This window comes from Nicotiana sylvestris, chromosome 10 (genome assembly GCF_000393655.2).
Source record: "Nicotiana sylvestris chromosome 10, ASM39365v2, whole genome shotgun sequence".
NCBI classification, from domain to species: Eukaryota; Viridiplantae; Streptophyta; class Magnoliopsida; order Solanales; family Solanaceae; genus Nicotiana; species Nicotiana sylvestris.
In genome coordinates this window covers 27,767,112-27,839,200 of record NC_091066.1, presented here as the reverse complement: position 1 = coordinate 27,839,200, position 72,089 = coordinate 27,767,112, and the positions used below count along the sequence as shown (strand labels likewise).

Here is a 72,089-nt window from a genome sequence, read left to right as displayed (position 1 = left end):
GTAGATTAGATAGATGCATCTATGGTTCGTGTCGTTCGACCGTCGGCAGTGTACAGTTTAAATATTGTTGGATCGGACCGTACGACCTCGGCATGATATGTGCATGCTTGTATTGCTTGCCTGAGAATGTTATGTGATAATATTTGCCTTCCCTGGCTAGACATAGTTGATAAGCATAATGAAAAGTAAACCTTGGAAATCCGTATTTATTTGAGATGTTGTTTACCTGCTATCTGATTTTACGAGTTTATAATTGCTTTATAAAAATCCATGATTTCCTCACATTTTCACTATATTATTATTGGACCACTAGTAAATGTTAAAGTCGACCTCTCGTCTCTACTTCTTCGAGATTAGACGGGATACTCATTGGGTACACGTTGTTTTCGTACTCATACTACACTTGCTGTGCATTTATGTTGCACAGGCACATACATCTCTAGTGGCCTAGTGGGCGCAACAGCATGGTTGATACAGATACTTAGGTGAGCTGCACTTCCTGAGATGTTCCGCAGCCAGCAAAGTCTCTTTCAGATTACTGTAATTATTTTCTGTCCAATATTGTATTCCGGACGGTTGTTGTATTACATTATTTCTTAGAAATTGCTCATGCACTTGTGACACCGGGTTCTGGGATGTCTATGGATCTATTCAAAAATTTTAAAAGTTGTTAGACGTTTCATTATTTATTCAGAGGAATTTATTATGTATTGTTTAAACGTAAAAGAAGTGATTTCGAAAATATTTAAAACGAGAATTTAATTAAGTATTTTAGTTGGCTTGCCTGACAGCGGTGTCCGATGCCATCACGACCCTTAGTGAATTTTGGATCGTGACAATGATTTGCCTGTGTTATATAATTAAAATGTACCTTGGTCTCTTATAGAACTGTACTGCCGATCGAATAAATTGTTGTTTGGTTGTCGAACAATCGAAATCTCAAGATTACAAAGTAGAGGTTTGGTTATTGCATTAGTTTCTAGAATTATTTTGTTTTATGGTTGTTGTTATAGTATCATTAGTACGTTTACTATGATGATGATTATTGCAATAGACATTAATCATGATGTCACATGCATATATCTATATTTGTTACCTGATGGTATTTGGGCTAAGTTAATCGCATTTTTGCAAAGTTTGGAGTTTGTTTCAAACAAACATTTAAAATTTGTCATTTGTTCAAAAAGAAATTTCATTTAAAAATTGTTATTATTTCCCTTAGAGATTTAATATTGATTCAATGTAAAATTGCTTTCATCTCTTCTAACAGATTACGTACCTGATGACTCGCTCACACAACCGGTAATGCTAATATGTTTTACTAATTAATTCAGAATACTTTCAAACAAGAATGTTACTTATTTACTATTATACGTAGATTGCTACTTATGTTATGAGAGCTTAATTTGTTCAGCAGATACGATTGGCGATTTTAATTAATTATGATTTCTCCCATGTTAAATAAATTCTTTATTTGTCTAGAGTGGTAAGACGAATAAAGTTACTGTTGGAGCTATTGCATTTTATTTCATCTTATACGCTCATGTGGTTGAAGCTCTATCTTAGAATTAGACATTCATCTTCATGTTGGGTTCCTGAGAGTAGAGAATTTTTGAAAGCTAATCATGTTTATTTGATTATCACAATATTTTATCTCATATGACTAACTTACAAATAATATACAGCTAAATTCAAGTAAAAATTCATCTTCGAATCTCTCAAATAGCTTGCATGGGTTCATTCTTTGTCCTAAGAGTTAAATTTCCAAGCCTAAATGGTATGGTCGTTGCACTTGCTTTCCTAGGAGGGGGAAACTGAAATAGTGTCATTTTTGGCACAAAATACGTTTCTACTGTTAAAAAAAGTTACATTTCTACATAAAACGCAGTATAATACTGCGTTTTACTTTAACGGAAAGTTAGCCATTAAATTTAAACGCAGTATTATACTGCGTTTTATTAAAAAATTAATTTTTTTATAGGAAAACGCATTACAATACTGCGTTTTTCTTAAATGCAGTATTGTACTGCATTTCCCTACAAAAAAATATAGGGCCCCTATATTATACTGCGTTTAATTAAATCCCTATATTTTATTATAGGAAAACGCATTACAATACTGCGTTTAAGGAAAACACAGTATTGTAATGTGTTTTCCTATAATAAAATATAGGGCCCCTTCTTCTTCCCACGATCACGACAGAACCTCCATTTTTAAAAAAACAATCCCCACTACTGTTGGTCCCCCCTTCCCCCCCGCGAATTAAAAAAAATCTTGGGCCCCACCAGTCACACAAAAAGCGAAGAGTGTAGGTCCCGCATACAACACAAGCCTTGGATTCCTTCTTTCGGGTTCAAAAATTCGATTTGGGTCTATTTCAAAAAACTTAAATCGAGGTATTTCAATTTTGTTTATGTCGAAACTCGTAGAGCATATGCATATTTGTTTTGTTGAATGTGTTTCCACGTTGATTTGTGTTATGTTTGTGTTTAAATTTGTATGTTATTTTTACCCGAATTGAATTATTAGCCTTGGGACAAAAAATAATTAAAACTTGATAAATAATTTTTATTGTTAATGTTATGTTTTTATTTGCTTAAATTAAATAAATATTATTTATTTAGTTTGTTGTTCATATGTATGTTATATTTGTTGTTTTTATATGTAATAGTGACCTTTTAGCGTAGTAAAATATATAGTCTTTTAGCGTAGAGTCTCTGTAGTTTAAGTATGTACTAACTACAAACTCTATCCAATTACACTTATAAAATTAATTATTTAATTTATAAAAATAAACTTACAAAACTAACAAATTAATATATGTTGTCAAATTAACTCAAATATCGAGCCTGAAACCCATAGATAATTACTTAGTCCAATTCAATAATTAATTATTTAATTTATTAAACTATCCAAATTTTAAACTTGTTGAAATTGACACACATAATAATTAGGGGTAACTTGGTGCTACTGAGCCTCAAATATCAAGCTTGGAACCCATAGATAATTAATAATTAAGGATAGTTTGGTGTGACCGGGCCTCAAATATCGAGCCTGGAACCCATAGATAATTACTCAGTCCAATTAAAAAATAATTATTTAATTTATTAAACTAAAAAAATACTAAAAATATTGAAATTGACATACATAATAATTAAGGATAACTTGGTGCAACCGGGCCTCAAATATCGAGCCTGGAACCCATAGATAATTACTCAGTCAAATTAAATAATTAAAACACACAATTAATATTGTTTAAATTATAGTAGATGACATGGACTTGCCGCCTGTGCATCCTGGACCAGCCGAGGATCAGATATTAGTATTGCAGAGCGACCATAGGTCCTCCTATGTATGGGAGGGACATCTATTGGATCAGACTCTCCGCGCCAGGAGACCTGGCGATTTGTGGGACTTCTTGAGGCAGAGACATTTCCATCCCCGCGTAGTCGAGCGCCTAGAGGCTACGGGCTTTCTTACGATTTTTCGGATTAGGCGGATGCAGCTCGATTGGTCTCTCATCACGACGTTGATAGAGCGGTGGCGACCGGAGACACACACTTTTCACTTGCCCACTGGAGAAGCCATCATCACGCTTGAGGATGTTCAGGTTTTGTATGGGCTACGTGTAGATGGACTGGCCGTTGCACTGCCCCAGTACATGAGAGCTATGACGCGTCCCCAGTATTTGGATTTGATGGGGGCAGTATACTGGTTACAGACCACAGGGTGAGGCTGCACTTAGAGGGGGCAGTCGCGTTTCTATGACAGCTATCAGAGAGCATATGGAGGTATTGCACCCAGACATTACCGGCGAGATAGAGGCTATCCATATTGAGCGGTATACGAGGTTGGCGCTGCTCCTTCTTTTTGGGGGTGTCTTGTTCCCGAACACTTCGGGAAATCTAGTAAGTATGCGCTGCATCATCTGCAGCAGCTAGATGAGTTATCCTTGTACAGCTGGGGTGCTGCTATTCTAGCATACCTGTACAGGAGTATGTGCCGGGCGAGCATGGGCAGCCAGGTGGACATATGTGGATTTCTGCTGCTTCTATAGTTGACAACATTTTCGAATACTTTGTTCATTACTCCGAATTCTATATGGTCAAAATGACTCTTAAATTTTACGTTAACCTTTTATCTTAGGTTTGGGCCTGGCAGCGGATCCTTCCATTGTAGCCACCTCTACCACCACTAGAGCCGGGTGTAGCACCTCCGTTTCTCCCTCTAGCTACGAGGTGGGTTCTCCGGCGTGGGAACTACCGAGGGACTGATACTCATCATAATCTACCTCTTGTCAGATGTGTTAGATATGTTGGTGGCCGGATAGGTAAATATGTACCTAAACTTACTTATTATAAATTCACTTGTGTTGTGCATACTCACTTTTATGTTATTATTTGATAGTTCATCTGGACGCCATACAACGACGAGTTGCTAGCTCAGCTGCCCGATTATTCCTGAGTCGACCGACTACTTTGGAGCACTTCCGTCCTGATGATCTTCTTCGATGTGGTTGAGCATCATGCCACAGAGCGTGTGCTTCGCCAGTTTCACCGTCCCCAGCCTATAACGGGGGAGCCTGCATGGGTGCCTACACATTATCAGCGGGATGATCGTACCAGGGTGGACGATGCATTTGTAGGATGGCTAGAGCAGCAGGTCCATATTTGGGACCAGCGAGAGTACCGTATTCCGCCACCACCTTCACATATCCAGGAGGTCATTATTGAGCTGCATACGTCATGGTATCGCCGTCACACCCGACTGATGATCGGGAACCCCATTCATGTACTTGGCGATTGGTACAGACCATACCCCGGGAGGCACGCGGCACTGGTATGTTTGTGGCTTATTAATATCTTATAATTGTGATATAGCGTTATTTAATTAATATTTCAAATGTTGCGCAGGCTATTGGGCATCACATGTTCTACCAGTTGGGACAGGAGATGCAGCAGCATGGCGACAGTGCTGTAGTCGTTGAGTATGGCCGGCGGGTGGAAGAGCTGGCTCGTCGAACCCTGTATCAAGCGAGAGATGGCGCGAGGTTGGATCACGAGGCTGAGTATGCAGCGCTAGAGGAGTACCATCGGGGTAGGGCTGTCCCACGAGGCAAGGGTAGGGCATAAGGGAGGGGTGCCCCACGAGGTCGAGGGGGACGGCGAGGAGGTGGTCCCCAACAAGGGGGCATTGAGGTACCTGTCGACCCACCTGTTGAGGCACATGATGAGGATCTTGGAGATGATCAGCCAGGTTATTTCCCTCAGCTAGATGAGCCTTCCAGCAACATGCCATTGTACAGCCTTCAACTATCTCTGCCAGCATCGCAGGTCACCCTGTCAGATGCATTGTTGATCACATGTACATTCGACGGAGATGTAGACCAGTTCTTTTCAGGCCCATCTACTACAACTGAGGATCGGCCGACCCGGTATGTAGATGGCGGGCGTAGGTTGAGTTATGCCTCATCCCCGGCGGTTGATCCGGATCTACCACAGGCGCAGGTATATTTTTATTACTGTAAAATTTCAATTTGGTTTCTTTTCCTTAATGAATTGCCATTAATTAATTTTTAATTTTCTTATTAAGGCTTCGTCCCAGCCTATCACGGAAGCCACTGTATGCGCTGATGAGGACACCATGGATGCATATACTCAGGAAGCCGACGAGACCACGGTGAGGTAACATTTTTGACTTAACACGTACAATACTAATATACATTTTCACATGCTAAGCTTAGTACTTGTTTTGTAGGTTGCTGATGGCCCGACAGCCTCTTTTACCGATCCTTCCAGTTGTACTATCGATGTTGTTGTGCATCCTCACATAAAGAGGCGACTTGATGATGATGATCGAGATAGTGTACCCGGGCAACAGGGGATGCGACTCAGGCCAGCAGCAGCACTGAAGCACACAGGCTGCGGGACTCATTGATTTACTTATGTTTGTAATTTGTGTAAATATTACATTATGTATATAATGGCAACAATTCTATTTTAATAACAATTTTATTTTAACTACGGTTGAACAACAATTTTAGTTTAATAGTACAACATAAACACACACATATCAGACCTAACACAATACAAACAATACAAGTAATGAAAACACTTGACAAGGGAAACATAAAGATACACTACTACAATCAACACGTACATGCCATTGTTTAGTCACGACCGCCTAGTATTCTCTGTAAGCACGTGATTTTTGACCCTCCCCGAGAATTTTCACATTTTTAGTGTGAATATGTGAAATTGGGTCTAGTATAACTATTTTAACTATTTTTTACTTTATTTCGTTGCAAAAAGAAAATTTCAAAAAATATATATAAATTTTAGTTTATGTATTTCCCATAAACTTGAAAAAATACAAAAATTGCACTTTATTTTTGTACCTCATATAATTTCGAAAAAATACAAAAAATAATAATTCTATTAAAATTCTATAGTCATTTTTAACTTTGAAAAAATACAAAAATATTATCTCATATTTTATCTTAATATTTTAAAACGAAAATTACAAAAAAAAATATAGTTTTATTAATATTTTGTAGCTATTTTAAACCTTGAAAAATATTTAAAAAAAAGATATAGTTTTGTTTAAATACTAGTCTTATTTTTGGTAGTTATTTTGCTTACATAGGACTAGTTAAGCAACGTGTTCCTATTTCTCGGGTCCGGGCAAAAGAATAATATTCGGGTTTAAACTACCCGGTTTTAGGCCTAATTTTCGGACCTAGCCCATAATAAACCGTGTCCGGTACACATTGGGAACCCCACCACGCGTGGGGGACATATGCCTCGAACCCCACCACGCGTGGGGCTCATTTTTATGGGCAAAGCATTAAAAACACGGACCAACGAAAAAGGACCGGGGGGGAAAATTTTTGAGAAAAGAGTACTGTTTCATCATCTTCTTAAAAAAGAAGAAAGAAAGAAAGCTATAAAAAAGAAAAAAAAGGGAACGAACAAGGGGACTGGCTGGGGAATTTTTTGGAAAGAAGATATACTGTTCACGCTTCTTCTTCTTTGAAGAAGAAGCAGAAACCCTAGAAAAAAAAAAAGCTTCCCTCCGTCCATAACCCAGCACCGGACCAACTCCCACCGGCAACCTCCTCCTCCTCCTGTCCAAACAACCACCACCAAACGTCACCTTCCCGGCGCCGGAACCCCCACCAAACAAGTTCATCGTCGACCCCATTGTCGCGTAGGTCGAGCAGCAACCATTGTTGCTGCTGTTCGTCTAACACCACGTCAAACAGCAGCTCACGACCACCTGCTACCCAGCCTCGTCGACCACCGGCGTACACCTTCCACCTCCAGCTGCCTCACCCGTCATCGCCCTCCTCGCCTCCAGGCCTCCATAGTCCTGGACCCTACTATCAAAAACCATCAGCTCACGTCCAGGCTCTAGCCATCGCCACCACCTCACGTCTAACACCACGTCAAACACCTCTGCCCCCTCGACCCCTTCCGCTTCATCTCTTCGCACCAATCTGCTGCGTCAAGAAAAGTCAGTAGAAGCGAGCATGGTAGGTTGTTAGCACTTTCGGGCCGAGTTTTCAGTTTTCCGTGAGGTCGTTTTGTTCGTCGAGGTCCGGTATGTCGAGGTTGGTCGTTGAGGTCGCTGTAGGGGTTCGGTCCATGGCTCTATGTGTTTCTGTTTATTCAGGTTAGTAAACTTCAAACATTAGATAAGGAAATGTTACGTTGAACATTCGAAGATGCAATATATAAATTGATGCGATAATGTTCTGCTTATGTTTTCACCGTACGTGTTTTGTTCATTTTTGGCGTTACATATTTTTGTGTTATGTTATTATTGTTTACTTGATTTCATTTGATTTAGTTGTATTAGTAGTCCTAAGACACAGTTTGACGTTGATTCGCTCGTCCCTTCATTGTCTTAGTTTATTTGGACAAAATTAGTATTAGTACCTGTTGTTACTACGCCCGAAACACTCATTCGCTTAACTTCTTTTGTTAAATCCTCACAAGTTATGAGATGGTATTTGTAAAGAGGCTGTAAGGTTTAGTATGGTTAAAGGCGTAAAAATGGCATCCCTTTAAAATATAAAAAAAAAAATAATAAAAAAATATAAAAAAAAATAATAATAATAAATAATAATAAAAAAAAAGAGACGAGCTTCGCTAAATAAAAATGTATAGATTGTGGAGCCCTCGCAAAATATATGTATTCAATACTTAGATTCCGGGACGGGCCGTTTAGTACATTTCACGGCCCCACCCAAAATAATAATGCGCTAGTTGCTTTAGGCGCGCCTTTAATAATGTTATCTCCTTAAACTCGGGTGCACATTTATGTGACCCAAATCCAAATCTCAACGGAGTCGAAATATGTCTTTAGTCACGGGCGCATTGATTGTGGCGTGGCCCGAGATGTATTTCCATGACGTTGCAAATTCCTTTAAAAATAAGAATGAAATGAGCCTCGCCGAATAAAAATACAAATTGCGGGGCCCTCAGTAAATACTTGTTTAAAATTACTTAGAATTCAGGAGGGCCGTTTAGCGAATTTCGCGGCCTCCGCAGAAAATAATAACGCGATAGTCTCTTTAGGCGCGTGTTTAATAATTTACTTTCTTAAGCTCGGGTGTGCATTTCATGCGACCCAAATCCAAATCCTAAAACATCAAATAAAATATGTTTCGGATTGTGGGTGCATTTCATGTGACACAGTCCAAGGATATATTTTAAGCGATGTTCACATTCTTATAAAAACAATAATAATAAAGCGGTTAAAAGATAAATTTGCACATAAGTTCATATTGTATTAAAAATCAGATAAATAAGCCAAATATAACAGTTGAGCGACCGTGCTAGAACCACGGAACTCGGGAATGCCTAACACCTTCTCCCGGGTTAACAGAATTCCTTATCTAGATTTCTGGTACGCAGACTGTAATATAGAGTCATTCTTTCCTCGATTCGGGATTAAAATTGGTGACTTGGGACACCCTAAATCTCCCAAGTGGCGACTCTGAAATAATTAAATAAATCCCGTTTCGATTGTCCTTTAATTGGAAAAAAACTCCCCCGCCCCCCGGGCGCGGAAAAAGGAGGTGTGACAGCTCTGGCGACTCTGCTGGGGACTAATGACCCAGAACCACTGGTTCAGGGTTAAGAATTCGAGCTTAGTGTAATTGTTATTATTTGGCTTTATTTATTATCTGATTTGATTACATGTTTCGAGCCTAATGTGCTAAATGCTGCTTTTACTGCTTTGATATTGTTTGAACTGTACATATAAACTGTGCCGAAACCCTTCTCTTCTCTCTTGAGGAGCGCACGCTGGTCGTGGCTTCTTTCTGTTAGTGTCATATGCCAAAATAGAACGAGGATTCGGAGGAGTTGCAAAATCGGATGGCCTTTTGGTTACCGGTACACAGCTCCCATCCTTGGCTCGAGTTGTCCGCTCGGGTAAGCCAGGTCTAGAACAAATACCCAGGTTATGAACTTAGTATAACAAAGCCACATGCCGGATCCCTAGTAGGAACGTTTATTTGCATCATGTGCATTTGACTTAGGGGACTCAACACAGGGGTTGGGTCCGTCTAGGACAAGCAACCTGAAAATAATAGACCATCTTTGGCATCCTATGTGCTACATGTTATATTTAGTCAAGGGCGTATGTGTCATTTGGTCATTTCCAGCATGATGTTATTTTAATCGAAGCATGGGGAACATTTGTGGAATCCAAGAAGCCTTGGAATTCCCTATGTCCCCCACGCTTGCTTTTTGGGAAAGCACATGGGGAACATTTGTGGAATCCAAGAAGTCTTGGAATTCCCATATGTCCCCCACGCTTCATATGTTGGGAAAAGCGCATGGGGAGCATTTGCGGAATCCAAGAAGTCTTGGAAATCATTATGTCTCCCATGCCACATTTTTTTTAAAAGAAATAATAAATATAAAAAATAAAAATACAAATAAAAAACAAAGCATGAAAATTCAAAAAAGATTTTGTATGTTGTCATCATTTTCCACATATAAGAAAATCGTGAAAAAAGGAGAAAATAACAGCATAGAAGTCCGAGTAGAGTCGAAACTCTGCCGAAATTTTGAAAATGAAAAAATGTCTTGTTAGTTTGTTATATTTAAAGAAAAGGAAAAAAAATCATCATTGTTCTGTCTTGTTTTTTAAAAAAAAAATATAGAAAAGAAAATATTTGTTTTGCCATAAAAATGAAAAAAAAAGGTTTTGTTTTAAAAATGGGTTTTTATTTGTTTATCTGTTTATGAAAATGTCAAAATAAAAATGAAAATAGTAAAATAAAAAAGAGTCCGGCGTTGAATGTGATTTTATTATTTGTTCCAAAAATAAGTATATATATAATCCAAAAAAAAATTCAAAAGAAAGTTCAAAATTCAAAAAGATAAAATAGATAAATAAAAATCCGAAAATATTTTGATTCTTCTTTAGAAAATTCAAAATTCAAAAATATTTTCTTCTTTTCTTTTCTTATATTGAAGGTAAAATTCAAAAATATTTTCTTCTTTTCTTTAGAATAAAAAAAAAACGAAAATTCAAGAAATATTAGTCTTTCTTTTAAAAAGAAAATCAATCAAAAATAATATTTCCTTGCTTCTTTTAAAGTAGTTCTTTTAAACGAAAATTCAAAAAAAAAAGTTAGTTCATCTACTTATCCTTATTTGCCCGAACTACGCAGGTTTGATTCTCACCGGATGTGAGATACGTAGGCAACCCTCATCGGGTCCAACCCCACCTTCTCAAAAAAAAGAAGGAATGTTTTATGTTTTTCGTTAATTCGTTTGTTTGTTATAAATGAAAAATAATAGAGTAATAGTCTATTTGATTGTTGTGAAAATAATAATAATAATAATAAAAAAGAATAGAAAATGGAAAAGGGTCCTTTCAAAAACAGTTTGTTTGCCCGAACTACGCGGGTTTGATTCTCACCGGATGTGAGATACGTAGGCAACCCTCATCGGGTCCAACCCCACCGTTTTGCTAAAAAGCCAAAAAAACAAATAATAATAATAATAACAAAAAATACATGTCAAATTTTAGTTTTTATCATAAATAAGTCAGGTGATGCTGTTTTGTCATAAAGAGCCGAATGTTCCCGAAAGGGACGCCGGAAGGCTGACTTTGCATAAATAGCCACCTTCGGGTCATGTTTAGAATTTTTGGTCCAAGTTGACCCACACAGCCTTATAAATCTTCGTCCCCAAGGCGCTGAAGGGCCGTGTTTGCAGCACCAAGTTTTTATTATAATTTGAAAAAAAGAGTCGACGGTCAGGTGAATACCGTTTGAAAATTTTGTCATAATAAGCCGAGCCAGCTTCGGCCGCGTCTTAAACCGTTCTTGCCGAAATAGCCTTAGAGTATCTTTCAGTTGTCGAAAGGTTATTTTCGTAAAAGAATGGACAAGTTTTAAAGTGTCAAAATAATCCTCCCCGGCCTCAAAATTCATGTGAAAATTGGAAGGGGCCACATTTGCAAAAATAACCATTTGGTTGCATTTGTCGAACAGAGAAAGGGAGCTGGAATTTTGTTTTAAGTCTACCAATCTTTTGATTAGAACATGCGGGTTGTTTAATTTTCAAGCTGGTGGGTAATCTTTAAATCCTTGAAACCCAGTTTGTTTTAAATTTTAAAAAAATGTGTGTTTAGTGTTGATTATCTTTTATTGGCACGAACTACGCAAGGTCTGATTCATGCGGGGTCATGATACGTAGGCAATCTCCATAAGATTCGACCACAACAAAAGAAAAAAGAATGAAAAAAAAGAGAATGAAAAAAAAACGAAATGAAAAAAATGAAAAAATGAAAAATGGAAATGAAAAAAAAGAAAGAAAAAAAATTGAAAAAAATCGAAAAAAAAGAAAAAATCGAAAAAAGAGAAAAAGAAAAAAGATGTTGTCAATAATAAGGACCGACTGAGTCCATTCTAACCTGTTTGTTTTGCAAATAAAATTAAGGTGGTTGGTTTGTGGTAAGCCGAACAATGACACCCGGAATCCTTTACTTGCACCTCATGATGCACACTCTGCGGGGATCAGGCCTGATGACAGAAGCACTCGAATCTTGTTGGAAACTTGTTGACGGAGATATGGAAGCTGGTAATGGTCTTGGCAGTATTGATGCAAAGCTCAGTGGTTAAAAGGCCAATTTTGATAAAATGGGAGGACGCTCCGTTCCTTGGTTAACAAGAAAGAAGCAGTTGGTGGCTTATTTTGTTGTCATTCCTGTTTGTTCGGATTATTAGGATTGTAATTCGGATTTTGTTTTGTGTCAATATCTTTCCGCTTATCTTTCCGTTTTGTCATAGCGGTTTGTTTTAGTTTTGTCCAGGTTGTTTAGGATTTTTATTTCATTTGTTTGTTATTCAAACCATTTCACCGGTAGTCTAATACAAAATCCGGTCTTTTATTATTTCCAGTCATCTTTTTGTTTAGTCCTTTTATCATTTTTTGTTCAATGCCGATTCTAGGGACATGACATGCGCACCCAGTTTGGGCCTAGTCTTAAAGTTAATCATAAAACCCTGGAAAGGCGATCAGAGCATTTAAAGGAAATAAGAACGGTTTGAGATTATTTGGAGCCCGAGTCATGTGGAACTGGGGCAAGTTAAACACAAAGAAAACCGTTAAAGAAAGATTCGCCTAAATTGGCATGAGGGTCGTTCATAATAATGAGAATGAGAGTGTCGCCCAACGGTGCTTTAGAAGTGACAAATGAACAAACAGATGTTGAATATAATTGTCAAGTCCAGCACCATCAGAAGAGACTACAAATTTAAATTGTGTTGTTTGCACTTGGCATATTTGGAAGACTGGAATGACGAAGGCATTTTGTTCTGCTACCTAAACACTTTATCCTTCGTTCCCCTTTTGAGCCTTGTTTATTTTTCTTTCATACCCCTCGTTCGGAATCAGTAGCGACGAAAAAAAAGAGAAAGAAATAAAACAACAAAACGAAAAAGAGAAAAAAATAAAGAAAAGAAAATGATAACAAAAGAAAAAAAAAGAAAAGAAAAACGAAAGAAAGTCAAATGGAAAAGAGGAATTGGGAACTACGTTTGACCTGATTCCTCAAAGAGGATACGTAGGCGCTTCACGGCTCGGTCATAGTTTTGAAAAATGAAAAAAATCAATTAAAATATCCCCAAGCAAGAAACTGGGGCAAAAGTTGCGTTTGATGTAAATAAATCTAATTCCGAAGGTTGTAATTAATAACCCAAAATTAATGCATTTTTGAGCCTTTAATACCCTTTCTTTCTAGCCCTATCCAAAACCCACATTACGGTCCAAAGAAAGACCTTCTGACCAGTCTTCAAAAGATGCCAAGTCAGACAAATAAGATTCTTACCGGCGAACATAACATTCTGTTTCCACAACAGAAAGGACTCTAATCTCCAACAAAAAGAGTCATGCCGGCAACACTCCAAATTCCCAGCTGGAAAGTGATACAAATGAGAGAGTCTTATTGGTGAAAACCTTCACAGACACCATAAGGCGATAAAAGCTGAGAGAAAACCAAAATGAGAGAGGCTTGATAGTGAAAACCCTTCGGGCACTACAAGTCGAATAAGAGTGAGAATCAGATGGGGAATCGCCAATCGAAGATCTTGAAAGAGGATTGACGGTAAAGGATAGGCCCCATATGCATGTCATGGCCATTAGAGTCGGCATCTGCACTTGATAGGGTTTTTATTTATAGTTTCTTTTGTTAAAAGAGTCATGTTTTTTTTCCTTTGTCTTTTTATTCTGTTCCCTTTTATCTTTTTCCTTTCATAGAAAAATCCCCAATAGAGTCTGTCTGGTCAAAACAAGTATGAAGTGACTTCGAATAGGCCATCAGCTTTCCAAAAATGAGATCTGACTAGTACATCCAAGGGGTATAGTCAGCAGGGAACAAACGCGAGGCCAGTGTCAATACAGATATCCCCAGCAAAAGGGAATTGACAGAAGGATTGACAAGCGTTATAAACCTCAAGGCCAAGGCCCATGGACAAAGCAAGGAAAGCAGTGAGCATGATTTGGCGAAATCCATACTAGACTAAAAGGTCGGGGAAATGCCAGTTTCCGAGCTATGCCACAAAAGAAGAGGGATATCCCCATCAGAAAGGGATTGTACCCAGCAAATAAAATCGTCCCCAACAAGTTGTGCAATGCAAAGCAAGGAAGGAAAAGAGGAAAAGCCACCCCGTTGGGAGTATCACAACCAACCACCGCGTTTTAAACTAACAATTTTGTTTGATTTGAAACAGGTAAGGGAAATGACATTGAGGCAGAAACGCATGCCACAAGGGCTATTATCAAACTGGGGCAGAAAATTTTCCTTCCATTTAGAAAATTTTCTGGAAGTCAGGTACCCCCAGCTGATAACATTTTACCCCCCAACAGGTAAGTAAATCCAGGGAGGTAGTCTTCGAAGGAAGAAGCTGTGCAAAAACAAAAAGAAAAAAAGAGAATAAAAAAAATGAATAAAAAAGATAATAATGAAAAAAGGGGGAAAATTCATCCCAATCCCCAGCAAGTATTCGAGGTAAGACATTTTAAGTCTTAAGGATATTTTTGGGTCCATCCGCCCTCAAATAGGATTTGTCGGGTTCATCCGCCCTCAAATAGGATATGTCGGGTTCATCCGCCCTCAAATAGGATCTGTTGGGTTCATCCGCCCTCAAATAGGATATGTTGGTTTCAGTCTTTTATTTCAAGTTTTAAAACCAGGCGCCCACCTGTATAACGAGAGGAATACTTTTATGTCTTAGTTTAAACAGGCGCCCACCTGTATAACGAGAGGAATACTTTTGTCTGTGCATTCCATATTCTAGGCACCCACCTGTATAACAAGGGAATACATTTTGTGTCTTTACCACCAGGCGCCCACCTGTATAATAAGGGAATACATTCCACATCTTTACCCATAGGAGATGCATTTCCTCCTAGGTTTGTTTAGTTTTACCCATAGGAGATGCATTTCCTCCTAAGTTTGTTTAGTTTTACCCATAGGAGATGCATTTCCTCCTAGGTTTGTTTAGTTTTACCCATAGGAGATGCATTTCCTCCTAGGTTTGTTTAGTTTTACCCACAGGAGATGCATTTCCTCCTAGGTTCGTTTCAGTTTCACCCATAGGAGACGCATTTCCTCCTAGGTTTGTTTCAGTTTCACCCATAGGAGATGCATTTCCTCCTAAGTTCAGTTCTACCAATAGGAGACGCACTTCCTAAGAATAGTTCACCAATAGGAGACGCACTTCCTAAAGTTTAGTTTCACCCAGTAGGAGACGCACTTCCTAAAAAACAGTTATCCCCAATAGGAGACGCACTTCCTAAGTTTATTGTACCCACAGGAGACGCACTTCCTCAAAGTTAAGTTTTACCCATAGGAGATGCATTTCCTCCTAAATTGTTTGAATAAAAAAAAAAAAAAAATGACCTAGTCTGATGAATCTTTCTCCTAGGATCAAAATCTTAGTCCGATGAATCTTTCTCCTAAGATAACAAACAATAAATGACCTAGTCTGATGAATCTTTCTCCTAGGATCAAATCTTAGTCTGATGAATCTTTCTCCTAAGATAACAAACAAAAAATGACCTAGTCTGATGAATCTTTCTCCTAGGATCAAAATCTTAGTCCGATGAATCTTTCTCCTAAGATAACAAACAATAAATGACCTAGTCTGATGAATCTTTCTCCTAGGATCAAAATCTTAGTCCGATGAATCTTTCTCCTAAGATAACAAACAAAAAATGACCTAGTCCGATGAACTTTCTCCTAGGATCAAAATCTTAGTCCGATGAATCTTTCTCCTAAGATAACAAACAATAAATGACCTAGTCTGATGAATCTTTCTCCTAGGATCAAATCTCAGTCTGATGAATCTTTCTCCTGAGATACCAAAAAAAAGAGACCTAGTCTGACGAACCTTCTCCTAGGATCAAAATCTTAGTCCGATGAATTTTTCTCCTAAGATAGAGACCTAGTCTGACGAACCTTCTCCTAGGATCCAAATCTTAGTCTGATGAATCTTTCTCCTAAGATACCAAAAACAAAAAATGACCTAGTCTGATGAATCTTTCTCCTAGGATCAAAATCTTAGTCCGATGAATCTTTCTCCTAAGATAACAAACAAAAAATGACCTAGTCTGATGAATCTTTCTCCTAGGATCAAATCTTAGTCTGATGAATCTTTCTCCTAAGATACCAAAAACAAAAAATGACCTAGTCTGATGAATCTTTCTCCTAGGATCAAAATCTTAGTCCGATGAATCTTTCTCCTAAGATAACAAACAATAAATGACCTAGTCTGATGAATCTTTCTCCTAGGATCAAATCTCAGTCTGATGAATCTTTCTCCTGAGATACCAAAAAAAAACAAAAAAAGACCTAGTCTGATGAACCTTCTCCTAGGATCAAAATCTTAGTCCGATGAATTTTTCTCCTAAGATAGAGACCTAGTCTGACGAACCTTCTCCTAGGATCCAAATCTTAGTCTGATGAATCTTTCTCCTAAGATACCAAAAACAAAAATGACCTAGTCTGATGAATCTTTCTCCTAGGATCAAAATCTTAGTCCGATGAATTTTTCTCCTAAGATAGAGACCTAGTCTGACGAACCTTCTCCTAGGATCAAAATCTTAGTCTGATGAATATTTCTCCTAAGATAACCAAAAATAATCAAAATCTTAGTCCGATGAATCTTTCTCCTAAGATGCTAAAAAAAAAAAAAAAAAAAATAGGCGCCCACCTGTATAACAAGGGAATACATCCTAATCTAGTGTTTAGTTCACTCTCAGCACTGCATCAGTAGTATCAGTGGGCTACGATTTTGCTAACGACTCACAAACCTTCCCAGTGCAAACTGGGTTAGGAAATTTTGTTTGTTTTGATTGTTTTGATTATCAGGGGCCTGCCTGTAGAGCAGAAGATTGTTATACGCCGAAGATTGAAGAAGTTAGGGGTCCGCCTGTAGAACAGCGGAACATCGTTCAAAGTCAAGCCGCAACCCATTGGAAGGCAGAAGGCTACGATAGAAGTCCCCAGCACTCAATCCAAGATAGAAGCAACAAGAAGCTCGCCCCAAGAATGCGAGTCAACAGTCTGAGAGGGTCAATAAAAGCTAGTCACAAAAAGAAAAAAAAAAGAAGAAAAAAAGAAAAAGAAAAAGAAAAAATGAATGAATCCGAAGCACGGAAGTGGAGAACGGATGTGATCTGCTCAAGAACTAGCGCCTACAACTAGCAAGTATCAAGGTTCAAATCCAAAGTCTGTATGAAGCACCATTCAAGACTCAAGACCAAGTTTCAGAAGACTTAAGAGATAGGAATCCTTGTAACTAGTAGCTGATAGGCTTAGTTAGTCTTTTTCAGTTTTCATTTTTGTTGTAATGACAGGACCGCGGACCGGAACCTCGACGGAACGGCACCTCGATCGGCTCTCCACCTCGGTACACTTCACTATCTCTCTCATTCCCGAACTACACGTGGCCTGATTCCTGTATAACCAAGGATATGTAGGCAGCTCGGATACCAGGGCTCGGTCACATTCCCTCCCTTTCCTGAAGTGTAGTCCGTCCAAGTAATGGTCGGGTCAAAAACACGGCTAGTCGTTCTTTGTCGGAAAACTCTTCGTGTTTCCAGTCAAAGAGGGGCAGCTGTAAGCACGTGATTTTTGACCCTCCCCGAGAATTTTCACATTTTTAGTGTGAATATGTGAAATTGGGTCTAGTATAACTATTTTAACTATTTTTTACTTTATTTCGTTGCAAAAAGAAAATTTCAAAAAATATATATAAATTTTAGTTTATGTATTTCCCATAAACTTGAAAAAATACAAAAATTGCACTTTATTTTTGTACCTCATATAATTTCGAAAAAATACAAAAAATAATAATTCTATTAAAATTCTATAGTCATTTTTAACTTTGAAAAAATACAAAAATATTATCTCATATTTTATCTTAATATTTTAAAACGAAAATTACAAAAAAAAATATAGTTTTATTAATATTTTGTAGCTATTTTAAACCTTGAAAAATATTTAAAAAAAAGATATAGTTTTGTTTAAATACTAGTCTTATTTTTGGTAGTTATTTTGCTTACATAGGACTAGTTAAGCAACGTGTTCCTATTTCTCGGGTCCGGGCAAAAGAATAATATTCGGGTTTAAACTACCCGGTTTTAGGCCTAATTTTCGGACCTAGCCCATAATAAACCGTGTCCGGTACACATTGGGAACCCCACCACGCGTGGGGGACATATGCCTCGAACCCCACCACGCGTGGGGCTCATTTTTATGGGCAAAGCATTAAAAACACGGACCAACGAAAAAGGACCGGGGGGGAAAATTTTTGAGAAAAGAGTACTGTTTCATCATCTTCTTAAAAAAGAAGAAAGAAAGAAAGCTATAAAAAAGAAAAAAAAGGGAACGAACAAGGGGACTGGCTGGGGAATTTTTTGGAAAGAAGATATACTGTTCACGCTTCTTCTTCTTTGAAGAAGAAGCAGAAACCCTAGAAAAAAAAAAAGCTTCCCTCCGTCCATAACCCAGCACCGGACCAACTCCCACCGGCAACCTCCTCCTCCTCCTGTCCAAACAACCACCACCAAACGTCACCTTCCCGGCGCCGGAACCCCCACCAAACAAGTTCATCGTCGACCCCATTGTCGCGTAGGTCGAGCAGCAACCATTGTTGCTGCTGTTCGTCTAACACCACGTCAAACAGCAGCTCACGACCACCTGCTACCCAGCCTCGTCGACCACCGGCGTACACCTTCCACCTCCAGCTGCCTCACCCGTCATCGCCCTCCTCGCCTCCAGGCCTCCATAGTCCTGGACCCTACTATCAAAAACCATCAGCTCACGTCCAGGCTCTAGCCATCGCCACCACCTCACGTCTAACACCACGTCAAACACCTCTGCCCCCTCGACCCCTTCCGCTTCATCTCTTCGCACCAATCTGCTGCGTCAAGAAAAGTCAGTAGAAGCGAGCATGGTAGGTTGTTAGCACTTTCGGGCCGAGTTTTCAGTTTTCCGTGAGGTCGTTTTGTTCGTCGAGGTCCGGTATGTCGAGGTTGGTCGTTGAGGTCGCTGTAGGGGTTCGGTCCATGGCTCTATGTGTTTCTGTTTATTCAGGTTAGTAAACTTCAAACATTAGATAAGGAAATGTTACGTTGAACATTCGAAGATGCAATATATAAATTGATGCGATAATGTTCTGCTTATGTTTTCACCGTACGTGTTTTGTTCATTTTTGGCGTTACATATTTTTGTGTTATGTTATTATTGTTTACTTGATTTCATTTGATTTAGTTGTATTAGTAGTCCTAAGACACAGTTTGACGTTGATTCGCTCGTCCCTTCATTGTCTTAGTTTATTTGGACAAAATTAGTATTAGTACCTGTTGTTACTACGCCCGAAACACTCATTCGCTTAACTTCTTTTGTTAAATCCTCACAAGTTATGAGATGGTATTTGTAAAGAGGCTGTAAGGTTTAGTATGGTTAAAGGCGTAAAAATGGCATCCCTTTAAAATATAAAAAAAAAATAATAAAAAAATATAAAAAAAAATAATAATAATAAATAATAATAAAAAAAAAGAGACGAGCTTCGCTAAATAAAAATGTATAGATTGTGGAGCCCTCGCAAAATATATGTATTCAATACTTAGATTCCGGGACGGGCCGTTTAGTACATTTCACGGCCCCACCCAAAATAATAATGCGCTAGTTGCTTTAGGCGCGCCTTTAATAATGTTATCTCCTTAAACTCGGGTGCACATTTATGTGACCCAAATCCAAATCTCAACGGAGTCGAAATATGTCTTTAGTCACGGGCGCATTGATTGTGGCGTGGCCCGAGATGTATTTCCATGACGTTGCAAATTCCTTTAAAAATAAGAATGAAATGAGCCTCGCCGAATAAAAATACAAATTGCGGGGCCCTCAGTAAATACTTGTTTAAAATTACTTAGAATTCAGGAGGGCCGTTTAGCGAATTTCGCGGCCTCCGCAGAAAATAATAACGCGATAGTCTCTTTAGGCGCGTGTTTAATAATTTACTTTCTTAAGCTCGGGTGTGCATTTCATGCGACCCAAATCCAAATCCTAAAACATCAAATAAAATATGTTTCGGATTGTGGGTGCATTTCATGTGACACAGTCCAAGGATATATTTTAAGCGATGTTCACATTCTTATAAAAACAATAATAATAAAGCGGTTAAAAGATAAATTTGCACATAAGTTCATATTGTATTAAAAATCAGATAAATAAGCCAAATATAACAGTTGAGCGACCGTGCTAGAACCACGGAACTCGGGAATGCCTAACACCTTCTCCCGGGTTAACAGAATTCCTTATCTAGATTTCTGGTACGCAGACTGTAATATAGAGTCATTCTTTCCTCGATTCGGGATTAAAATTGGTGACTTGGGACACCCTAAATCTCCCAAGTGGCGACTCTGAAATAATTAAATAAATCCCGTTTCGATTGTCCTTTAATTGGAAAAAAACTCCCCCGCCCCCCCGGGCGCGGAAAAAGGAGGTGTGACATTCTCTACTCCAACCACTTGAGCTGGTCTTCCAACTTTTTTTTTCTCTTCTTCCACCTCCTTGAGTTTCGCCTTCAACTCCGCAATTTCTTGCTTGGATTTGCGCTCTCTATCCCACTGCCCCGTACACACATTATGAAGATGATACAACTTGTCTTTGTAGTATTCCTACTCACATGGTTCATCAATCCATACCTCAAAATTGCATATAGGTACGTCGGGTTGCCTATAAAACTTGTTCATACACGCCTAGTAGTGGCGTCCAGCTTCTTCCCAACAATCGTACATCATGCATTTATTTCCGCATTCGCACCTTGGGACATAAAGGGGTTGTTGAGACATTTCTTAAAGAGAAACTTTGGTTTTATGGAAATATATGCTATCGGTTGTTGTTAAGTGCCAAAAATAACTAGAATGCGCCCGTTATTTATAGGCAAGATTTCACATAAAACGTAGTATTATACCACACTTTACATACACACAAAATATAGTATTATACCACGCTTTGCATATTAAATTTTTTCTGAAACAAAATAGCTTTTTACATGGTTTTCAGCTTTTTCAGAACGACATGACAACTCACAAAACGTAGTATTATACAACGCTTTACATATTAAATTTTTTTGCAACAAAACAACTTTTTCTGCAGTCGTTTCAGCTTTTTTGAGAACGACAAGACAACTCACAAAACGTAGTACTATACCACACTTTACATATAGTTTTTTTTAGTTTTAGATTGGTCTTCTTTAGTAACATCAATAAGTTGAATATCTAGCAATTCTATGAAGAAAATGCTACATTATGTAAATAATTGCAACAATTCTATTTTAACAACATTTTTATTGTAACAGAAAAGACTTCAACAATTTTATTTTAACATGGCAACACAAACACAAGTGATAAACCTAAAGATATACATAACAAAAACAAACAGTACAAGTAATGAAAACACTTGACAAGGGAAACATAAAGATACACTACTACGCTCAACACGTACAAGCCACTGTTTAGTCACGACTGGCTAGTACTTTCTGCTCCAACCACTCGAACAAACATATCAAAAGGTCATGTTAAAAAATAAGATGTAACAAGATTGTGGAACATAATTTTATTTGATAGATATTGCAACATACACAAGTACAGACATGCATTACAAATAACAAAACAAAAACAAAAGACTAGGGGTATCATTGATAGTTGGGTACATTCGACGAACTTGCACCAATAGCTGGATTACCACCACCACGCACACCACCTGAAGGACATTTACGACGGTCGTGTCCTGTTTGCGAGCATATGCCACATTTATGCGCATACATGGTGTCACCAACATCTATTTGGTTCCGTATACGCGTTCTCTTTTGCACTTGCAGCTTGCACAAATAGTCCTCGTTACACACCATCTTAAAAAGGTTCCGGCAGCCAATAATGCTCAGCACCTAATGGCTGCAACTGCCCACTATACATGTCTACGTATGCAGCAACACTGTATTGCCTATCGATATAGTTAGTTGCCCCAAAACCATGAAAGCACTTCAAGGCATGTGCGTACGGCATGTGGTAGATGGTCCATTTCCCACATGAACACAACCTTCTGGCTTCATTCACCGTCTGTAGATTATTCCTATGGTGTCCGCGGATAGCGGTCTTAACTTCAAAAACACCCCGGTCGTGATCGTACTGTAAAACTGAATGTCAATGTGCTCGCCTCATGTACCTTTCAAATCTTCTCATAGGTATTGGCATAAATTGAACACCCCCTGTCCATCAATGCTGACGCAGCTCCGCGGGCAGACTTCAACTAACCTCTCCGCACTCTGTTTGAATGTCATGCGGACTATGGCAGTGACAGGCAATCCACGGGCAGACTTCAACAAGTCGTTGAACGACTTCGACACATCTGTAGTCAGGGCTCCCCATCGTCTTCCACCATCAGCATGCAATGTCCACATGTGAAGCTCATGTCCTATCGGCCAAGCATAGGCTCGTGGATCTAACTGTTGGATCGCTTCCATGCGCCTCATGAATATGCACTGCTGGTGCTTAGTTGCAGTCATCCACGTTAAGTAACGGTGGTATGCCCGTGGATCTTCTGAAAATTGGCCTTCAGGTGCCTCACACAGTAACGGTGGTATGCATAGGGTCCCTGTCATTCAGGAAGGTGCCGTACAGAACTTAAAATACCACCATGTCGATAAGATATTAGACAAATACCTAAACGTTGTGTGACAACGTGCTGCTTCAAGTGGTTCAAAAAAAGCGTCCACGTCTCTTCGCTTTCTTTGGCACAAATGGAAAAAGCAAGTGGAAATATTTGTCCGTTGGCATCTACTACAACTGCAATCAAAACTTAATATCATACTTTCCATAGACATGAGTACCGTCTGTTGATACCCAATTTTTTCCTATGTATTTCTATACAAAATACTTTCAAAATAGCATGTACATGCATATATAAGCATGCCCCAAGAGTTTTGGTATTTTTCCTAATTCTTAAAGATTTTTAAAATCAATTTATTGTCTATTTTAGCAGTACAAAATCCATAATTATTTCAAAAATCATCAATTTTGGTGAATAATTTATTTTATTCCCATATTTATACCAAAATATAATTAAGGTGATTTTTGCATATATTTACAAATTTATTTGGTACTTTTTAAGTTAAATTGCATATAATGGCAATTTTAGCCTACTTTAAGATTTAATAGCATTTTATAATTGTATTGGTCCCAATATTTTAAATTAATATTTATATATTATTAATTGGGTCAGTACTTTTAATTTACTTTTAAAATCATTTTTATAAAATAAAAAGGAAAACTAGCTATTTAACATTTAGCCTCATTTCATTTCAATTACAACCTATTTACATTTTAATTTTAGCCCTCAAATTAACGCAATCTTAACACCCAATTGGACCGGCCTAGTTTCATTTTAACCCGACCCCCTTAACCCATTCACTAACCCGCCCGACCTTTCTTTTAATCCAGGCTGTTGATCGTTTTGATCAACGGCCATGATCCTCCCTTACCATTTTAATTCACCTAACCTTACCCTAATCCCCCCATTTCATTCTGATAGCCGCCTTTGGATACTCTCATCTCTCAAACTCTCTTGAACCTTCCCCTAACCCTAGTAGCCTCCCATCATCCTCACCTCAAAACCCATCGGAATCCATGGCTTCTCAGGCCATAGAAACCTTATACTCACCTCCCTTTGCTCTTACACGCCTGATACCTGAGGAATCGAGGCCAGACTTTGAAGGTTTGCACCCAAATCTCTGCTGATTCAAGGTTCTAGGGTCATCGCCGGCCTTGCTCCGGCATATCATGGTGTTTTGAGCCTGGTTCTGACCTCTCAAACTCAGATCGGTGACCTTTTCAAAGCTTTTTCTAGGGTTCTTCTGAAACCCTAACACTCCGAGGTTTTCTCTGATTTTCTTTTAGATCTGTTGTGTATCTATGCTCTACTTGAGTGTTCAAACGATTTCCCCAACTTTTCTTTCAAAAATTACTTTCAAAATCACTTCTTTTCGATTTAGGGTTTTCTGAAAATGCTTAAAATGTTTCTCTGACTTTTCTTTTCCTTTTCTTTGTGTGTAGTTGTCTCTACTATGTTCTTAGGTTTTCTTTTTACCACGCATGTTCTTTTACTATGTTCTTATGTTTCCCTTTTATCGCGCATGTTTTCCTATTGTGTTCTTATGTTTCCGTCCTTTTTTCTACTGTGTTATGGTCTCACATGCTTTTTCAATATGTTATGCTATATTCTGATATGCTTCGCCTACTGTACCCTTCTACCATGTTCTTAAGTGCTTACTGTTTTCTCTTCTACTTTACCTTGTTTTAAATTTCTTCTGAAAAGACCTGCTTAAGCATGTTTTCCTCTACTATTTCTTCTACTCTCATTATACTTCGAATTAGTTTCTTCACTCTGTTTTCTTTGAACTTTCTACTATTTTTGCTTGTTTTCTCATGAGTTTCTGAAAGAAATCTCTGAGAATACTTCGACTACTTTCCTCCTCATCTACGTATTTGACTCAAGGTGGAAACCCTAGAATTTGGGGGTTCTGCCGAGGTTTGATCGTGCGATTGAACTAGGGTTCTATTTGAGAACTTTTGACTCTTTTAGACTAATTTTTGAGTCTTTGAACTGAGTTAGGACCCCTTTGTTTTCATACAATTTTGGACTTTTAAATTCTCCTACATTAGATTCTTTCTACTGATTTCACAAGAGCATGACAATCTTTCTTTCCCGTATTTGTATGCTTTTATATGTGACGAATCTTTCTTCAAAAGGGTTTTCAAGCTAGTGATTGATTCAGAATTCCTGTTAAAAAGGTTTAATTGATTGTTTGCTAATTTTCCTTAAGTTGAAATCTTTCCCCTCTTTCTGACTTGGTTCATTCATACAAAATCTTCGACTTCTGATTTCTTGGCTGTTAATTGATTTTCTTTCCTTAAATGTTACAACCATGTACTGTCAAGACCCTGTCCTTAAATAGCCTTTATGTATTTACCCCTTTTGTGCTACTTTGAAAAGTTTTTAACCAAAATTCTTTCCTTAATTACCTTCTACCCGTTTGAAATCAAATCCCTTAACTGAAGGGAAATTCTATGTAATTGATCGCAAGTTATTTTCTTACCTTTCTTACTTGTTTCTCTGCACTATAAAAGGGACTACTCTTCCGCATTTTTAAGACACTGGCAATTCAATACTTTTTCAACACTTCAAATTGCATACTTTTACACACACTACTACTCTCAAAACCTGCATTCCCTCTTGCTCTTTTCTCTACTGTTGTCCTCTGCTCCAGCTTATTATTAGCCGGCTGAAAGTCAAGGCTAATATACTGCTACTACTTTGTCTTTGCTCTGCTCTTGCCTTATTACTGGTATGTCTTGATTCAGTTCCTAGCAATCATCCTAATGTGTTTACTTAGAACCTTTACATCTATGCCTATTACCTGCAAAGTTTGACATGTTCATATGCTGCTGTTTGCTTTACTTTCTTGCGAATGCTTGATCCCTATACCTTTACCCTCTATGTGTTTGTAAATGGGGATTCAGGGCATGGCAACATGAGTTGTTGTCCATGAACTGAATTTTAACCCAAGTAAAGGGTGTCAGTATGTTTTATTGCTGATCATGTCCTTTGCCCACTTTTCCTTTGTCTACTGTTTCTGTTATGAATCCCCTACCCTTACTCCCTATGTATGTTGAGCCTGGCTTTCAATAAGCCCTAACTCCTCAACTTGAAATGACAAGTTGGTCAGGGGTGTGCCAGTACTTCAAGTTGCTTGGCATGACCACTAGCTTATCACTCCCCCTCCCCCTGTACTTGCACCTACTCTTAGATTTTAAGTCCTGCCCCTCTCTTTTGAGCCTTGCTTTGGGACCTTGAGTTCCCTCTGAACTTGGACATATGAGAGCTGGCATTTTCACACTGCACTATAATCTAGTTCCGCAATATATTTGGAGTGTAAGCACTGCTCTGAGTCCCTTTGAGGCTCTTGGGAACTTTGACACATCCAAATCAGAGAAAGGCTTTGGAATTTGATCTTTGGAGTCGGTTTACTTCATGCTTCAGACAGAAGTCTGAATCAGGCTCTCATTGGTTGAGATTTTTAGCTTTCAAACATAACTTTATTTTACTTTTCTTTATTCATTTTAGGCTGTAATAATTTGTAATAACTTATGGGGTTTTAGTAAAAAAGGGGAGGGTCACTCATGTATGCATAAGGGTAGATATCATGCTCATTAGGTCTTTATTTCTGCAAATCATGGCAAGTTCTGCATTTCGGAAATCCTGTTTTAGGTTCTCTGCATTTCATACATAGATATCATGTCTATATCTTCTGCATCTCATATAGAGACCATGCTTATAGGTTTTCTACATTTCTGCCTATCATATAGAGGACATATATAGAGCTTCCTAAATTCTGCATATGCATCTATCATTAGGCAAACGTGCATATAGGTTTAAATAACATTCAATATTTTAGATACCATATCTATAGGACTTCTGCACTTCTATAAACGTTTAAAATCAATAACGCCTAGAAAGTATGACTATAGAAGCTATCAACTAAATCAGAATCGTTCAACCCGCTTATAAGTCTAAAATCGGTAAATAGCAATGCTTGAACATCTGCAGAACTCATGTTCTTGCAATTAATAAGTCTCCCTCTGTAAAGTTAGTATATTTCTCTCCTGCATTGTTAGATATCATGCCTATAGGTTTCACCTAGGCAAGCTTTAGGGTAAAACCATAATTGCATCAGTCCTTGATAATTCCAACCAGCAGGCAAGTCTGATTCGGATTTCTTATCTGAAATATATAATAAATCAGTCCGCCTCATGCATTTTTTTCTAAGTTTAATTCAGACCTAATCAGTACATGCAAGACATGCTAAACAATCTGTCTTTAAGTGAGGAGGTTTGTTTGAGCCTTTAACTGCTATTTGTTTTCCCCTAACTGCTTATGTTTTTTTTGTTTGTCGCCTTAGACTTTTACCCTTTTTAACTCTGAAAAGCCCCAACTCCCTCCCCTTTAGGATTAGTAGTCTCAATGCCTCGGAGACTGATAGGATTGGGGCGGGTAATAACATGCAATAAGTAACGATACCATTCCACGCTTTAATACCTTAACGGGGTGGGAAAGGTAGAATATGGATATGATGACCGGTGCGCTAATATCACGTGTGACCCCTCTTCTGAGGAGTGATTGCTGGATATTGCATTGAAGTGATCCATATTAATCGTAAACCTAGGACTCCCTTCCCTTTATTTGCTTTTATCTCTTCTTGTAAAACTATTCAAATCCTTTTTCATAAATTTCTTCCTTCTCTACTTGCCTTCAAAAGTTTTCAACATAATTGCAATGTTATATGCGCGTCCTTATTTGAGCCTTGATTGTTTAATTGTAAAGTCACAATTGTAACATGGCCGGGATCACACTAGTGGATCTTGAGGGATGCCTAACACCTTCTCCTCGAGATAATTTCTAGCCCTTACCCGAACTCTGGTTTTCCAACTCAAACCTTTCTTAAAAGTGTCCTAATGCACTATAATCATTAGGTGGCGACTCTTCAACTTCTAAACCCAATTCTCGAAACGGAATAGAGTTGTCCTCCCAAATGTCGTATACCCAATTTTGACCCGTAGAAAAAGGGAGCGTCGACACCGTCTATGGAAATTACAGGACGACAATGCACAAAACCATCAATTGCTGGTTTAAATGACCAGAACACATAGTTGAAAATATATTCGGGTCTGTTCGGACTCCGCTCATGCCTCCATTCAACAACAGTTCCGGGGTTAAAGTGTTGCAGTGCGGCCATGTACCTGGGCAGAGATGAAAAAGACTTACCCAGTCACCATAAATAAGTTCAAAGGCATGTTTGCGACCGAGATATGCCTTTCTTTTGGTTATAGTACAACCATACTCCCAGTGGACGGCTGTAATACACTCTTTAATCTTGAACCTAATGGACACTTCCAAATATGGAATCAAGACTAGGGAAATCAAATCCACATCCAGGTTGAAGTGATTCTCATTGAATGTGTCCATTTCACATCTATGGGTGCTAATAAATTCACCTACTTTCCACAAACCTGATTTCTTCTTGCTGGCACGCAACTTCCAGTGACAACCCGTAAAGTCTCTACGGCATACAGCCTTGTATACCTCCATAGTTGACTCACTTACCGTCATCTCACGGCACTCTCTTACACTGTAGATTTTTACAATCCTAATTAGGCGAGCTTTATCGGGGAAATACATGCCCTTTGCCAGCACCGCTGGTCTAGACTCATCCCACATCGCTGACCAAATTTCGTCATCATCCCTTGTGAGGGCATCCACGTCCGGCATACTTGGCAAATTATCAAGGTAGGGAATATTCCGCTCATGAAATGGCACGTGGGACTCGTACACTCTTGGTCTAGCGGGAGGGGGAGGAGCATGCTCCCTCGTCAGCTCAGGTTCAGCATCCACTTCCTCCTCGTCATCACCCTCATCAGGGAAGGGTGTGTCATCTCCAAACTCATCCGCATTGTTGTCATAATCACTATCATCTTCCTGACTCTGCGCATCTGCCAAATCTCGAGTCAGTACGTCGTCTATGGGCAGCCGTAAGAGGTCAGGAACATCAAGATGTTTGTTTTCACGAAGTCATATATACCTCTGCTCCATTTTTTTGCTTGCTTTATTGTACCGCTTATTGTTAATTTTGTTTTTTGGCACAACGGTTGTCAATTCTATCAAATTATGGAGTAACTGATGTCACAACCTATACATCAATGTTTTTAATTGTTGTAAATGCAATTAATTGTTATTGGAACATGTCTTGTATAATTTAAGGGAAACAACAAACCTTGCACATGTAATGAAGAAGCTTTATTTATGATCAAACCTTTACATGTGTTACAACATGTTCTGATTGAGAGGTGCAACTTAATTGGCTGCCAATATGTTAAAACCACTTGAATCTACATTTCAAGTTTATGTGAATGACCAGTATCTCAACTGGGATCCAAACAATCGTGTAAAAGTTAGAATCATATCTACCAGAACCTATCACGACATGTTCTTTCATGCACAACATCAGAATTTTCTTTAAATTGTCCAGTTTCTTACCTTCTCTTGTATAAGTAAATTAAAAGAATTGCCAAATATATCCTTTACTTTGACAAATATCTATTTCTGGATTTTACAGCTGATACTCTTGTATAAGTGAATTAACAGAATTGCCAAAGAGGTAAAATATGCTGGCCAGTGAAAATGTCATAACCAAGGATGACAAGTGTGTTCGACCCACTCCCTAAGAGCTTGAGAATTTTGGTATTTTGGTCTTTACAATATATAATGCTGGTAAATTCCCATGTAACCATTACGCCCACTATATGACTTCCTCAACTATCATTATATCAATCGTTCTAGGAGGAAAATGGTCATTCTTGGTAATCTATAAACATATTAGTCGTCCATTTTCAAGAAGTTGCAAGTACCATCTAATAGGTACCATTTATATTTCATGGAAAATTTTGCCATCCACTATGTAACTTATGTTTCTTTTTGTGGACATGATTATTTTAGGAACGGCAAAGACCACACTATCTACACACCATAATATATACGTATCTAATTGGAGACGATGAACACTGTTGGAGTGGTTATGCTGTGTTAAAACATTGAGGGCTGTTGCTATGCCAAATGCGTTGACCTATCTAAGGATAAAGAGCATGATATTTGGGAAGTCATCAAGTTTGGCATACACGTGCAGCGCACGTGTCGAGCAACTAGTTTTTAAAATACATATTCTAGATTTCTTGATACAAAAAGAAGAAAAATCAGACCAAACAAGCCCATAAAATAGTCCATACTCGCCAGCCGATCTGCCTAACTCTTTTATCTATATAGACTCCACATATGCCCCCACATCAGCGCCACATAAGCGTCAACGGTCCAAAACCCATGACCGACACACGCCCAGCACACGCCATCTTCATCCCTTCACACTCTCACCCCACATCTTCTATAGAATTCCAAAATAAATGCTAGCACTTATTTATTTTATTATAGGTTATTTACTTTATCGGGAATCTCAGCCATTAGATGCATCTAATCCAATGGTTGGATTTCTTTCTAGAATTAATATCAAAGTTTGACAAGGGTTCCATCTCTTTCCATATCTCAAAGAAAACAACGTCTCTTTCCTCTCTGCCATGGCAGATGGTTTTGGCTTCTTATATCTTAGCAAAATTTGATTCTCATATCTTATAATTAGAAATTTGTGTGGCCATTCTAAAGAAATTCTCTACAAACTCAAAGCAATTTGACTGAAGAATTCAAAATTCATTTGCCATTTCCAATGAAGTTGACAAAGGTAAAAAGAATTCTCCTTTTCATCTCTTTACAATATCGACACCCGAATCCCTGCTCCCTCTGCCCATATCGTCCTTTACTTCCTGCGACACGCATTTCAAATGGTTCTTTAGCCGTTTGAAATCCTAACCCTTAAAGAATACCGCCCAAACTAACCCCAGAAAAGCTCTAGTAATTCTTCTATAAATACCGAGGTTTGGTAATAATTTCGAACAACTTTTGGGAGCCATCTTCAAACAATTTTATTCTTCAAAAATACTCTAAAAATCTTAGTTGCGTCGCCTCTGTTACTCTTTGCTACAACAGAGGTATTTTTCTTTGTACTTTTTGGAGCTTGTAAAGTCCGTGGTTGTCAGCTCAAGTTCAAAACCACAAAAGGTCAGTGAGTGAAATTTTTCTTCTCGCTTTGTCTTTGAAGTTTTAAAATGGTTTTATGTTCTTTTGAATGAATTTTAGTTGTTGCTTGTTAAAATCGTAAATTTGAGCAAACTCGTTTAGAAGACATGAAATTATAGGTATCTGGTTAAATCAAAGTAAGAGTCCAATAAAGCATAAATAGGCTTCTAGCAATTAACACATTAGTAGTTGATGAAATGGCTTTTTATTTTAAGTATATTATAATTATAATTCCCTCTTTTCTTTTGTCAAAATTACGCCGTTGCATTTTGTCTAGCATGTACCAAATTTTACTCTTCACTCCATGTATTAAAGTTATTGCCTCTCTTTTTCATATCTCAAAATATATCCCAACTTTTACTGTTTTTAGTGTAAATGCAATAGAAAACATATTGTTAGAAATGAACTATTTGGGTGCTTAGTTTAAATGTCTTCGTGTTTAGAAATAAGTTTTAAAAAGTGGCTTGCTTCATCGGTTTGTGTCTAAAAAATAATAAGATTTAAGACCTTTTATATAGATATTACATGTATAGAAGTCACTGCCTTAAGACTAACATTTGAAGAATGCTCGATATTTGAAATATTTTTTCTTTTGTGAGTTAAGAACTAGAATTTCAAAATAAATGCTAGCACTTATTTATTTTATTATAGGTTATTTACTTTATCAGGATTAATCTCAGCCATTAGGTGCATCAAATCCAATGGTTGGATTTCTTTCTAGAATTAAAATCAAAGTTTGACTAGGGTTCCATCTCTTTCCCTCTCTCAAAGAAACAATGTTTCTTTTCTCTCTGCCATAATAGAGGGTTTTGGCTTCTCATATTTTCTTAGCAAAATTTGACTCCCATATCTTATCATCAGAAATTTGTGTGCAATTCTAAGGAAATTCTCCGCAAACTTAAAGCAATTTGACTGAAGAATTCAAAATTCATTTGCCATTTGCAATGAAGTTGACAAAGGTAAAAAGATTCTCCTTTTCTTCTCTTCACAATTTCGGCAAACGAATCCCTGCTCCCTCTGCCCATATCTTCCTTTGCTTCCTTCTACACGCCATTTCAAATGGTTCTTTAGCCGTTTGAAACCCTAACCCTTAAAGTATCCCGCCCAAACTAACCCTAGAAAAGTCCTAGTAATTATTCTATACATACCGAGGTTTGGTAATAATTTCAGACAACTTTTGGGAGCCATCTTCAAAAAAATTTATTCTTCAAAAATACTATAAAAATCTTAGTTGCGTCAGCCTCTATTACTCCTTGCTACAACGTCAGAGGTATTTTTCTTTGCACCTTTCAGAGCTTGTAAAGTCCGTGGTTATAAGCTCGAGTTCAAGTTCGAAGCCAAAGTCCAGCAGATCTGCTCGGCGGGACCCAGTTCCTGTTTTACTTCTCGCTTTGTCTTCGAAGTTTTAAAATGGTTGTATGTTTTTTTGAATGAGTTTTAGTTGTTGCTTGTTAAAATTGTGAATTTGAGCCAACTCGTTTAGAAGCCATGAAGATATAGGTATCTGGTTAAATCAAAATAAGAGTCCAATTGTCACGATCCCAAATACCCCGATCGTGATGGCGCCTATCATAGTACTAAGCAAGTCAAACCAACACTTAACACATCGAATTCTTTTTATAAAAATCATTTTCTAAAACCAATTAAGTCTCAAATTCTTCATATGTAATATATAAATCAACAGAAATATGCAGAAACCAGTACAACATATACTAACCCAGCCCGAATCTGGTGTCACTAGTCATGAACCTCTAAGTACAACCAAAACACTGTCTGAATAATATAAATAGTCTAAAATAAAAAAATACTAAGATAGGAAGGAGGAAGGCAGGGTTGCGAATGTCGTGCAGCTACCTTGCAATCTCCGGATAAACTCTAAGAGTGCTGGAAGCTCTCACTCTGATACTCGGGCACCTGGATCTGCACACAAAGTGCAGGGAGTAACGTGAGTATGCCAACTCAGTAAGTAACTAAAGTAAATCAAGTCTGAGTGCAGTGATGAGCTTTTAAAATATAAGAAATCTCAACAGAAATATCAAGTCAAAAATCTGCATTTTGATAGCCAGTTATCTCGTAAAACTCCAGTTTAAATTAAAAATCCTTTGAAAACATTTATTCGACATTTTTCAACAGAGGCTCAATATAAAAGAGGAGTAAAGGTAGCAAAAATGTCATAAACAAGCCCCTCGGGCAATGTATCACTCATAAGTATAGCCTCTCGGGCAAGCCTCTAGTCACTCGTGATTCAGCTCTCGTCAATCAGTATTCACATTCAGCACTCCGGCTCAATAGATATCTCATAATAATAATAATAATAATAATAATAATAATAATAATAATAATAACAATGATAACCGCTGCGGCGTGCACCCCGATCCATAGTTTATAATCGACTACGCTCACTGGGGTGTGCAGACTCCGGAGGGGCTCATACAGCCCAAGCATCATATTGTTACGGCGTGCAGCCCGACCCAATATATATCGCTGCGGCGTGCAGCCCGATCCGTAATATATATCGCTGCGGCGTGCAGCCCGATCCATATAAATATCGCTACGACGTGTAGCCCGATCCATAATGTATATATAATCCTCACCATTAGGTCCTCAACCTCTCTCAGTCATTAACCTCACGGTCACTCGAGCATATCAGTGAAAAATCAAGGAAACTCAGCCCAAACAGTTTTCATATATTAAGAAGTAGAGTGGTGAAACCGGATTTAAATAATAAACAGGTAAAACATGACTGAGAATATGCTTTCAAATTAAATAGAGTGAGGAAAGTAGTAAAATACCCCTAAGGGTCTAAACAGGTCGGCACAAAGGCCCCAAACATGGCATTCAGCCCAAGTTATCAAACCAATTTCTAAACACATGGATATCATTTACAATATATCAAAATATGCAACTATATAGTCGCCACTGGACGAACCAAGTCACAATCCCTACGGGTGCACGCCCACACGCTCATCACCTAGCATGTGCGTCACCTCATTTATAAAAACAGTACAAAATTTCGGGGTTTCATACCCTCAATCTAGATTTACAATGGTTACTTACCTCAAACCGGGTGAAATATTACTCCGCGATGCCCTTACCTCTCAACTCGCATCGAATCTATCCAAAATCAGAATATAACATCAATATATGCTAAGGGAACGAAGCTCATGCAAAAATAATCAATTTACATAAAAAAATCCCCAAATTGGCCAAATCCGACCCCGGGCCCACGTATCGAATTCCGATAAAAATTACAAAACTAGAATCATTACTCTCTCACAAGTTCATAGATACCAAATGCATCAAAATTTGACCATAAACGACCCCTCAAATCCTTAAATCAAAGTCTCCAATTTCAAGCCCTAACTTCCCAATTTTAGGCTTTAAATACCACTATTTTCATGTTTAATTAGGTAGAAATCATCATAGAATCGTGTATTGAGTTCAAAAATCTTACCTCCAAGTGTTTCCCTTCGATTCCCTCTTTAACCCTTCTCAAAAATCTCCAAATCCGGCCAACAATGGTGAGAAATGGCATAAAATTGGCGAAGATGGCTATTTAAACATTCTGCCTAGGTAATTTTCCTTAATCGCGATCGCGAAGAACAAACTTTACTGACTAAGAAATAACCTTACGTGAATGTGTCTCTCCCCACGCGAACGCGATACACAACTTCCTCACACCTACGCGATAGCGGACCAGGGATCGCGTTCGCGATGAACAAATGTGTGATCCAACCTTGGTCTATTTAACCTTACGCGAACGTGACTTAACTCACGCTTTCGAGATGCTTTACCTGAACAACACTCGCGATCACAGCCTCAGATATGTGAACGCAAAGAACAACCTTGCCTACCTCTACAACTGCTTTACGCAATCGCGAGCCACCTCACGCGATCGCGAAGAAGAAACATCTGCAACAGAATTGATGTCACGCCCCGAGCCTGGGGGCGAGACCGGTACCTGGTGCCTCATCTATCCTTGCATACCTACTTGCGACTAAGAGACTCTGATATGTATACTTTGGCCATGGGCCACATTAAAAGTTAATGTGCTAGCAAAATATAAAACTGCATAGAGACTAATGCTGACTAAATGTCAACAAACAGCTGGGCCGGCAAGGCCGTCGTAATTACTACAACTGACAAGCCAACAAAATATACGTATAGGCCTACAAGCCCAACATACTGCGTTAACTGACAAGATATATCTACAAGCCTCTACTTTTAGATATACTGTGATCGGAACAAGGCCCTGACCTACCCATAACCTATCTACATATATACACAAGATGTACACAAAACTTCTAGACCCGGCAACTCTGAAGGACGGGGAGCTTACCGATAAAGCTGAACTCGGGCAAACACCTACTGAGGAGGTCTACCCGTATGCCTCTCTGAACCTGCACGCATGAAATGCAACGCCCCTAGAAAGGGACGTCAGTACAAAATAATGTACCGAGTATGTAAGGCAATGTACTGAAAGCTGAAACTGAACTGATAATATAATAACTGCAAGTAGCTAGAAGTCAAAGATAATCTGAAGATATGTTTACCTGCTGATACTTACTCAACTCTCTCAATATAGTAAGTAAAATAGTTGTCCGACCCTATTAGGCTCGGTATATATATAACTGTTCTACCGTGAATTAGGCTCGCTCATAGGCGCTCGGCCATACTAGGCTCTGTATCTCAACCAACTGGGCTCGCTCATAGGCGTTCAGCCACAGTAGGCTCGGTATATAACTTACCATCTAATTAGAGGTTGCCTAATAGGGGTCTGCCCATCAATTATAGCTCGATGATAATAAAAATAATGTAATACTGGATATATAGACTCTCTGCTCTCTTGACTGGAAGAAGGAATACTCAATTCTTTGATGTCGAAAGGGAAGTTTAACATTTGCATGCATGCATCAATAAAAACTTCAAGTAGATGAAGCAGTAGACATCTTTATTTGGTATTTAATTTGGTGGTCAATCAGAGGCATTCATAATTTGACAATTATGTGATATTGGTCAGACTGAAAACAACGAATGAGCTTCTTAATGTAGCGATATCCTATTTCTAAGAACTGAAAAGTTTAGGAAATGAATATAAAGTCCCGCTAAAGAGAATATTATAATTTACGAAACTAGGAAAATATATGTAAATTCCGGGATATGGAATTTTCTTTATGCTTCATTATCAAACTCGTGTAATTACGAGATTATGCCAAAATGAAGGAATGGCTTAGCCTTAACATACCTGGAGTAGTGAAAAATCCGTATGATATTCTTGGAAAAAGATTGCACCGTACTCCTTTAGAACCGCAAAATTTTATGTTGCTAATAATTCTCGTTGGATCTCTTTTGGTTGCGAGAATTCATGTTGCTTAATATAACACATAGGATCTGACTAGAGTATTTTTGAATGAAACTTGTTGAAAGTTTTTAGGGTAGATAACGTTCCCCATTTCTTAATGGTGATGTCTTGATATGGAAAATGTTTAAAACTAAATAAAGGTATAACTAACATGTTATGCCACCTAGTAAGAATAAGTGTTGTTATAAGAATTAGCTTAACTAATTGCCACGTTTTGGGTTGTCTAGTCTCATAGTTTAATTATTAATTAGGTAATATCCCGCTATCGGTGATTAACCAATTACCCGCATAATTAAGAATTGTCTCAAATTACTTAAAATTCTACTTATTTTAAATATACTTTATACATCATACTATTGTGGTCATATGGTACCTTGCATCGTACTAGTCCATAAGTATCGGGTATTATCGCTCGGCCCGTAGTTTATCCCAATTTGACAACCTTCAATGAAACTCATTTTCTTTAATTCGTGTACCCCTTCCTTCATGACACTTACTTATTGCTTGGTATAAATAGCATAACTATGCTAACATCAAGGTAATCTCATCCCTGAGTTTATGTCAGTTTACTGAAGACGAAACTTTAATGTACGAAAAACGCAAGATGTAACATCCTTCCCCCCTTAGAAACATTCGTCCTCGAATGTCTACTCTTAGATACTTTGGGAAAATCTTTGCCGGAGTCTCTTTTGTACACTAAACTAAAACCAACTTGTACGCAGCTAGAAAATATACTATACATGCCACACATGGCCACTGTCTATAAATAGCAATACTTGGCCTCACACAACTGTCCGTTAAAAATTCTGAGAGTCAAAGAAAGGAGAGCTTACCTGATGACCTACTGGCCTGAATAGAGTTGTGCTGAGGTATCCCACCTCGAGCCATATCCTCAGTTTGAAATAGGTGGGGGGTATTTAGACTTCATTTCTTCCTTTGATTCACACGTTATCTCTTCCACCTTCTTGCTTCTCCATAAAACCTTTAGGGATGCTATCTCCTTATTTCGTAGCTTGCGGACTTGTCGGTCTAGGATGGCAACCGGAATTTCGTCTTATGACAAGTCCTCTGTAATCTGTACATCATCTGTGGGCACCACTCGGGTAGGATCACCAATTCACTTTCGTAACATAGATACATGAAAAGCTAAATGGATAGACTCCAATTCCGAGGGCAATTCTAACTCATAAACTACTTGGCCCACTCTCCAAATGATCCTATAAGGCCCAATATACCGTGGGCTAAGTTTGCCTTTCTTGCCAAACTTTATCACACCCTTCATAGGTGACACCTTTAAGAATGACCACTCATCAACCCCGAACTCTAAATCTCGTCGCCGCACGTCAGAATATGACTTTTGATGACTCTGAGGTGTCAACAGTCGCTCCCAAATAAGCTTTATTTTTTCTATGGCTTGCTGAACCAGGTCTGGCCCATGTAATCTAGATTCTCCAACATCAAACCACCCTATAGGAGATATGCACTTACGCCCATACAAAGCCTTGTATGGAGCCATCTGGATACTGGAGTAGTAACTGTTATTATAAACAAACTCGATAAGAGGTAGACCTTTCTGAATTGTGCGCTCAGCTTGTCCATCAGTTTGTGGATGAAAAGCTGTGCTAAGATTCTCCTCAGTCCCTAGACCTTTCTGAAATGACCTCCAAAAATGTGTTGTAAACTAGGCCCCACGGTCAGATATAATAGATAATGGCACTTCGTGCAGTCGCACTATCTCTTTAATAATAACGTTGCATAATCTTCTGCTATATATGTAGATCTGACCGGTAGGAAATGAGCTGATTTCGTGAGCCTATCGACTATCACCCATATGGAATCGAACTTACGATGAGAACGAGGCAAACCCTTGATAAAGTCCATGTTTATTGCCTCCCATTTCCATGTCGGGATCTCTATAGTCTGTGTTAGCCCTCCGGGCTTCTGGTGCTCTATCTTCACCTGTTGGCAACTAGGACAGTGAGCGACATACTTAGCAATGTTCTTCTTCATATCATTCCACCAATACATCTCCTTAATGTCATGATACATCTTCATCGACCCAGGGTGAATGGAGTACCACGAATAATGTGCCTCTGACATAATCTTGTCTCGTAGCCCTACTATATCTAGAATACACAAACGGATCATGTATCTGAGAATCCCATCTCCCTTGAGTTCTAACAACGGATTATTCTGCTGCGGAACTCACTTTCTTAACTCGACCAACTTTGGGTCCTCGTGCTGCCTCTCCTTTACTTCAGCTATGAGAGATGATTTTGTAGTATTTTGGAGTACAACTCCTCCATTAACAGAGTCTACTAACCGAATCCCCAAACAAGCCAATTGATGAATCTCTCTGGTTAATTGTCTTTTTTCGGCCTCTATATGTGCTAAGCTACCCATAGATCGGTGACTTAAGTCATCTGCTACAACATTAGCTTTTCCCTGGATGGTAGAGAATGCTAACATCGTAATCTTTTAATAACTTAAGTCATCGCCTCTATCGCAAATTAAACTCTTTTTGCTTGAAGATATATTGCAGGCTTTTATGATCTGTGAATATATCAACATGAACACCATATAAATAATGCCGCCATATCTTAAATGCATGGACAACCGCAGCTAACTCGAGGTTGTGGGTCGGATAATTCTGTTCATGCTTCCTTAACTTCCTTGAAGCATACACAATTACCTTCCCATGTTGCATCAGGACACACCCTAACCCAACACCTGAGGCATCGCAATACATGGCATAGCTATCTAGGCCCTCTGGAAGTGCTAGAACTGGCGTTGAGGTCAACTTGTTCTTAAGCTCCTGGAAACTTTGCTCACAGGCCTCTGTCTACTGAAACTTAGTTGCTTTCTGCGTCAACTTCATTAATGGTGTTGAAAGAGAAGAAAAACCCTCTACGAACCTCCGGTAGTATCCTGCTAAGCCTAAAAAGCTACGAATCTATGTTGGAGTGGTAGGTCTAGTCCAAGATTTCACAGCCTCAATCTTCTGAGTGTCTACCTTTATACCTCCGTCGGATACAATGTGCCCCAAGAATGCTACAGACTTCAACCAGAACTCACACTTAGAAAACTTAGCATATAATTTATTATCACAGAAGGTTTGGAGTAACGCTCGCAGGTAGTCCACATGCCCATCCTCTAAACGTGAATAAACCAGAATATCGTCAATAAAGACTATTACGAACAGATCTAAATATGGCCGAAATAGGCTATTCATCAAGTCCATAAATATGGCAGGCATATTTGTCAACCCGAAGGACATGACAAGGAACTCGAAGTGGCCATATCGGGTCCTGAAGGCTGTCTTGGGAATATCTTTCTCCTGAACTCTGACTTGGTGGTACTCTAACCTCAAATCTATTTTTGAAAAGCATCTAGCTCCCTGCAACTGATCAAACAAGTCATCTATCCTTGGAAGTGGATGCTTATTCTTAATAGTTACCTTGTTTAGTTGCCTATAATCGATACACATCCTTAGCGAGCCGTCTTTCTTCCGTACAAATAGTACCGGTGCACCCCAAGGTGAGGTACTAGGTCTGATGAAACCTTTCTCTAGTAAATCTTTTAACTACTCCTTTAACTCCTTCAATTCAGTGGGTGCCATTCTATACAGAGGGATGGATATTGGTTGTGTTCCCAGAAGCAAATCGATGCCAAAATCAATCTCTCACTCTGGAAGAATACCTGGAAGTTCATCTGGAAATACATCCACGTACTCCCTTAGTACTGGAATAGGCTGAAGTGTAGGTATCTCAGCATTTGCATCTTTAACATGCACAATATGATAAATGCACTCTTTTTCGATTATTTTCCTCACCTTCAGATAGGAAATAAACCTACCTCTAGGTGTCGCTGTATTACCTACCCATTCAAGGACTGGCCCACCCGGAAAATGAAATCTGGCTATCTTTGCTCAACAATCAACTGTGGCATAACAAGCTGCCAACCAGTCCATGCCCATGATAACATAAAAATCCAATATCTCTAGCTCAACAAGGTCTGCTGAGGTCTAACGACCACAAACTATCACTGCACAACCTTGGTAAACTCGTCTAGCGATATCGATTCTCTTACCGATGTAGATACCGCAAAAGAATCACTTAGTATTTCAGGCACTATACCAAATTTCCTCGCAACATGGGGTAATACATGATAAAGTAGATCCTGGGTCTATCAAGGCATAAACATCATGGGAACAAATGGTCAACATACATGTCACAACGTCTGGTGAGGACTCTTGGTCCTTTTGACCTGCTAGCGCATAGATACAATTCTGGTTACCACCTGAACTGGACCCTCTACCTCTGTCTCGACCTCTACAAGCCAAAGACTGAGGCTCGCACCCTGAAGGATGCACGAACATAGCTGATCATGTTGCTGAATTCGCTGGTTGCACTATTCCCCTAAATTCTCTATTTGGGCAATCTCGCATCATTTGCCCCGGACGTCCACATGTATAACAAGCATCGGAACCGGCTCGGCATTGGCCCAAATGTCCTCTACCGCAGATGGCACAGCGCGGCAAAAATGGCCATGTCTTCCCTGAACCTTGTTGTCGCTGCAAACTTGACGCTTGGGAGCTCTCACCTGGTCCTAACTGAGTATAACCGTCATACCTGTAACCCTGTGACTGAGGTGGCAGATGTCTAGGTGGTCGTTCGAAGTACTGGAGCCTGTAACTACCCTGAGACTGCTCCTAAGACCTAGCAAATCTCATTCTCTTCTGTTTCCCTGACTCAGTCCTCTTCGTACCCTGTTGTCGACGCCTACCCCTTTCTATATTTTGGGCAAATGCCTGAATCCGAGAGATATCCATACTGTCCTGTAATGCAGCGGTGGGACATGCCTCGGTCAACTTTGGGTCCAACCCTGCTATAAACCTATGGATCCTATCCCGCATAGTAGCAACTATGGATGGTGCATATCTGGCCAATGAGTCAAAACGGAGACTATACTCTCAAACACTCATATTGCCCTACTTGAGGGTTAGAAACTGATCGACTCAGGCCTATTGGATCTCCCGTGATAAGTACTGGTCAAGAAAGGCATCTGAAAAATTCTCCCAAATAGCTAGAGGTGTATCATGTCCCCTGGACCTTTTCCATCCCTCGTACCAAAGGATGGCTATATCTCGGAGTCGAAAAGTTGCTAGCTCAACTGTCTCTTTCTCCGTGGCATGCATAACCCGAAAGATCCTCCGAATCTGATCTATGAAATCCTGCGGGTCCTCCTTCTGATCTGTCCCTGTGAACTCAAGGGGACTCAAAGCAATAAACTCTCGGACCCTTGAACTCCCATATCCCTCGAAAGTACTAGCGGATGCCCTAGCTTGTTATGGGTAGCTACCAATTGTGCCAACAAATGCACCGCACTCTTTAAGTCCTCATCTGATGGAAACGGATGGAGAACTAGATATGTGGTCTCCCTAGGAATCTCCTCAGCTAGCGGAGGAGCCAGTAATTACTGGGTAAGAGTCTCTCCTAGGACTCCGACTGGGCCTCATCTACTGGGGGTACCCTGCTAGTCCCCTCACCTACTGTTGTTTCCCTCCTCTGGCTAGCCGTAGTCTTCCTAGTTACCGTCATCTGTGCATGCAAACGTCAACATGTAAGTTTAACTCAAATTTCCTATAACTCAGTGCTACAGTACGATTTAGATTTGAAAGAAGGGTAACCAACTCCTAAATACCATGTAGTCCCCTGCTTATATAATGTGGTGCACCACACATCTATAAATAGGACCCTACTATACATGGCTTGTAGACTCCCTAGGACAGAACTGCTCTAATACCACTTTTGTCATGCCCCAAGCCTGGGGGCGAGACCGACACCTGGTGTCTTATCTATCATTGCGTACCAACTTGCGACTAAGAGACTCTGATATGTATACTTTGGCCATGGGCCACATTACAAGTAATGTACCATGCAAAATATAAAATTGCATAGAGACTAATGCTGACTAAATGTCAAGATACAGCTGGGCCGGCAAGGCCGTCATAATTACTACAACTGACAAGCCAAAAAAATATACGTACAGGTCCTACAAACCCAACATACTGTGCTAACCGACAGGATATGTCTACAAGCCTCTACTAATAGATGTACTGTGATCAGAACAGGGCCCCGAACTGCACATAACCTATCTACATATATATACAAGATATACATAAAACTTCTAGACCCGGCAACTCCGAAGGACGGGGAGCTTATCGATAAAGCTGAACTCGGGCAAACACCTACTGAGGAGGTCTACCCGTCTGCCTGTCTGAACCTGCACGCATGAAATGCAACGCCCCCAGAAAGGGACGTCAGTACGAAATAATGTACTGAGTATGTAAGGCAATGTACTGAAAGCTAAAGCTGAACTGATAATATAATAACTGCAAGTAGCTGGAAGTCAAAGATAATCTAAAGATATGCTTAGCTGTTGATACTTACTCAACCCTCTCAATATAGTAAGTAAAATAGTTGTCCGGCCCTATTAAGCTTGGTATATATATATATATATATATATATATATATATATATATATAACTGCTCTACCGAAGTAGGCGGCCATACTAGGCTCTTTATCTCGACCAACCGGGCTCGCTCATAAGCGCTCGGCCACAATAGGCTCGGTATATAACTTACCATCTGATAAGAGATCGATTATAGCTCGATGATAATGAAAATAATGTAATACTGGATATATAGACTCTCTGCTCTCTTGATTGGAAGAAGGAAATACTCAATTCTTTGATGTCGAAAGGGAAGTTTAACATTTGCATGCATGCATCAATAAAAGCTTCAAGTAGATGAAGCAGTAGACATCTTTATTTGGTATTTAATTTGGTGGTCAATCAGAGGCTTTCAGAATTTGACAATTATGTGATATTGGTCAGACTGAAAACAACGAATGGGCTTCTTAATGTAGTGATATCCTATTTCTATGAACTGAAAAGTTCAAGTAATGAATATGAAGTCCCGCTAAAGAGAATATTATAATTTACAAAACTAAAAAAATATACGTAAATTTTGGGATATGGATTTTTATTTATGCTTCATTATCAAACTCGTGTAATTACAAGATTATGACAAAATGAAAGAATGGCCTAGCCTTAACATACCTGGAGTAGGGAAAATTCCGTATGATATTCTTGAAAAAAGGTTGCACCGTACTCCTTTAGAACCGCAAAATTTTATGTTGCTAATAATTCTCGTTGGATCCCTTTTGGTTGCGAAAATTCATGTTGCTTAATATAACGCATAGGATCTGACTAGAGTATTTTTGAATGAAACTTGTTCAAAGTTTTTAGGGTAGCTAACGTTCCCCATTTCTTAATGGTGGTGTCTTGATATGGAAAATGTTTAAAACTAAATAAAGGTATAACTAACATGTTATGCCACCTAGTAAGAATAAGTGTTGTTGTTGTAAGAATTAGCCACTGAATCAAGAATGACTCTTAGTCATTCTTTTAACTAATTGGCACGTTTTGGGTTGTCTAGTCTCATAGTTTAATTATTAATTAGGTAATATCCCGCTATCCGGTAATTAACCAATTACCCGCATAATTAAGAATTGTCTCAAATTACTTAAAATTCTACTTATTTTTAATATACCTTATACATAATACTATCGTGGTCATATGGTATCTTACATGGTACTAGTTCATAAGTATCGGGTATTATCGCTCGACCCATAGTTTATCCCAATTCGACAACCTTCTACGAAACTCATTTTCTTTAATTCGTGTACCCCTTCCTTCATGTCTGTCACGACCCGGATTTTCCACCCTCGAGAGTCGTGATGGCGCCTACTCGTAGAAACTAGGCAAGCCATGAACTTAGAAATCATTAACTCCTTTATTTTAAAACTTCTTACCAATTATAATAACAAGAAAATAAACCGTTAAATAATTGCGGAATATGAAATTTAGCGGAAGTCTTAAGTAAATAGAAAACGAAAATGTCTCAAAGACCATCACGTGCCTCTAACTAGAACCTGGTGTCACAACATCCACATACTACTAAGAATACTAAATACAACCGTTTGAAAGAAATATAGCATTGTTTGTCTCGAATACATGAGATAACAGAATATGAAACAAGATAGAGGAGACGCCGGGCCTGCGGACGCCTGCAAGGCTACCTCGGTGTCTCGGTGGACTGAAGGCTGGCTCCCGAGCTACTGCTGCTGACCAAAGTCTACTCCGATATCTACACAGAGTGCAGAGTGTAGTATCAACACAACCGACCCCATGTGTTGGTAAGTGTATGGCCTAACCCCGGCGAGGTAGTGACGAGGCTAGGACCAGACTCCAGATAAACCTGTGCAATTATATAATATATGGCGGAAAAAATAAACAGGTAATAAGCAATCAAAGCTGGGGAAGGAGAACATGCTTCGGGGGTAGCAGATAAAACAGAATATCAAAGAATAATAAGGAAACTACAATTTAACTTCTAACACGTATAAAAAGAAATAAGGCAACTTTCACTTTCAGTTTCATCTTGTCGCAGGCGTGCAACCCGATCCCATTTTTCATATCTTGTGGTAGGCGTACCACCCACTCCCATTTTATTATATCTCGTGGTAGGCTACCACCCGCTCCCATTTCATTATATCTCGTGGTAGGCGTACCACCCGCTCCCATTTCATCATATCTTGTGGTAGGCATACCACCCGCTCCCATTTCATTATATCTTGTGGTAGGCGTACCACCCGCTCCCATTTACAAGTCATCACAACATTACAAGAAATTCTGGCAAGGGAACAAAAATAATATAATAACTTCTCGGCAAGGGAACAACAATATCGAGACAGTCATCCTGGCAAGGGAGAATCAGCTATAACCAAATCCTAACTCATTTTGTACTCAGCTCAATTAATGACAATACTGAATCATAACTAAGATCTACGAGGATAAAATCAATCTTTACTCAATATAGGAGATCATTAATTAAAGCATCTGAAGTGCCATCTAAGAGCACAACAACGTTCAAATTTAAGACTCACGGTCATGCTCGATAGCAACGTACAGATACTCGTCACCATGCCTATATGTCGCACTCAACAAGAAGCAAGTAGCAATTATGACTCAACTCATAATCCCTCAATCTGAGGTTAGACCGAACACTTACCTCGAACTTTCACGGCCAACTCAAGACTCGAACACCGCTTTTCCTCTCAAATTCGGCTCCAACCCAATCGAATCTATACATAATTGACTCAATATCATCAAAGTGCTAAACAATTCAATTCCAATGTTCAATTATAACTTTCCAATCATTCTTCCCAAAATCCCAAAAATCGACCCCGGGCCCGCTTGGTCAAAACATGAGGTTTGGACCAAAACCCGATCACCCATTTGCCCAAGAGCCCGAATATATAATTTGTTTTCAAATCCGACCCCAAAACAAGGTTTTAATTACAAATAATCAAAAAGCCCTAACTCTACCCAAATCCTTAATTTCTACCCTTAATTACATGTTTTAGGCCTAAAAATCTAGTGGGTGTTGATGAAAAATGAAGAAAACAAGTTAAAGATTACTTACCCAAGAGATTATGGTGAAGAGAATCTTCAAAAATCGCCTAAGAGCTTTGGATAAGAAGAGGTTTGTGAAATTTTTATAAAATCCCGAAAGTGTTCTGTTTTTGGCCTTTTTAAAATCACTGGGCAAAAATACCCTTCGCGTTCGCGACTGACCCTTCGCGTTCGCGTACACGGGCTCGCGTTCGCGGAGAGTAATCTCCTCGAGCCTTCGCGTTCGCGTCCAAGGGTTTGCGTTCGCGTAAGACAACTACTCCACCCCCTGCCCAGGCCCATTTGGCCTTCGCGTTCGCGTGGCCAGGACCACGTTCATGAAGGGTTATCCCCCCCAAAGCCTCGTGTTCACGGCCTTAGCTACGCGTTCGCGTAGAAGGAAATACCTTCAGCAACAATTAACCCATCGCGTTCGCGTGGGTACTCCCGCGAACGCGAAGAAGAAAGTACCAGAAACCCAACAGCTGAGAAACCTGCAACATTTTCTAAGTCCGAAACCCTCCGAAACACATCTGAATCACACCCGAGCCCTCGGGGCTCCTAACCAAACACACGTACTAACTCAACAACTTCATACGAACTTATCCGTGCGATCAAATCGCCAAAATAACCTCAAAAACAATGAATCAAACCTCAAAATCAAAGGATTTTTCTCAAACTTCATAAAACATCAACTTTAGCAATTTAGGTCCAAATCACGTCAAAGGGACTCCGTTTTCAACCAAATTTTATAAAAATGACTTAAACCATATATAAGACCTGTACCGGGTGCCGGAACCAAAATACAGGCCCGATACCATCGCTTTCTAATCAGATTTCATTTCAAAATTCCTTAAACATTTTCAGAAAATAATTTTACTTAAAAATTTATTTCTCTGGCTTGAGACCTCGGAATTCGATTCCGGGCATACACCCAAGTCCCATATTTTCCTACGGACCCTCCGGGACTGTTAAATCACGGGTCCAAGTCCGTTTACCCAAAATATTGACTGAAGTCAAATTTATTCATTTTAAACTCAAATTTCATCATTTTTCACAGAATTTCATATTTAAGCTTTCTGGCTACGCGCCCGGATTATGCACACAAATCAAGGCAACTCTAAATGAGATTTTCAAGGCCTCGGAACATGGAAGTTTCGTTTTAAAACAAGTGATGTTGACCTTTTGGGTCATCACAATGGCACTTACTTATTGCTTGGTATAAATAGCATAAATATGCTAACATCAAGGTAATCTCATCCCTGAGTTTATGTTAATTTACTGAAGATGAAATTTTTAACGTACGAAAAACGCGAGATGTAACAACTAAAGGAAAATCTGCAACTTTCAAAACAAGAATTTGATCCGTTTAACCACCCGAAACTCACCTGAGGCCCTCGGGACCTCAACCAAACATGCCAACATATCCCATAACATCATGCAAACTTGTTCCAACCTTCGGAACGCTCAAAACAATATCAAAACATCAAATTCTCATCGGATTCAAGCCTAAGAATTTCAAAAACTTTCGAATTCCGAATTCGATCAAAAAGTCTATCAAACCTCGTCCGAATGACAACCTACTCCAATTTCCGAAGTTCCATTCCGACCCCTACATCAAAATTTCCACTGCCAACCGGAAAATGCCAAAATTTCAATTTCGCCAAATCAAGCCAAATTCTACCACGGAACTTCAATATACATTCTGAACACGCTCCTAAGTCCAAAATCACCCGACGGAGCTAACCAAATCATAAAAACCACGTTCCGAGATCTTTTACTCACAAGTCAACTTCCGGTTGACTTTTTCCAACTTATAATCAACTTAAGAGACTAAGTGTCTCATTTCTCTCTACAATCATTCTGAACCCGAGTCAATCAACTCAACACAAAATAAAAGAGCTGAACCACACAAAATAAAGCAGAAATAGGGAAAATGGAGCTAAAACTCTCAGAACGACCAATCGGGTCGTTACACCAATAAAGTATGAATAGGCTTCTGGCAATTAACACATTAGTAGTTGATGAAATGGCTTTTTGTTTTAAGTATATTATAATTCCCTCTTTTCTTTTGTCAAAGTTACGATGTCGCATTTTTTCTAGCATGTACCAAATTTTGCTCTTCACTCCATATATTAATGTTAGGCGTCTGCTCTCTCTTTTTCATATCTCAAAATTTATCCCAAGTTTTACTGTTTTTAGTGTAAATGCCATAGAAAACATATTGTTAGAAATTAACTATTTAGGTGCTTAGTTTAAATGTTTTCGTGTTTAGTAATAAGTTTTAAAAGTGGTTTGCTTCATAGAGTTTGTTTCTAAAAAATAATAAGATTTAGGTCCTTTCATATAAATTCTACATGTATAGAAGTCACTACCTTAAGAAGAACATTTGAAGAATGCTCCATATTAAAATATTTCTTCTTTTGTGAGTTAAGAACTGTTTTTATCATTATAGATTTATACTCTATTTATGAAAATAAATTAATAAACTATCTGGGCCATTTAAACCAGTGAATACCTAAAGTTATTTTGCGAGATAGCTCTGTACGTATGTTTGCCTAAGTACTTAAGTTTTTCTAGCTAAGAAATAACATTGATTTATTATAAACTTAGGACTAGTTAATGCTTAAACAATTTATTATAGACTAGAAATTGTACTCCCAGATGGTAGAAAAGATAATATTCAGAAAGGTTAAAATATCATGTGCAAAGGACTTGAAGTTTATTGAAACTACCTGCTATTATTAAGGTTCTTGTATGTGCCCTTAAGAGAAGTTTGCTCTTAACTAAGTGCAGAAGTTTGACATACCTTTCAAATTATTTTTCTTTCCTTACTGTTACTATCGAGTGTGCCATTAGGATATTTTAGTATTTGCTTCTAATACTTGAAATAAAGTAAGAAAGCATGTGTTTTGTGTGTTAAAAGATATCATGCGTATTATTTGTCTTAAAAAAGTCTGCTGCTGCTTCGTCATTTCCTTTAAAAAAGCATGCTACTAGGAATGAAATATCTAATTTTAAGACTTAATATAGAAGTGGGAAACCATGTTGTTCTGAGTGTAAAGGATTATGTTGACCATATTAATCTGTTTGACCCTTTAGATTTCTCATGAATGCGGAAAGTTAGTATTCTGACTTATTATTTCAGTTAGAAAACATGTATAAAGACCATAAATCTTTTGGCATAAGCTTGTTAAAAATTTTTAAAAAAAAACTGTCTTATTAGAGTTCATAATCTTGCTGTAAGTTTTGTCCAAGTCTATTTCTAACTCGCTTTGTAATGATCCGACCGGTCGTTTTGAGGTCTAGCGCATCGTTCAACAGTTTGAGACCATGAGCAGCTTCACTTCAGGTATTATGACTTTTACGCATGATCGGATTGAATTTTGGGAAGTTCAGAGTCGATTGGAAAGAGAATTCTCATTTCGGAAGCTTTAAGTTGATAGAAGTGACTAAAATTGGATTCTTAAGTAAACAGCCTCGGAATTGAGATTCGAAGATTCCAGCATGTTCGTATGATGATTTTGGACTTGGGCATATGTCCGGATAGAGTTTTGGGAATGTTTCGGCACCTATTGTGGAAGTTAGCATTTTTGGAAGAATTTCATAAGTTTGGGTTGTAGTGCATTTCAGAGTTATCGATGTCCGTTTGGGATTCCGAGTCTGGAAATAGCTCCGTATAGTAATTCTGGTATTGGGAGCGCGATCGGAAGTGAATTCAGAGGTCTGTGGGTCATTTTGGAGTCATTTGGCTAAAGTTGGAAATTTGAAAGTATTTGAGAAGTTTGACCGGAAGTGGCCTTTTTGATATCGGGGTCGAATTCCATTTCGGATGTTGGAGTAGGTCCACTACTTCAAATATGACTTGTGTGCAAAATTAGAGGTCAATCGGATGTGATTTGATAGGTTTTGGCATCGAATGTTGAAGTTTGAATTTCCCAAGTTCATCAAGTTTGATTTGGGGTGTGATTCATGATTTTAGTGTTGTTTGACGTGATTTGAGGACTCGAGTAGATCCGCATTATGTTATGGGACTGATTGGTGTGTGATTGGATGGGGTTCTGAGTGCCTCGGGTGGATTCCGGGTGGTTAACAGATCGAAAAAGGGAGTTGAGGAAGAGCTGAAGTAGCTGAGCATCTGGTGTAACCGCACCTGCGTAAGGAGGGCCGCAGGTGCGGGAGATGACTCGCAGAAGCGGAATAGAGCCGGGTCGGAGGGGATTGCAGAAGCAAAATGATGTGTGCACCTGCGATGGCGTAGGTGTGATGCCAGTAGCTGCAGAAGCGACAAAGACCGCAGGTGCGGAAGGAGAGGCCGCAGAAGCGGTGGCGCAGGTGCGAGTGGTCGGGCTAGGCACGGTGTTTGTTTAAAATGAGGGTTTGGCTCATTTCAACCTTATTTCCTCCATGAGAGCCGACCTTTGAGCGATTTTGGAGCTCTATCTTCATCATCCATGTCAAGGTAAATGGTTTTTACTAGTTTTGAGTTAAATACTTGGATAATAAACGGATTTAAGCATGAAAATAGGTAGAAACTTGGGGTTTGAGGGAAAACCTAGAAAATTGGTATTTTTGGATTTTGACCACGATTTTGGGCATGAAATTAAGAATAAATTACATATTGGAGTTCGTGAGGTTATGGGTAAAGTTTTGTTCGAAAAATTTCGGAATCCGGGCACGTGGGTCCGAGGGCAATTTTGTCAACTTTTCGAGCGGAGTTGGGATTTTATATAAATTGAATTTTTATGAATATTAGGGTGTATTTTCATTGGTTTGCCCGTTATTTGGATAGTGTTGGAGCATTGGGGCATTGGTTTGAGTCGTCGGAAGGGCTTGGAAGCCGGTCATTGGACTTCAGAGTAAGGTAAGTCTCCTTTCTAACCTTGTAAGAGGGAATTGTCCCCATAGATTAAATAATTGGTTATGTGCTTCTATTTGTGGGAGCTACGTACGCACGAGGTGATGAAAGTCCGTGCGTAACTACTATATTACGTTTAAGTCCGGGTAGTCTAGGACCCAAAAACATGTTATACTTGAAATATTTGTAATCTTATTGACAGTTTGAATTGCTTAAATCACATGGTAATCTTATATGTTGAGGTTCCGTGTAGCGATGGTATTGTGTGAACAGGATGGCTCTTTAGTTTCAGAACATATATCGTACCTCAGTTGTGCTTGAGTTGGTTAGCTTATGGCGCTATATGTATCCCCAGGGATGGTATTATGCACTTAGCGTGCTTGTGACCGATATTCGGTAATTTCGTTGTAATGAGCAATTTAGCTCGGTGTATATCTCCTTATGTGAATTCTATGTGTGGATCGGGTGGCATGCCGCCATGGGTATGCTGTTTGGATTGGGTTGCACGCCGCAACAGTGTGTTATTGAGTGCAATTCCCTATATCTGTTTTTATGTGTTTTGTTTCCCATTTTTCTGAGGAAAGCTCGTATTAGATGCGTAAGTTGAGTAGTCCCTTCCCGAGTTTGTTTTCCTTATGTATCACATTCGAGTTGTAGCCTATTGGCATATTGTGGCATTATATGAGACTTTTGGTCATGTCTAGGGCAGCTTATTGCCTGAGCAGCTCGTACTGGGTGAGACGAGACTATTGGATTTATGATTAGTGTGTTCGGATTATAGGAAGTATAATGAGGTTCAGAATGAGGTGGAGATTCTTGTCAAGTGTATAGACTCAATGAATTATTGACTCGGCAGTTGGTTATGAACTTCCACACATCTCTTCCATCATGGCGTATTGCAAGGGGTTAGAACAGGACTTAGATATGTCATGAGGTGCATCGGGAGCATCAAATTCGTGGAAATGTTTGCCATTATGATCAGCGAATGTTATTTTGGTCCTGTGAGTAAAGTGGTGTAAGGTGTGAATTCAGCGAAGGTATGCAGTCATGCTTGGTACAGTGTGTAGTGATTGGCGCGGTGTTCGTATGTTAGAAACAGGCCTGGCAGAGAATTCCGGATGTTAGAATTTGGTTCTAAGCTTATTTGCTTGAATGACAGAGAATATCTTCAGATTTGCTCGGGCTAATGTGCTCAACTGAGTTGTGGTAGCACGGGTAGGAGCACAAGATGCCAAACAATGATTTTAGACAGCTCCAGCGCAGTTCTTAGCTCGTTCAAAGACGAACGTATGTTTAAGTGGGAGAGAATGTAACGACCCGACCGGTCATTTTGAGCTCTAGCGCATCGTTCGGCAGTTTGAGACCATGAGCAGCTTCACTTCAGGTATTATGACTTGTACGCGTGGCCGAAATTGAATTTTGGGAAGTTCAGAGTCGATTGGAAAGAGAATTCTCATTTCGGAAGCTTTAAATTGATAGAAGTGAGTAAGATTGGATTCTCGAGTAAACGGCCTCGAAATCGAGATTCGAAGGTTCCAGCAGGTTCGTATGATGATTTCGGACTTGGGTGTATGTCCGGATCGAGTTTTGGAAGACCCGGGAATGTTTCGGCACCTATTGTGGAAGTTAGCATTTTTGGAAGAATTTCATAAGTTTGGGTTATAGTGCATTTCAGTGTTATCGATGTCCGTTTGGGATTCCGAGTCTGAGAATAGCTTCGTATGGTGCTTCTGGTGTTGGGAGCGCAATCGGAAGTGAATTCAGAGGTCCGTGGGTCATTTTGGAGTCATTTGGCTAAAGTTGGAAATTTGAAAGTATTTGAGAAGTTTGACCGGAAGTGGACTTTTTGATATCGGGGTCGGATTCCTATTTCAGAAGTTGGAGTAGGTCCGCAATGTCAAATATGACTTGTGTGCAAAATTTGAGGTCAACCGGATGTGATTTGATAGGTTTCGGCATCGAATGTTGAAGTTTGAATTTTTCAAGTTCATCAAGTTTGATTTGGGGTGTGATTCGTGGTTTTAGCATTGTTTAACGTGATTTGAGGCCTTGAGTAGGTCCGCATTATGTTATGGTACTGGTTGGTGTGATTGGACGGGATTTCGGGGGCCTCGGGTGGATTCTGGGTGGTTAACGGATCGAAAAAGGGAATTGAGGAAGAGCTGAAGCAGCTGAGCATCTAGTGTAACCGCACCTGCGTGAGGAGGGCCGCAGGTGCGAGAGATGGCTCGCAGAAGCGGAATGGAGCCGGGCTGGAGGGGATCACAAAAGCGAAATGATGTGTGCACCTGCAATGGCGCAGGTGCGATGTCAGTAGTTGCAGAAGCGATAAAGACCGCAGGTACTGAAGGAGAGGCCGCAGAAGCGGTGGCGCAGGTGCGAGTGGTCGGACTGGGCAGTGTGTTTGTTTAAAACGGGGGTTTGGCTCATTTTAACCCCATTTCCTCCATGGGAGCTGATCTTTGGGCGATTTTGGAGCTTCATCTTCATCATCCATGTCAAGGTAAGTGGTTTTTACTAGTTTTGAGTTAAATACTTGGATTATATACGGATTTGAGCATGAAATGGGTAGAAACTTAGGGTTTGAGTGAAAACCTAGAAAATTGGTATTCTTGGATTTTGACCATGATTTTGGGCATGAAATTAAGAATAAATTACATATTTGAGTTCGTGAGGTTATGGGTAAACTTTATCTTCGAAAAATTTCAGAATCCGAGCACGTGGGCCCGAAGGCGATATTGTCAACTTTTCGAGCGGAGTTGGGATTTTATATAAATTGAATTGTTATGAATATTAGGGTGTATTTTCATTAGTTTGCCCGTTATTTGGCTAGTTTTGGAGCGTTGGGGCATCGATTTGAGTCGTCGGAAGGGCTTGGAAGCCGGTCATTGGACTTCAGAGCGAGGTAACTCTCCTTTCTAACCTTGTAAGAGGGAATTGTCCCCATAAGTGAAATAATTGGTTATGCGCTTCTATTTGTGGGGCCTACGTATGTACGAGGTGACGAGAGTCCATGCGTAGCTACTATTATGTTTAAGTCCGGGTAGTCTAGGACCCAAAAGCATGCTATACTTGGAATATTTGTAATCTTATTGACAATTTGAATTGCTTAAATCACATTGAATTAGTAAATGAATTTCTAAAAAGATTAAATTTCATTTTCTTAAATTTTTAAAACAGAAATTGGTTTTCTTTGCATAATTGTTCCCTGATGACTTCTTGATTGACTGTCTATGTGTGTTTAATTTTGGAATGGGCCGAACGCCTCGGCAGATTAAATAGATGCATCTATGGTTCGCGCCATTCGACTCTCTGGCAGTGTACAGTTTAAATATTTGTTGGATCGGGTAATGCTATATTGTGCTGTGTGAGTTGTGAATGGCTCGATAATTTTCTTATATGTTGAGGTTCTGTGTAGCGATGGTATTGTGTGAACAGGATGGCTCTTTAGTTTCAGAACATATATCGTACCTCAGTTGTGCTTGAGTTGGTTAGCTTATGGCACTATATGTATCCCCAGGGATGGTATTATGCATTTAGCGTGCTTGTGACCGATATTCGGTAATTTCGTTGTAATGAGCAATTTAGCTTGGTGTGTATCTCCTTATGTGAATTCTATTTGTGGATCGGGTGGCATGCCGCCATGGGTATGCTGTTTGGATTGGGTTGCACGCCGCAACAGTGTGTTATTGAGTGCAATTCCCTATATCTGTTTTTATGTGTTTTGTTTCCCATTTTTCTGAGGAAAGCTCGTATTAGATGCGTAAGTTGAGTAGTCCCTTCCTGAGTTCGTTTTCCTTATGTATCACATTCGAGTTAGTAGTCTATTGGCATATTGTGGCATCATATGAGACTTTTGGTCATGTCTAGGGCGGCTTATTGCCTGAGCAGCTCGTACTGGGTGAGACGAGACTATTAGATCTATGATCAGTGCGTTAGGATTATAGGAAGTATAATAAGGTTCAGAATGAGGTGGAGATTCTTGTTAGGAGTATAAGCTCAATGAATTATTGACTCGGCAGTTGGTTATGAACTTCCACACATTTCTTCTGTCATGGCGGTATTACAAGGGGTTAGAACAGGACTTAGATATGTCATGAGGTGCATCGGGAGCATCAGGTTCGGGGAAATTTTGGCCATTATGATCAACGAATGTTATTGTGGTCCTGTGAGTAAAGTGGTGCAAGGTGTGAATTTAACGAAGGTATGCAGTCATGCTTGGTACATCGTGTAGTGATTGGTGCGGTGTTCGTGTGTTGGAAACAGGCCTGGCAGAGAATTCCGGATGTTGGAATTGGGTTCTAAGCTTATTTGCTTGAATAAAAAAGAATATCTTCAGATTTGCTCGGGCTGATGTGCTCAACTGAGTTGTGGTAGCACGTGTAGGTGCACAAGGTGCCAAACAATGATTTTAGGCAACTCCAGCGCAGTTCTTAACACGTTTGAGGACCAACGTATGTTTAAGTGGGATAGAATATAACGACTCGACCGGTCGTTTTGAGATCTAGCACGTCGTTTAGCAGTTTCACTTCAGGTATTATAACTTGTATGCGTGGTCCGAATTGAATTTTGGGAAGTTCAGAGTCGATTGGAAAGAGAATTCTCATTTCGGAGGCTTTAAGTTGATAGAAGTGACTAAGATTGGATTCTTGAGTAAACGGTCTCAGAATCGAGATTCGAAGGTTCCAGCAGGTTCGTATGATGATTTCGGACTTGGGCATATGTCCGGATCGGGTTTTGGAAAACCCGGGAATGTTCGGCACCTATTGTGGAAGTTAGCATTTTTGGAAGAATTTCATAAGCTTGGGTTGTAGTGTATTTCAGTGTTATTGATGTCCGTTTGGGATTTCGAGTCTGGGAATAGCTCCGTATGGTGATTCTGGTGTTGGGAGCACGATCGGAAGTGAATTCAGAGGTCTGTGGGTCATTTTGGAGTCATTTGGCTAAAGTTGGAAATTTGAAAGTATTTGAGAAGTTTGACCGGAAGTGAACTTTTTGATATCGGGGTCGTATTCCGATTTCGGAAGTTGGAGTAGGTCTGCAACGTCAAATATGACTTGTGTGCAAAATTTGAGGTCAATCGGATGTGATTTGATAGGTTTCGGCATCGAATGTTGAAGTTTGAATTTCTCAAGTTCATCAAGGTTGATTTGGGGTGTGATTCATGATTTTAGCGTTGTTTGACGTGATTTGAGGCCTCGAGTAGGTCCGTATTATATTATGGGATTGATTGGTGTGATTGGACGGGGTTCCGGGGCCTCAGGTGGATTCCGGGTAGTTAACGGATCGAAAAAGGGAGTTGAGGAAGAGTTGAAGCAGCTGAGCATCTGGTGTTACCGGACCTGCGTGAGGAGGGCCGCAATTGTGTGCTCGCGGGTGCAGGAGATGGCTCGCAGAAGCAGAATGGAGCCGGGCCGGAGGGGATCGCAGAAGCGAAATGATGTGCGCACCTACGATGGCGCAGGTGCGATGCCAGTAGCCGCAGAAGCGACAAAGACCGCAGGTGCAGAAGGAGAGGCCGCAGAAGCAGTGGCGCAGGTGCGAGTGGTCGGCTGGGCAGTGTGTTTGTTTAAAACGGGGGTTTGGCTCATTTCAACCCAATTTCCTCCATGGGAGCCGATCTTTGGGCGATTTTGGAGCTCCATCTTCATCATCCATGTCAAGGTAAGTGGTTTCTACTAGTTTTGAGCTAAATACTTAGATTATATATGGATTTGAGCATGAAAATGGGTAGAAACTTGAGATTTGAGGGAAAACCTAGAAAATTGGTATTCTTAAATTTTGACCACGATTTTGGGCATGAAATTAAGAGTAAATTATATATTTGAGTTCGTGAGGTTATGGGTAAACTTTATCTTCGAAAAATTTCAGAATCCGAGCACGTGGGCCCGAAGGCGATATTGTCAACTTTTCGAGCGGAGTTGGGATTTTATATAAATTGAATTGTTATGAATATTAGGGTGTATTTTCATCAGTTTGCCCGTTATTTGGCTAGTTTTGGAGCGTTGGGGCATCGATTTGAATCGTCGGAAGGGCTTGGAAGCCGGTCATTGGACTTCGGAGCGAGGTAAGTCTCCTTTCTAACCTTGTAAGAGGGAATTATCCCATAAGTGAAATAATTGGTTATTCGCTTCTATTTGTGGGGTCTACGTACGCACGAGGTGACGAGAGTCCGTGCGTAGCTACTATTATGTTTAAGTCCGTGTAGTCTAGGACCCAAAAGCATGCTATACTTGGAATATTTGTAATCTTATTGACAATTTGAATTGCTTAAATCACATCGAATTAGTAAATGAATTTCTAAAAGATTAAATTTCATTTTCTTAAATTGTTAAAACAGAAATTGGCTTTCTTTGGATAATTGTTCTCTGATGACTTCATGATTGACTGTTTGTGTGTGTTTAATTTTGGAACGGGTCGAACGCCTCAGCAGATTAAATAGATGCATTTATGGTTCGCGCCATTCGATACTCTGGCAGTGCACAATTTAAATATTTATTGGATCGGGACGTACGACCTCCTTTGCGCATTCTTGTAATGCTTGCTTGAGATTTGCAAGTTGATATTGTCTCCCTGGTCTGAGATAAATTGATAATTAATGGACTATAAATTTGGAGACTCCTAAATGTAAAAAGGGATGTTTACTTGTTTTTTGACTTATTTGAGTTTATTGCCGCTTTAATGAATCCATGATTATTCGCATTATTTGTATATTATTATTGGACCACTAGTAAGGGTCGAAGTCGACCTCTCGTCTCTACTTCTTCGAGGTTAGACGGGATACTTACTGGGTGCACGTTGTTTTCGTACTCATACTACACTTGATGTGCATTTTTGTTGCACAGGTTCATGTGTGGCTAGTGGCTTAGTGGCGTAGCGGCATGGTTGATGCGGGGACTTAGGTGAGCTGCATCTTGCGAGACGATCCACGGCCAGCAGAGCCTCTTTTAGAGTATTGTACTGTATTATTTCATTCCTGTCCAATTGTATTCCGAACAGTTATTGTATTTTGTTTCATTCCATAATAAATGCTCATGCACTTGTGACACCGGGTTCTGGGATGATTATGGGGTAATTGTATTAATTCCTAAACATTTCTATTTAATTTTCAACGGATATCTTTTACTAGTAAAATTGAAGGAAAAATCATAGTTTTCAAAACTATTAAAACAAGGCCTAAATTAAGTATATATGATTGGCTTGCCTGACAGCGATGTCCGGCGCCATCACGACCCTTAGTGGATTTTGGGTCGTGACACCCTTCTTTCTAATTTCTTGCTTTTCTCTTTCTTTGTTTGGCATAGGCACTTGGAGCAATATGAGGTTTAATGCAAGACTCGAATGGTACAAGCATGGAGTCATTACTATTGAGTCCTAGATTATAATGGACATCTAGAAGAAGGACAAGCGAAAAGCTTGGGGTCACCTATGGCGGCCTTCGTTATTTACATTTACTTTGTTTTGAATTTTTAATCAATTTGATTATATTCTTTTGATTAGTTCTACACTTAACTTGGGATTATTGATGTGGTTTTCACTTCTTCACTTAGTATTCTCACTCAATTATTGGCAGATATTATCTATCTTATATAGTAGTGTTCTTAAAGAATTTTTGAAGAACCATTTAAGTTTCAGGTTTCTATTATATAAGTTCGAAATTGAATCAATTTTATTGAAAAAAAGCGTGCTCCAGTTGAAATTGACAAATTGTTTCTTATAACATCAAGAAAATGTGAATACCCTTTTATTTAAAATAACAAAATGTGATTTTTTGGACTTTGGAGTTGGCAGACATTTTCTTAAGTGAAGAGTTCTAATGATCTTTTACCTTGATCACTTTTTTTGAAGACAAGCAAAAGAAAAGGGTATTTCTTTATAATAAAAAATATTTTAGTCAGTAGCAAATGTCTGTCTCAAAAGGACCGTATCCTTTCAAATCTATATATGTATATTAACTAGTTATAAGTTTTGTTTATGTAATATTGTTTTTTCAAAAGTTTATTAATGTCTTTCAAAGTTAAAATATTATATTGTAAGTTATATTTTCTAGAATACCTCAAACGATATTTCTTTAACATTTATTAACCTAAGTTTAGCTGGTTAATCGTTATTAACAGATTTTAAAAGGTGCTTTAAAAACCATCCTTTTAGAATATTTAAAAACTTTACTTAGAGTCTTGAGGTTAAGTTCATAAAAACAGAGTTTGACATAAGCTTTTAAATATAGGTGTCCTAATTCACCTTAGAATTAATTAGGTGGTGACTCTCTTAAAATTAATTAAACTTCGGGTTTCCAATAGGTTATACTCTAATTTGACCCGTATTAAAATAAGGTATAACGATAGTGGTACTTAGCCACAGATTGCAGACACTCATCAGGAGTTGAATTCACATATATGCTCTCCCTATACATTGACCCTATACGGATCAGATCCACATGCTGCAGAATATGACCAAGCAAATAGTGTTAAAGAATACTAGAAGATATCAGTTCCTATCAAAAATTAGTGGGTAAGCTCTTATATGTTACTATCACTAGACCTAATATCAAATATATATAATGCAAACATTAAGTCAATTTATGCAAAGGCCTAAGAGGTCTCACTGGGAATCAGCAATGAGAGTTATAAGATACTTGAAAGTGGCACCTAGGCAAGGCATTTTGATGAGTTCTGGAAATGCAGAAAGACTCACATGCTGGTGTGATTCAGATTGGGCTACATGTCCTAATACCAGGAGGTCCATCACTGACTATGTTGTAAAGTTTGGATATAGTTTAGTGTCATGGAAATTAAAGAAGCAGCAGACTGTATCCAGAAGTTTAGCCAAGGCTGAATATGGGAGTATGGCTGCAGTAGTAGCAGAAATAGCATGGCTATTGGGGGTACTTAAGGAGTTGGGAGTTCATGTTACTTCACCGGTGACAATTTTTAATGATAGCAAATCAGCCATACAGATTGCAGAAAATCCAATCCTACATGAGAGAACAAAGCATATCGAGATTAATTGTCACTTCATTCGAGATAAGATCAAGGAAGGAGTAGTCAAGGCAATTCATATAAGTGTCACACCTCCTCTTTCCGGCCCCGCGAGGGTGCGAATGAGTTTTCTCCAATTAAAGGACAGTCGAAACGGGATTTATTTGTTTGTTTCAGAGTCGCCACCTGGGAATTTTAAGGCGTCCCAAGTCACCGGTTTTAATCCCTGAATCGAGGAGAATATGACTCTGTTTGTTATTCTGCGAACCAGAAATCCTGAGTAAGGAATTCTGTTAATTCGGGAGAAGGTGTTAGGCATTCCCGAATTCTGTGGTTCTAGCACGGTCGCTTAACCATTTTTATATTTGGCTTAATTATCTTGATTTACTAAATACATTTTTTCTTGTTGCCCGATTTTATTACCGCTTTTGTTTAGATTGTTTACAATTATGTAAACGAATCACGCGTACGTATATTCGTATTATATACCCTTTGTAGAGAATCGTGCCACGCATACGTGTACACAAAAAGGTTGATAATATTTTTGTATATATAAAAAATTATGATGTACGCAATTGTGCTTAAAATAAAATCAAGAACATTCGCCCCTTTTGTATGATTAAGTAGTGAAACGCACATCTCGGGTTTTTATGAAATTAATTTAATATCCTCCGACGAATCTTTTTTTATTAAAATTTTGGCTCAAATTTGCGTGAACGCATAATCCGTACTGCCTTGTAATTTAGGCCACGCGAACGTATCCCTAATTTCACAAAATATTCTTGATGATAGTATAAATTTTTCCACAAATTGTTTATTACATCCATATTTTATGTGAAAATCATGAGAAATCAATATTTTTCTAGTCTCTAAATTCCTCGAAAAGAATTCACAATTTATTGGACGTTGATCGCGAATTATATTTTTTTCGCGTATAAATTGTATTCCTCCAAGCCATTCAAATTTAAAGAGCAAAAATAAACAACGTGTGATTAATACTACCATTTTTTCGTAAATACAATATATGTATACCCAAAATGTGAATGGCGTATAAAACTAAAAAATTGATTCATGAAAGGAAGTGATATTTTCTAAGAATTTTCATTATTCTATTTGTAGCGAATGCTATTTTTACGTATCCTTGACATAAAATGTTGCAATTCGTGCTTATACATCCCATCTCATTCTCATATACTTGTTTTTAGTCCAAAGTTATAATTGCTTAGTTAATTTGTTTACAATGATAAATAATCAAATTGGTGAGAAAGAGAACTATTATACAAATTGACTCAATAAAATGGCATTACATGCAACGTAGTGGTATGTCCGAACCATTCATCATATTCCAACATCATAAACGAGACGGATTATATCAATTCGCATTTCTACCATGGCTATTCACATAACCGTTATTATGCCATCTATGAACGAAATACAATTAACATTATCTAGCCTTAAACAAAATCGGATATTTGACAAAATAAGCTAATAATATAGTTTTTTGATATTTCTACACTATTCTTTACTTAGCTAACAACATCACAAGATCGAATTAATGGGCAACTTTCTACCATGTTGACAATTCGAACATAACTTATACTTAACGAAATGCTAAAATAGATAACATTATTACAACCCTTATATGAACTTAAAAGGGAATGATTGACTAATAGTCATCATGTCAAGCATACTACTATATTAACCAACTGAAACAAAACTACAATTTAAACTAATAGACTTAAACGAGTAGAAGACATAATATTAATTCCAAACTTTATTCATTTTTGCAATTTTGAAACTTTCCACAGCACGAGTCTAAAGATATATACCTGGAAATGAGGGTAAATGAGGCAAATTTCAGCAGTAGCAGCAGTAACAAAATCAGCAGAAAATGCCAAATAATTCAGCAGATTTGAGCAACATAACAAGACCCTTGGAACCCAACGAGCAGTAACAGAATTTTAAGAAAAATTTCAGATTTAAACCAAACAATCTTAACAAACAAACCCGGACAGATTCAAGAAGACAATGTTTCAGATTTTCTTTCTTTCTTTTGTTTCTGTCCAGTTTTTCTATATCTCCCAGTTCTCTCTTTCCTATTCTTCTTTGTGTGTATCTTCTTTCTCTTCTATGTGTGTATTCCTCTCTCTGATTTTTTTTTCTTCTATCTCTTTTTTTCTTTTCTCTCCTCTGTGGTCTCTCTGTATTCCCTCTATCTGTTTTTTTCTAAATCAGTCCCAACCCCCTTTTATATACAACTTATCATCCTAATGCTGCCCGGACCCCTTCTTTCTTTTAAAATCCGAAAATCCCACTAAAATTCTGCTTTATTACTTTAAATCCCATTAAGTAAAACTTTTCCTGATTTTCAGCACTCCCATTACCCTTTGTTTCCCATTATCTCATTAAATTATAGTCATTACACTCCACTATCAGTATACTACTACTATCATATTACTCCTACTGTTTTATCCCAGAAATACCCCTATAATCCCTTAATATTACTGTTATTACTGTCCCAGACCTTAACAAGTTATCTGAATTAAACTTGTTTAGCAGCTAACAACCAACTCCTAAATCAAACAAACACTCTATCCTTACAGATTAGGCTAAACAGAGAAATGCAATAGCTAATTGATCCAACAAACCCAATGTCTAATAGCTAATGGACAAAAGCTAAATTCAAATTGAACACTGAACTTGCATACAAACATATTAACAATACATAAAACTCAACAGAACAAATTTGAATTGAAATTGAGATCAGCATGAATGCAGGGGTATTGTCAGTATTGACATTGCCTGAAACTAACTGCTCAAAATCAACATACACATGTTTGACAAACTTTCTGACTTATCAAACAAGAACCAACTAATTGGAAAGAACTAATTAATCAACCAAAATGATAATAATCAATCCAAAACAAATAAATAGGTTATTACAATCAACATTAACCGAAACAAGAATTTACAAAACAACTAATCAACGAACTTAATCGAGTCGATTATACACATTGTAACCAATCACAACAAACAGAGACACTGCTATAATTTTGATCAAATAAACAGAATCAAATGATCAAACAAAAAACATAGGAAAATTATACAGACTACTAAAATAGGCAACAATATACACGTAGGAAACAAAAGAAGTAGAAAAATACCTCTGAATCCTTAATCTTATACGGACAAAAGCTCAACTTTGGATTCGGACCTTTTGAGGCTGAACAGACTTTATTCGAAGTATTCTCAATTGAGAATACCTCGATTAAAGTCTCTTAGACCTCAATCCCTCATTTAATTCGGGCAAATTCCACGTTTTGAAATTTTTAGGGTTTCTGATTCTTTGATCTCAAATTCGAACACTTCTGGATATATTTGAACCAAACCAATGGTGTTTTAGGCATGAGGGAGGTCAGGTGGATAACTGGTGTGAGTTTGAGGTAGGTTGGGGTAGGGTTAGGTTTCACTCGAATCTTCAAATGAAGATTCGAGAAACTCTGAGGTGATTCGAAGCCAACGAACAACAGATCCGTAATGAGGGTAGTTAGGGGAAGCTATGGTGTTAATTTGGAGGCCATCAGAGAAAGTTGGGTTTTCATACCAACCTTCAATCGAAGATTCGAGACATTGAGGCCTGATTCGAGGTATATGGGTTATGGATTTGGAACGGGGAGGTTGAGAGGAGTCGAGGGTGTTAAGGTGGAGTTGTTTGGACCACCGGAACCGCCGTGAGGCGATTTCCGGTGGGCGGTGCACGGTGGTGGAAGGTGGAGTTCATCTGATCTCTTGAAAGAGATGATGAACAGGACACAGGGGGTGGGGTATTTGGTTTGGGGGGCTGGGGTAGGATTTAGGCTTTTATAGGGGTGGGGTGGATTGATAATGACCGTCAGATCAAACATGATCCACGGTCAGGATCAGTTCATTTAACCAAACGATGTCGTTTGGTTTAATGTTGGGGTCGGGCTGAATTGGGGCAATGGGTCGGGTAGGGATTACGGGTAAGGTCCAAACTCTAGGAACCCTTGGATCAGAAACAATGAACGGTCCTGATTAAATATGATCATACGTCGTCGTTTGGTTTAATGAAAGAGCTGAACTGGGCCGTTAGATCAATTTGATCAACGGTTCAGATAAACATATCAATACGGTGTCGTTGATTGTTTGGGAATCACCTGAATGGGTATCATCAAAACGACGTAGCTTCTGCCCTATACTACGTCGTTTGATGTCTTTTGGGTTGACAGATCTGGGCTGGGTAAGTGCATTGTTTTGGGCCTGATATCTTTTAATTTAATGGCCCAGTCCAATTTTCTTTACACTTTAATTCCTAATTTTATATAAAAATCTAAATTACCCTTAAAAATATTAATTACCTTTTAACAACCATTAACACACATGACAAAATATTAATCACACAATGACACATTTAAATGACGAAAAATAAGATAAATGCATATTTTTCGTGATTTTCTCTTTAATTAACTCTTAAATGCATAATTAAATCCTAGATATGCATGCAACATATATTTTTATTTTATTTTTTCATTTAACTATAACAAAGTAAACATTTATGGACAAAACACAAATAATTAATAAACGCCACATAAATTCTAAAAATTGCATACTAAGAGAATTTTGATTTATTTTAGAGTATTTTTCGTGAGGCAAAAATCACGTGCTCACAGCTGCCCCTCTTTGTGCGGAAACTCGAAGAGTTTTCGTGCAAAGATAAAGTGAGCGAATACGAGCGATTTTTGCCTGTTCGAATACTCTGTGGGAAGCATTTTTGAAAGATTTGACCGAACCTCTGCTTCAAAGGTTTCCTACATATCCTTGGCTATAAAGGAATCAGGTCAATGTAGTTCGGGAAGTTTTGGGTAGCTGGGACTACCATGGGACTGTGATGTTGCTGCTGTTTTGTGCTGCTTTTACTGCTTGCTGACCTCCTTATTACACCCTGCTTTAAAGGTAAAACAAAAAGCTAAACTAGATTAGGGTATATGAATTACAAAATCTTATCTAGATCCTGCCCTTGCGTTTCTTGTTGTCTTGATGTCTTGGTGACTCTTGGGCATCCTTTGCTTCTGACTTATTCCGCATTTCCTTTCATTGTGTCTCGTATTTTCTTTATCTATTTGGGACTCTTGTTGTTTCCTACTGGGGATTTTGTTGGACTCCTCTTCTTTATTGACTTTACGTGTGCTCCTTTATCATATGGGCGGGCTTTTGACTTCAATCCGTAATGTCAAAATACATTGCCATTCTGTTCTTCAGGTGGGCGCCTGATTGTTGATACTTCAATTGTATTCCCTTATTCTCCAGGTGGGCACCTGACTGCTGATACTTCAATTGTATTCCCTTATTCTCTAGGTGGGCGCCTGACTGCTGATACTTCAACTGTATTCCCTTATTCTCCAGGTGGGCGCCTGACTGCTGATACTTCAACTGTATTCCCTTATTCTCCAGGTGGGCGCCTGACTGCTGATACTTCAACTGTATTCCCTTATTCTCCAGGTGGGCGCCTGATTGCTGATCCTTCAATTGTATTCCCTTATTCTCCAGGTGGGCGCCTGACTGCTGATGTTTTAATTGTATTCCCTTATTCTCCAGGTGGGCGCCTAACTGTTGATGCTTTAATTGTATTCCCTTATTCTCCAGGTGGGCGCCTGACTGCTGATACTTCAATTGTATTCCCTTATTCTCCAGGTGGGCACCTGACTGCTGATACTTCGATTGTATTCCCTTATGCTCCAGGTGGGCGCCTGACTGCTGATGCTTTAATTGTATTCCCTTATTCTCCAGGTGGGCGCCTGACTGCTGATGCTTCGATTGTATTCCCTCATTCTCCAGGTGGGTGCCTGACTACTGATACTTCATCTGTATTCCCTTATTCTCCAGGTGGGCGCCTGACTGCTGATCCTTTGATTGTATTCCCTTATTCTCCAGGTGGGCGCCTGACTGCTGATACTTCAATTGTATTCCCTTATTCTCCAGGTGGGCGCCTGACTGCTAACCTTTCAATTCTTCATCCTTGTTCTCCAGGTGGACGCCTGATTTCCTTTTCAATTCTTCATCCTTGTTCTCCAGGTGGACGCCTGATTGCCATTTCCTTTCTTCATCCTTGTTCTCCAGGTGGACGCCTGATTTCTTCTTCAATTCTTCATCCTTGTTCTCCAGGTGGACGCCTGATTGCTATTTCCTTTCTTCATACTTGTTCTCCAGGTGGACGCCTGATTTCTTATACTTCAACTGCTCATCCTCATTCTTCAGGTGGACGCCTGATTTCTAATACTTCAACTGTTCATCCTCATTCTCCAGGTGGACGCCTGATTTCTAATACTTCAACTGCTCATCCTCATTCTCCAGGTGGACGCCTAATTTCTAATACTTCAACTGCTCATCCTCATTCTCCAGGTGGACGCCTGATTTCTAATACTTCAACTGCTCATCCTCATTCTCCAGGTGGACGCCTGATTTCTAATACTTCAACTGCTCATCCTCATTCTCCAGGTGGACGCCTGATTTCTAATACTTCAACTGCTCATCCTCATTCTCCAGGTGGACGCCTGATTTCTAATACTTCAACTGCTCATCCTCATTCTCCAGGTGGACGCCTGATTTCTAACACTTCCATTGCTCTTCCTTATTCTTCAGGTGGATGCCTGACTTCTAACACTTCCATTTCTCTTCCTCATTCTCCAGGTGGACGCCTGATTTCTAATACTTCAACTGTTCATCCTCATTCTCCAGGTGGACGCCTGATTTCTAATACTTCAACTGCTCATCCTCATTCTCCAGGTGGACGCCTGATTTCTAACACTTCCATTGCTCTTCCTTATTCTTCAGGTGGATGCCTGACTTCTAACACTTCCATTTCTCTTCCTTATTATTCAGGTGGACGCCTGATTTCTTCTATTTCCTTCACCGGGTGTTTCCTGACACAAATGTTGTTTTTGCCCCTGTTTCAAATCAAAGAAAACTTTGTTAGTTTAAAGCAGGGTGGTTAGCTGGGGCATTCTTGTCGATGGTGGGGTTTCTCTTTGTCTTGTTTTACTGCCTTGGAATGGTTGAGAAGACTGTTTTGTCCTTGTAATTGATCCTTAACTTATAGGATCTCCAATTGTTATTTTCACTTCAAACCCTTTCAATTGTAATCATATGTCTCTCCTGACATTGCTGAACCACTTTTTGATTCTACTTTTCTTACACCCATATCTTATTTTTATCCTATTACCTCCTGCCCATCATGGCCGTATTTTGTCCTATGCAATCTTGAATCTTGGTAGTATACCTTGACATTCCATCTTATTTGTTTGGAACAAAACTCATCTCAAAAGCTTTAGAAGAGTAAGATTATTAGTGACGAAAACATGATGATTTCGACAATCTAGAATGAAAAGAAAAATCCAAATTTGGATGACTGTTGTAGAAAGAATAAAGAACTTATCTGATTGGAGTCACTGGCACCAATGATCAGGGTATGCATTTTGGATTAATCAACCCAGTCTTTTCAACCAATTTCCTTTCAATTGTTTCATTTTGTTTTCCCAAAATTTCTACAACCCAATTTTCTTTTGCCAATTTACAAACCTTATTCGGATTGCAGTATCTAAAAGAGTTTTCACTGGCAAACCTTCCTCATTTGTTTATTTCTTCATCCCTTTTCGCCTTATGGTGCCCACGAAGGTTTTCACCAATAAGACTCTCTCATTTTATTTTCTCTCAACTTCCGTCGTCTCATGGTGCCCGTGTGGGTTTTCACCTATAAGACTCTCTCATTTTTACTTTCTTTTCTTGTTTGGACCAGAGTGTTATGAACCATTTGGTTGACTCGGCATTTTTTCTAAGATTGATCGAAAGGTCTTTTTGGTATGTGGTTGGAATCAAAATTTAAACAATTTTGATATGGGTTTAAAATTACAACTCTTGGAATCTTTTTCTTATTGCCAATACAATTCCTGCCCAGTTTCTTGATTGGGGTCTCTTGATATTTCTTTTTGTGCACATTATGCATATCGTGCACCCTATGACCGAGCCGTGAGGCGCCTACGTATCCTCTTTGAGGAATCAGGTCAAACGTAGTTCACTACAATAATAGTGATTTTCTATTTTTCTTTTCTTCTTTTTTTTATATATTTTTTTTATTTGACTTTCATTGATTCCAAGAGAGGGTAAGAAAGAAACGAATGTGGCTCAAAGGGGAAAACAAAGGGTACAATGTTTGGATAGCAGAATAAATTGCCTTTGTCATTCCAATCTTCGAAATAATGCTGAATACAACTATACCAAAGAAAAATCATGCATAATATCTCTTTACCGCGTCAGAATTGATAGCCATGTCTATGCATTTTCCTTCAATATCTATTAAACATAGTGCACCATTGGACAATACTCTGGTCACAATGAATGGTCCTTGCCAATTCAGGGCAAATTTGCCCTTTGCTTCAACCTGATGTGGAAGAATACGTTTCAGCACATGTTGACCCACTTCAAACTTTCGGGGACGCACCTTTTTGTTGTATGCCCTTGCTATTCTTCTTTGATATAATTGGCCATGACATACTGCTGCCAATCGTTTTTCATCAATCAAGTTTAACTGTTCCAGACGGGTTTTGACCCATTCATCATCATCAATCTTAGCTTCGGCGATGATCCGAAGGGAAGGAATTTCAACTTCTGCAGGAATTACTGCCTCAGTGCCATATACCAACAAATAAGGAGTTGCTCCTACTGAAGTGCGAACAGTAGTGCGATATCCCAATAACGCAAATGGTAATTTTTCGTGCCATTGTCTTGAACCTTCTACCATTTTCCGAAGTATCTTCTTTATGTTTTGTTGGCTGCCTCGACTGCTCCATTCGCCTTGGGCTGATATGGAGTAGAGTTGCGATGTGTAATCTTAAACTATTGACATACTTCCTTCATTAAGTTACTGTTAAGATTAGCACCGTTATCTGTGATGATCACCTTTGGGATTCCGAATCGACATATGATATTTGAGTGAACAAAATCGACCACAGCTTTCTTGGTCACTGATTTGAATGTTTTGGCCTCAACCCATTTGGTAAAATAATCAATGGCTACCAGAATGAACCTGTGCCCATTGGATGTTGCCGGCTCAATTGGTCCAATCACATCCATGCCCCAGGCGACGAAGGGCCACGGTGCCGACATTGTGTGCAACTCGGATGGTGGAGAATGAATCAAATCCCCGTGTATCTGGCATTGTTGACACTTGCGCACAAAACTGATACAATCTCGCTCCATGGTAAGCCAATAGTAACCAGCTCGGAGAATTTTCTTTGCCAACACATATCCGCTCATGTGGGGTCCGCAAACTCCCGAATGTACTTCAGACATGACAGTCGTAGCTTGTCTGGCGTCTATGCATCTTAATAATCCAAGGTCTGGTGTTCTTTTATACAAAACTCCTCCGCTTAAGAAGAATCCATTTGCCAATCGCCTAATGGTTCTCTTTTGATCCCCTGTGGCTTGTGCTGGATATATCCCCATTCTGATATACTCCTTGATATCGTGGAACCATGGTTCACCATCAAATTCCTCCTCAACCATGTTGCAGTAAGCGTGTTGATCGTGGACTTGAATATGCAGTGGATCCACATAAGCTTTGTCCGGATGGTGCAACATTGATGCCAGAGTAGCCAATGCATCGGCAACCTCATTATGAATCCTTGGAATATGTCAGAACTCTACTGATTGAAACCGCTGACAAAGATCATGTAGACATTGTCGGTATGGTATGAGCTTCAAGTATCGGGTTTCCCATTCTCCTTGAATTTGATGTACAAGAAGATCTGAATCTCCCATGACTAAGATTTCCTGGATACCCATGTCTGCGGCTAGCCTTAAACCCAAAATACAAGCTTCATATTCAGCCATATTATTGGTGCAATAAAATCGAAGTTGAGTTGTAACAGGATAGTGATGCCCGGTCTCAGAAATAATTACAGCTCTTATCCTGACTCCTTTCATGTTAGCGGCCCCATCAAAGAAAAGTTTCCAGCCAGGTTTTTCAATTTGCTCCATCTCATCGATATGCATTATTTCTTCATCGGGAAAATAGGTTTTCAATGGCTCGTACTCCTCATCGACCGGGTTTTCGGCTAAATGATCGGCCAGTGCTTGGGCTTTCATTGCAGTCCGAGTCACATAGATGATGTCAAATTCTGTGAGCAATATATGCCACTTTTCAAGTCTCCCCGTTGGCATAGGCTTTTGAAAAATATATTTCAACGGATCCAGACGTGAAATGAGGTAAGTAGTGTAGGATGACAAATAGTGTTTCAATTTCTGAGCTACCCAAGTTAGGGCGCAACATGTCTTCTCCAGATGAGTATACTTAACCTCATAAGCTGTGAATTTCTTGCTAAGGTAATAGATGGCCTATTCTTTTCTGCCGGTGGGGTCATGTTGCCCCAATACACAACCAAATGAATTTTCCAAGACCGTCAAGTAAAGAATCAGAGGTCTTCCTGGCTCTGGCAGGACCAGCACGGGTGGGTTTGACAAGTATCCTTTTATCTTATCAAATGCTTCTTGACACTCATCAGTCCATTTGACCACAGCATCCTTTTTCAATAATTTGAAAATAGGCTCACAGGTTGTCGTGAGCTGAGCAATAAACCTGCTGATGTAATTCAACCTCCCTAACAAACTCATTACTTCAGTTTTGTTCCTTAGAGGTGGCAATTATTGGATGGCTTTGATCTTTGATGGGTCTAGCTCGATGCCTCGCCGACTGACTATGAATCCCAGCAACTTTCCAGATGGAACTCCAAATGTGCATTTGGCAGGGTTAAGCTTGAGGTTGTACCTGCAAAGTCTTAAGAAGAATTTCCTCAAATCCCCAACGTGGTCGGCCTGATGCTTTGATTTTATGATCACATCGTCAACGTATACCTCAATCTCCTTGTGTACCATATCATGAAACACCGTGGTCATTGCTCTCATGTAAGTTGCCCCGACGTTCTTCAAACCGAATGGCATTACCCGGTAGCAATAAGTTCCCCATGGTGTGATGAATGCCGTCTTTTCTGCATCTTCTTCATCCATTAGAATTTGATGATACCCGGCATAACAATCCATGAAAGATCCTATCTCATGCTTGGCACAATTATCGATCAAAATATGGATATTGGGTAATAGGAAATTATCCTTCGGACTTACTTTGTTGAGATTGCGGTAGTCGACGCATACTCTAATTTTGCCATCTTTCTTTGGCACAGGAACGATATTAGCCAACCAAACAGGATATCGAGTGACTCGAATGACCTTTGCCTCCAACTGTTTGGTGATTTCTTCTTTAATTTTCACACTCATATCAGGCTTGAACTTTCTCAACTTTTGCTTGACAGGAGGCACCATTGGATCAGTGGGCAATTTGTGAACCACTAAATCAGTGCTCAAGCCTGGCATGTCGTCATATGACCATGCAAAAACATCTTTGAATTCTATGAGTGCTTTAATTAACTCTTCTCGGATCTTTGGTTCGAGATGGACACTTATTTTAGTTTCTCGGATATTATTCGTGTCCCCTATATTGATGTCTTCGGTATCACTCAGGTTAGGTTTGCTTTTTTCTTCAAAATGAATTAACTCTTTACTAATCTCTTCAAAAGCCTCATCCTCATCATATTCTGATTCATAATCACAATATATTTCTTGAATTATTATTTCGGAACCAGATTGATTTTTAAGACTGGGCTGAGGATTCCTCATGCATGCCATATCACTAGAGCCAGCGTAAAAAGAACTGTACAGAAAAAGAAGAAAAAGAAAAGAAAACTATCAGGAATGATAATGAAAAAGGAAACTGTATTTTATTGGATGATGAAAGATAACAAGGTTTGCACACTTCAAACAAACTGTAAGATAAGCATTGGGATTACAACCCTGAGGTAACCCAAACAAACTGAAGGAAAATCAAAATAAACTACCAAGACTCCTTTCGAATGGGGAGAGGAGTAGCTTTCCAATTATTCAGCTTTGTTTCTGGCCCAACGAATTGAACTTCTGCGTTGCTACAACTTTCCCCGCTTTCTACCATATTCATATCGTCAAACAATTTCTCGAATCTTTCAATTAATTCCTCCTCAGGATTGACTAGGGATTTAGGAATTGTTGCTATCGGGTGGGTTTTAGCACCGGTCTTGACAAAAGACTTTGATAGATGTGGGACTGGTTTTGGAAGAACCCATGCCTTTTGTTTCAGCTTTCTGGCCTTGCTCACATCTATGACAGTGGGTATGAATCCCAAACCAAATGTTCCCCAGTTCTCGGGGAGAGATACTGGTTGAATAATTCCTTGTAAAGATGAGCCCAAACCTTTGCCGGGTACAAAACCATTTTTTAACATTTCATAGGCTACCATGACTGATGCAGAGGTTATCTTTGGATTCGAAAGGTACTTCCCCTCTGGAATTTTCTCTACCGACACTGTGTCGGACACTTGGTATACCCATGGTCCCTGGTCATTTTCTATTCCCTCGACCGGTACAATGGCACTGCTGT

The 72,089-nt window shown here is 39.1% G+C and overlaps 2 long non-coding RNA genes across 3 annotated transcripts in view; both read left to right on the top strand.

The window, feature by feature from the left end:
* The window catches only part of LOC138880454 (uncharacterized), a 2,724-nt gene extending 2,026 nt beyond the window's left edge, over window positions 1-698 (top strand). The window contains exon 3 of the long non-coding RNA XR_011403110.1: window positions 428-698. This is a non-coding gene — a long non-coding RNA (uncharacterized lncRNA). The remainder of the gene's footprint in view (window positions 1-427) is intronic.
* A 29,596-nt stretch (window positions 699-30,294) lies between these two features.
* Window positions 30,295-58,119, top strand: LOC104211394 (uncharacterized). Of its 2 annotated transcripts, none has more exons than XR_011403212.1 (3): window positions 30,295-30,439; window positions 57,420-57,526; window positions 57,879-58,119. It is a non-coding gene; the product is annotated as an uncharacterized lncRNA (long non-coding RNA). The 2 variants fall into 2 exon arrangements; XR_011403211.1 differs by having other exon boundaries at window positions 57,420-57,531.
* The last annotated feature ends 13,970 nt before the right edge of the window (window positions 58,120-72,089 follow it).